A 70,917-nucleotide genomic window follows, 5' to 3' on the forward strand; every position below is an offset into this window, starting at 1 on the left:
CACATATCATGCTGGGGACATTTGTGACATCACAGCCTGTTGAACCTGTTCTCCTCTGGAATTGGAAACATTTTGCTTCCAACAGACTGAAAACCAACCCTGTTTCCCCTGTTCAAACACTTTGTCTGTTCCAGCTTCAATTTCCATATGAAAACAATAATCAAATCAGCCTAATACCACCTTAAAAACATGGGCAGAATTAAAAGATGTTTGTCTAAACAAGATACAGATAAAACGTATTCACGCATTTATCTTCAGCACGATGGATTACTGCAATAGTGTCTTCAAGGGTCTTAATAAAAAATCAGTTAGACAACTGCAGCTCACTAACATCAAGAATGTGGAGCACATCACACCGGTTCTTAAATCCCTCCACTGGCTTCCAGTGGGCCAAAGGATAGATTTTAAAATCCTATTACCTGCTTACAAAGCAATAAATGGTTTTGGACCCAAATACATAGCTGACTTATAAGGTCTGAGACATCCAGACCCCTCAGGTCAGCTGGTGCACTATTGGTCTACTCAGCATTCCCAGAACCAGAACCAAGCAAGGTGAAGCAGCTTTTAGTCTCTTGTAAGTGTTTGTAGTTATAAAAGCTACAGAAATAAACAATAATCCATATTTATTTTTTATTCAATTGTTTCATTGGATATCACATACTGTATTTTCTGCCAATTGATCAGGTGAAATGTTTAATTTAAAAAGGAACTCCATTTATTTTGATTTAGAATTGCACTTCTACTACACTGGATTCTCAATTGACATCTTTTTAAAAAAGGATAAAAACCAATACAGCAGAACCAGAGATGTCGTCTTTTTATTCTACACCTTCTAATTTGAACTGATTTCCATAATGTTGGTTATTCTAATCTACAGCAATGCATCATGGTCTATAAGATCGTCATATATTTGTAGCACTTTTGAGAAGCACTGTTAATCCAAAGGTTTTTAATAGTGCAGTTAGCTTAAGAAGTTCTAACCGATAAATAAACATTTAAGATTTAAAGAAACTCAGATTTTTAAACATCATTTAGTTATCACTGGTACTGGTACCTTTTGTGAATCACCATGCATGTATATCCTGATTGTATGTTATACCTGTCTGTCTAATCATTGTGCAGCCTGTGCTGCAGGATGCACCTCCTTTGATCAGAACAATATTATTTATGACAGCTGTCAGTCTGTCTGTCTGTTTGGTGTCCCTTAGGAATGATGAACACATCTTGGTTCCTATCTGTCAATCTGCTTCCTCCTGTGCCTTGTCACTCTGTTGATTTAATGGATCTTTCTTTCTTTTTTTCTTTCTTGGTCAAAGAAGTTGGTGGCTTACAGTTCTTTGGGGTGATGGAGGAGCTATATATACCACTACCACACAAGAACCTGTTAGGCCCCTACATGGTTCTCTTGAGGTTCTCCACTGGTTCTTTAGCTTAGTTTAGGTGTTTAGTTTAGCTTTAGTTTAGCTGAGGAAAGGTTTTCATTTGACAGGTACTATCTAGCATCAAAGGTGGTTCCTGTGATCACGAGCCAAAGAACCACTTATGGTGCTATTTAGCAGCATTTTTGTTTAGTGTGTGATTATAATGTTGCAGAAAATCAGGTTTTGAATCAAACCAAGTATATGGTTATGGTTATGGTAAGTTATGTTTGTAAACCAACATAGTTTTATTAAGAAAAATGGGAAGATGCAAGACTGAGAACAAAGTCACATCAGAGCTCATCTTTAGATGTTTTGTTGGTCACTCCATCTTCAGAGTCTTCGGTCTCCTGAAAGAGAGAGAAATAAAACAGGAGAATGGTGAATGGAGTAGATTTATATTTACTAATACAAATATTTTAAACTTTTTAAAAAATTTTAGATATATATGAATATACAAAGTAGCAGAAAAAATACAAACCTTGCTATCATCATCAGCATCGTCAGCTTTCTCGCCTGCATCTTTATCCGCTTCATCTGCTTCATCTGCTTCATCTGCTTCATCTGCTTCATCCTCATCTTCCTCATCCTCCTCCTCATCATCTGAACCCTCAGGCAACACTCCTCCATCATCCAGGAACTTAGACAGAGTCTCCAGATCCCTTTTCCCACTGTAGTTGACCACCTTCAGGGGAACAGCGGAGGAAGAGACAAAATGATGAGCAGGAGAGGGTGTGTGTGTGTGTGTGTGTGTGTGTGTGTGTGTGCGTGTGTGTGCGTGTGCGTGTGTGTGTGTGTGTGTGTTTGTCTGCATACCTCTTTGCCACCAGCTGGGAAGTATTTGAGTGTTGGGAATCCTTCAATGGTAATAGAGTCAACCTCGTTGGCCGTGGCGTCCATCTTGGCTATGATGATGTCATTATTGTCGGTGTATTTTTCACCCAGCTGATCCCAGATGGGAGCCAGTTCCTTACAGTGTCCACACCATGGAGCATCTACACACACACACACACACACACACACACACACACACACACACACACACACAGGTGCACACACTGTTAGAAGATGAAAGGGCACATCTGCTACCTGGTGCATGATGTAAAGTTGGTCATCACTATGACTGTTCAGTGACCCTGAACGACCCTGAACGACCTTTGGCTGATGACGTGTGTTTGTTTGCTTTGACACTTTTGTATATTCAGCTCCAACTCTGATGTTGCTACATTTTTCTTGTCATAATTATGGCTGGCCTGACCATCTGGTCAACTGAGCATCGTCACGGATGAACGAGTGAAAAGGCAGCTGTAAGCTAGTTAACTCACAGGTGTTCAGAGGTACTTCAATGTTTTAAGATCTACTTTATTAACACCTTATTGAGGAAATGTCATTTTTAAGTACGGCCATAATTTAATGAGGTAATATATGACGAAGATAATGTTTAAAAATAGAAATGAGAAATTTAAGATTCAACAATTGTCTTGAGTTTAATTTTATGAAATAAGCTGATTTCTCTAAATTCCAGTCTGAGTTTTTACAGTACAGACTACAGGCAGGCAGACAAAGTGACTTACAGAACTCCACAAAGACATTTTTGGTTGGATCCAGAGCAACAGACTCAAAGTTTTTCCCCACCAGGACTTTGACTGGTCCTTTATTCCAGTCCTCTGGGATCTCCTCAGACCGATAGTAGGGCTGCAAAACAAAACAAGACAAGTTTTAATGTTTAATGTTTAATGTTTAAGTTTTAATTTAACAAGGCTTAATGCTGCTGTTTGACTGAATATGAAACATGTGTGTGTGTGTGTGTGTGTGTGTGTGTGTGTGTGTGTGTGTGTGTTACCTTGGCAGAGCCATCCACAACCTCCTGGCACAACTGTCCCAGTGAATCTGCTGTGAGAGCTCCAGCAGCGATGGTGAACTTTTTTGTCGTGTCCATGTTGATGATACGTGCAGTTGGGACGTCTTGCTCGGACACGCCGAAGTATTTCAGCACATGAGACAGGGTGTCTGTCACATCGATCACAATAAATAGCATCTGCATAATACACACACACACACACACACACACACACACACACACACACACACACAACAATAAAAACATAGCCAATAAGGTTAAATGAAGTTCATGTCTTTCTGTCACTGACTTTCTCTCAGCATCACGCTCTCCTAAACACATGCAAATGCAGATGCACTCTTACACACACACACACTCACACACACACTCACACACACACTGTTACCTTGCCCTTGAACTTTCTGGCAATAGTCCTGGATTCGTCCACCAGGGCTGTCTGACTCTCCACAGAGGAGTTGATGAACAGCAGGCTGTGCAGGCGAATGTTGGAGGAGAAGATCTTGTCTGCAGTCTGGGAACACACACACACACACACACACACACACACACAGACAGTGTTATTTCAATATAATTTTACAGTTAATTTTCTAATCATGTGTGCCTGTGCCTGTGTTACCTCCTGTCTGAATGGGATGATCAGCTGCAGGCTGTTTTCCTTGATGAAGGAGGTCAGATTTTGTTTGTCCAGTTTTCCTTCTTCTGACAGTGAAAAGTCTGCTCTGCCATCATCAAACTAGCACACACACACAAACACATTTTCTTTACTCAATTTCAGCACACCTAATCCTAATCTCTTTAACTGTGCTAGTCATGAAACACTTAACAGAAAGGAAAGTTTAGAAAACTCCTTCACAGATGTCTGAATCAGCAAAATATCCCCTGTTTGCACTATTTCTCGGCGCTAGATGGCAGCAAAGCTAGTATCTTTAGGGCTTCTTGTATCTTGGTACTGCCTTTCTCTATAACACTTCATTCTCTGGCATTTAGTTAGTATCATAACATTTGTACCTTTTTGAAGAGCACCACTGAGTCGGCTTTGACTTCATACTTCTGGAAAACCTCAGGACTCGCTGACATGGCAAACTCGACGTCAGTCATATCCAAACTCACTTCCTTTAAGACCTTGGCCGCCTCACCGTCCAGATTCTAACATAAATATAAATCATCATAAAATATGAATACAGATTTAAATATGTAATGATATGATTTACCAGGAAGGACACATCAGCTACATAAACGTACGTCAAAGAATCCCACAATAGTGATGTTATGGGAATCGATGAACTGAGCTGCAGAGTCTTCAGAGTCGAGCTCTGGAGCACCAGGGCCGGCACGACGCTTCATCCACTGGATTATTCCCTCTGCTGACCTCTTACCTGGAAAACAGGTACAAACACAAGCAAATTAAACCACATCAAGTCATGCTGGAGCCATTTCAGGTGCTTAAAACACTGAAATGTGAGATAAAAAGAAAACAAAAGTCACAGTAGCTCAAACTAAACAGGTTATAAAGACATGCAATAATTTATGTTGATTCATGCTGATGACTCTTCATGCAAAGCCAAGCTAAGTTAAACTAAGCTAATGGTGTCCTGGGTGAAGTTTCATAGTAAACACACACACATGAGAGTCTTCTCATCTAATTCTCTGGAAGAAAGCAATAGACAGTCTCCCCTCATAGACAATAGACAGTTGCTACTTGAATTACCACTTCAACTGTATATAGTTTTTCTCTAGAGCTACTGTTTATTTTTCTGTTTATCTATTTTTTAAAATCCTGAAGCAGCATTGAAGGTGAAAGGGCAAAGCAAGACATTTATTGTTGGGTGAAACTAGTTTTTATCTGTACATATGACAATAAAAGGTTTGAATTGAATTGAACTGAACTGAACTGAGAAAAGGCCGGTTTCGATAAAAAAAGTTGAACTATTCCTTTGACCAGATGTTAAAAGAGAAAAAAAATTCCATAAAATGAAACAAGATAAATACAGTTGATTTTTGCACAAACATTTAAGACACAAAAAAAACTGATGAGCCAATTAAATATCTTCAGGCAAAGACGGTAGACAGGTTCATCAGTAAACTACTAAGATAAACACACACACACACACACACACACACACACACACATGGCTATCCAGCTTTACCGGTGTAATTTACAGTTACATTACGTGTGTCCCTGTGTGTGTGTATTCACCAGTGTATTCAACAGGCTGCTTGCGGTCTCCTTTGACAAACAGTTTCAAAGTGGGGAAGCCTCCGATGTCAAACTCCTCGGCCAGCTCCTTCTCCTCTGTGGCGTCCACTTTGGCCAAACGCATCTCTGGTTCCTCCGTCTTCAGTTTCCCAGCAGCCTCTGCATAAACCGGCTCCAGGTGTTTACAGTGGCCACACCAGGGAGCATCTACACACACACACACACACACAAACAAACACACACAAACATACACACAGTGAATATCATCATACAGCATGTGATTAACTTTAAATGTATTTCCTTGTAGAAGAACTATGGAAAACCAATGGGGGGTGGGGTAAAACCAAAACAGCAGACACACAGGCCTCTGTTCTGTGAAGGTTTTTGTTGCTATCAGCAGCACATGCCCAGATACACATGGAAATAAGCTGCTGATAGCAGCAGCGGCAGTTGGGCTCAGCCTTTATCCCCTTTTGCTCTTTTCCTTGTCATGGCCTCTCCAGTCGCAGCGCTGAGCTCATCTGTGGGAGAGTTGAACCAAGAGAGCATCTGGACAGGAGAGGCCACGTGTGTGATAATACCTCATGAGGGCTGTGGTAGAAAACTCAGACAATTTTACGTTCAAATCTAAATAGCATGTCAAATTAATGAACTATTTACATCTGCATGTCTTCTTTAGGAAAACACACATCTGGGACAACTTTTAACACCAAAGTGGTCAATGACAGACAACATATGTTGCCACTGATGGCATTTGTGCTAAAAAGCAACACTAATTTCATACATATTTTGTTAAAAAAGTTCTTTGTAAGAGTTTAATCATCATTAACAGTGATCACTTTACTGTTTCTACATTAGAGATAATTCATGTCTACTTACAGAATTCAACCAATAAATACTGATTTTCGCTGAGAGCTCTGGCAAAGTTGTGGATGTGAAGAACCATCACATCTTTCTCCTCCTCTATCTCCGTTGTTTTCTCCTTCTTTGGTGCATCTTCAGTTTCCTTTTCTGCCACAGTCTCTCCTGCAGTCTGCTCCACTGATGTCTCCTCCTGAGATTCTGTCTGTTTGTCAGTGTCTGTGTCTGTGTCAGTGTCGTCGGCCTGGATGCAGGCGGCCCACAGCAGCAGGCCCAGCAGAGTTATGGATAAAAGCGTGCGCGTCCTCATGTTGCCGTTTCTGTCTGAGCTGCTCTGGTGCCTCCGCTCAGGTATGAGCACCCACAATATGTGTATCACTGGAAGTTTGTACCTTTATGTGTATAAGATGGAGAGTGTGTGTCAAAATTTTACTGGCCTTCCAGCTCGTCCAATCACACGGCACGCCTGCTTGGGACTCTTTTCAGTTTAAACCAATCGAACGGTGCCCTGTAGAGTCAGAACTGAGAAAACTGGCTAATCCACTGTTAAAGCTGTTAAAGACACTGACACACCTCTTTATCTTCCTCTCCCCCCTTTCATCTTTTTTCTTAATTATTTTCTCTACCATGTCTTCATCTTCACACCCCATCACCCACCAGATGGAACCATGTACATGTGTATAATTCTTTAATTCTTCACTCCTCACACTGCCTTTCTCCTTATCAGGGCTTCATTATTGACTTAAAAAGTGACAGTACAGCAGTTATGTGTAAACTTCTCTCTTCTTCGTCCTTGTCTTTTATCTCACTGTCTCTGTTTACTTAAACAGCAAACAGCCTTGTCTTTCCAGCTCTCCGTCACTCGTCCCATCCACACTAAGACAAGTGACTGATAGCACTTGAGGACCATTTGGAGATGAGTACTGTCAGTAACTTTAAGAAAGTGTCGGCTGTCTCCTGGTGCACGTTGGTCCAGGGATGGTTGTAAATTTTAATCCCCTTTAAAGGGTCAGTTAACTCAAATGAGTGATGTCCGGTTGTGAAGATCGCTTAGGCGCTCAACACATCGAAAAAACTAGGTGAAAAACTAATGATCTCATCACAAAGGCTCAATCAGTAGCTGCTTTCAGTTGCATCACATGATCTTCCTCAGCAGAAGTTTTCCCACGTTATGGATCTGTACAAATCCAAATGTCATATTCTTCCTCTTGTCAATGTTATCTTAAAAGCTGAGATTGAAAGTTCAGTGGAAACCAACACAAGATCCCTTTAGTATCTGTTTAGTATCTTGTTTCAATTTTCACTTATTGTAATTGTAATGAATTATGACCTCAAAAGGGAACTCCATTGGGGGCAGTGACCATAGACTGTAAGTAAGAAGTGGACGTAGCCACCATGGCGTCACCCATTGGTTTGTGACCTGCTGTTTTTAAACACCGAGTTTGGCTTTACAGGCATCGCCATCTTGGTTTTTTGGAACCAGACGGGATGTTCGTTCCACGAAGACCGCCTCTGATTGGTCAGTCATAACGTAGTCCGACCCTAAAGCATACACTGGTTTATCGTCTATTTTACTCTAATTTACTAAATGGACACCCTGCTGTGCTGAAGAAGACGAGAAACAAGTGACTGAGACCATAAACTCACTAATAAAATGTTTACTGAGGTAATAAATCCAGTGACAAGTCAAGTAATTTTCTCATTGACTTCCACTCAATCGGACTTCTTTCTGTAATGAGAGTCGCCCCCTGCTGGCAATTTTAAAGAATGCAGGTTTAACAGGTCACAAAGTTGTACCTGTAAACCGACAGTGATGTCACAGTGTCCTGGAGTACACTTGTACGTCACAGCAAACCGCTAGAATTTGATTTTGCTCCACAAACAGGCTGTAATATCTAAACTGCATCGATGTGTTTTTCCACTTGGTTTTCTTTTGTTGTTTTTTGAAATCTTGCTTCAGTAAAAGTTGGAACAAAGTTCACTGTGAGCTCTGTGGATTATTTAGAGTAACTGGATACTCTCTCTGGATTGGCAAGTTGCTGCTAAAGGCTAAAGGTATTTTTCTCAAATCTGTGAGCACCACAAACTAAATTACAGTCTAGAGCAGATGTCTAAAAAAAACCTGGACACACAAAAACAACGCTGCCTGCATGACTGTGTACCACTAGAAGGTTGAACTGACCCTTTAAAACAAACATCACATAAATTATAAGCTGCAGTTAAAACACTGACAGAAGACTGTTCTGCTTTTCTTTTTTTATTAAACTTTTTACATATATCTATGAGTATTGAAGAGCACATGAATAAAGTATGTTTTCATAGTTGGGCGTCAGTCGTGTTTAATGCTGCATGTGTGTGTTCTCCGTCAGAGTGTGTGTGAGCTCAGGGTTTGGATCCCAGTTTGCCAGCAAATCACTGAAGTCCGGCTGCGTGCCGTCGAGGGCGTGTGTGTTGTGGTGGTGTGTGAGCGGGTTGTAGTGCATGTGTGTGTTGTTGTCTGTGTGTGTGCTGTCCTGTGAAGTGGTGTCACTGTTTGTCTGCGTGGCATCAGGTGTGTTGTTGAAACTGATCAGAGAGCAGCAGGGGATCGGCTCAGTCCAGAAACTGAGCGGCAGATGCCTCTTGATCATGGGTTGGCTGCGGCCCTCACTCGGGCCCCTGTGGTGGAACAGTTCAGCCAGGGGCCCCAAACCACTGTTGCCCTTAGCAACCCCGACTCCTTGATCATCAGCGCAAGTTGCAAAGCTGCTTTCTTGCTCCTCTGGACTTCCTGCTCTTGCGATTTTCAGCAGGTCATCATAGTAACGCAGACGTCCGCTGGTTGTGACAGAGACCGTGTCGCTGTAGATGTCACAAGCTTCTTGATCACCAGAGCAGCGACCAAAATATCGCTGGACGTCGCGGCTGATGAGATCTGCAAACCTCAGCAGCTGATTGGTCACATCCAAAGCGTAGTGGGCGGGGTTTAAGAAAACCTCTAAACATTCCTCCTCTTCCTCCTGAGCTTCACATTCTTCATCCTCCACCTCCTCCTCCTCCTCCTCATCCTCCTCCTCCTCCTCCACTTCTCTTTCTTTATCGTGCCTCACCACTGGCTTTTCCTCCAACTTCTCCTCTTTGTCTTCCTCGCAGGGAGAGTGCTGGAAAATCAGGGGGAAGTAGGCAGGAGTCGGGGCCTGGACGAGGAAGTTTCTGATGACGCCTGCAGCCATGTTGGCTTATAAAACCCTGAGGACAGAAGATAGAAAATAAGAACCGAACAAGAAAGCAAGCTGTCGACAAAATAAAAAATTGGAAATTGGTTGGAAACGTTTCAATACCTTGAGCGCAGTGAGCCTCCAGGTGAATCTGTGCTGAAGTCTGAGGGAAGGTCTGGCCTGGGTCATTGATGGATCCACTACTGTGCATGTGTGTGCGTATGTAATACTGGTCTGTCAGGATTGCCACTGTATATATACCTCAGCACGCGAATGCAGGCGTGTGTCTCCTGTCGGATGAGGCAGCTTCCAGAACAAATATTTGCATGCCGGATTGGCCAAACACAGTTTGTTTACTTTATCACTGGGCAACCGGGGAGGGGGTCCAAGGCTAATGGATCCTCTGCTAGGGGATGATGAAGAGCTGTTATACACACACACACACACATCATTGCTTTTTTCCGTCCCTGTTATCATGCTAGTTAAAGGATAAAAGAGCATGAAATCAAATCATATGCTGTTTTGACTTCTAAAGGGGAACACTCTGAACTGACATCAGAGATACGGAACAACCCAGTCAGACATGAATCATCTCAAAACACTACACTGTTTTTTAAGAGGGACGTGACATCAAACTCACCAGAGTCAACCACGTCAACCTCCCAAACTGCCAATCCTTGTCATCAGCTGTATGCTCAGACACACCATCAGTTTTACTTGTGGCTATTGACTGACTCTCCTAAAAACTCAGGGGAGACAACAGATCCAGTGGAAGAGCAGAACAAAGCGCCCTTGAGCAACAAACTGCTCCAGATGAGCAAATTAGCACTTTGCATAGTGGACCTGATAGCGTCATTTTACTTTTACCCATTGAGCTTGGAGGGTTTACCTAAAGATTAAAGGATAAAGCTTGTATTATGTTGTGTGTGTTTTTTGTCTTTTTTTGGACGATAAATCTAAAACACAAACCCAAAAATGTGTCAGACCATGTCCCAATACTTCCCCACCCTCTCTGTGGCCAATTAGCTCCAACCAAATATCTAATTTCCTAAAACAGCTGAGCACTGTAGTTTTTTTTTAGCAAATATTAATCAAACAGGGCTATGTAGTACACTTGTTGGGGACTACTTTCAGGGGAGGATTAATACACATTCAGTGGTCTAGTGAGTGTTTTCAGCACCAGGAAGGTGTATGTGGGATTGACTCAAAATAAACTACAGTACCCATGTTCATCATAATGAAGGAACATGTCACTGTGCAACAGTGTGACTCATTGATGTATTTTTAGAGGTTTTGGAGCAACAGTGGAGCTCTACAGCACAGAGAATTAAACTTACACCAGGCCGCAGCTACACAGACAATACTTGTTAAGAAGGATCCATTCTTTGATCTTTTTGTTTGCTGGGAAAAAGGAAAATATAGAATATTAACCTTATCTTTTTAGAGTGGTACAGTATATCTTAACACACACTTGACTTCCCAGAAAGATTACTTTGATGATTAATTTTGCCCAAATGTCCCGATGAATCCTTTAACCTCTTGTAGGGCAGCTTTATAAAAAAGAAACATATGTATGTAAATGTCATCTCTTATGTAAATGTGCTGTCTTGGATGATTACGTGTGGAGACATTTTCAGTTTATTTTTAGCTCTCTACTTCATCAGTTGTCTGAACATGTAAAATTCAACAAATATAGACAGTAAACATTGCAAGTCATAAATAAATATTTACTTGGGTTTAAACAAATCAGTTTTTGTTCAGATAATGAGATTTTAGGAGCAACTGTGCTCTGTTTGTTACAACTACTGTATCATTTCCTATTTCTTTCTTACAAACACAAAAAATGAGTGCAAACTTACCAGATGTGCCGTCTCAGCTGAACCGAAACTTAATTTGTATGTTTTATCATTTCACCCTATGAAAATATTTTAAAAGTCTTTCACAGTTTTACATTTATTGCCTTTCCTCAACATGTAACTGTCAATATTTATGAGATCTTAGGAATCAATGAGACATTTATTACATTTAAAATCAAGTGCAGTGGATTTGAGCAGCACAACATTTGTGAGTGTCACGTTGCTTTTGGGAGATAGAGCCATGCTAGTTTATTTGACTGTAGCTAACACAGAAAAGACTAAACTAAATCCAGCTCTCGGAGTGTTATTGCATGTACAGCACATAAGGCATCGGTGCTTTTGCATGTATATAAAACATTTGATGATTTTAAGTGTCACTGATTAAATCCCACACTTCACCAGATTTTACTGACCTTTACAGACATCTGTAGCTCTGTAAACATGTGCCTGTGCTTCTGTTTATATGTGCATGGTGAGCATTAATGTGTGTTTGTGTGTTAGTGTGCATGTGTGTGTGTGTGTGTGTTATCAGGACACCCTGACTCCCCTGGCCTGCCTGTCATCAGTATCCAGGCTTCTGTGTTGATTTTAGGACTAAAGATCAATAGCGGCAATATGTCAGCTCTCAAGAGCCTGACAATGAATTACACACGCTTTTAGGCACAGAAGCACATGGACACACACACACACACACACACGGATTTGTCTTGTATGTGACATTCATCATAACAATTTGAGTATATAAGTTAGTTAAATCAATCTTACAGGCACCAACTTCTTGAAATGATTAATATTTTTAATATTAATCATTTCAAGATTTCAATAATTAATAATTATTTTTTCAAGTTGCAGTTTGCTCAAAAAAAACTGCAAGGCAAAACATTAATTATAAGTCCACAGTCATTTAAACAGTTTCCATGATCAGTCTCAGGTCTTTTAATATCTGTTCTCAAGCTTTGCCAGAACCTGGTGATCTGGTTTCCATCATCAGGCCACTGCAGGTTCGTCCTGGAGCGTTTTGAGGATGGTCTCTTTGTCAATGGGCTCCAACAGAATCAGCACAACAGCGTCTTCATTTGGGTCAAACAATCCAAAATGGGTGTAATCCAGCTTGTACTCGCACCATTAACTCCTAACAAAATGCTGACAGAGAACAAACAGAGTTCTGTGACTCTTTTTTAATGGCGTCCATGATGTCCCAGATCCAGATAAGAATTGGAGACTTGGTGGCCAGTAACAAGTCTCAGGCATACTGTGAAACATATTTCCATTCGAGTCGATGTTTTTAAGCTTATCTAGCTTGGTGAAGAGCTGGCTGTTGATTTTATCAGCATGTGATTCCTGTTGATAATGTGCCATCGCACATCATCTGGCTGAGGGCCAGATCACTGAAAAAGTTGTCACTGATGTCCATGTGCTCCAGCTGTGAGAGCTGCACAGACGTAAAGATAAGGAATGGCAAACGACCCAAACATCCTGCTGCATTGGCTCGCAGATTCTGTCCATCAAAAATAACCTCTTTGGAGGACAGAACAGTTTTCTCCTTTGTGGCTCAGAGAAAACAAAGCAGCCTCTCCTTCCAGCCAACATGGTGATATTATCAGTGTCAGTGCAGCACAAGATGCAGTATTTCAACATCTACTTTCCTTCATCAACACTTGGTTTATAAAAAAGGTACTTGGAGAGCAAATAGCCAGACTGCTATTAAATTTGCTGATAATCTCCTGAGGATAAATCCAAGGAACAATTTAAATTTTCTTCCTAAATCCTTTATTAAATTGTTATGGACATTTGAGATCTATTTCAGGCAGAGATAAATTTGATTAATGATAATAAAAAAATGTCACAAGATGTATGACTCAACTTATGAAAACAGTCTTCACTGACTTTGGTGATTTTTATTTTGGAAAGTCCAGCATTTCAAATCTCGGCCTGCTCTTACCACAACAGATTTTAAGCTACATTATGGGAAATCATCATGTTGCGTTATGGTTTGTTTCCCCTTTCCGTACATCAGAATCAAATCAAATGTAGGATTCAGTGTTTCAAAGTAGGAATTTATAAATCAGAATCTCTCAGCTTGTGTGTTTCAAGCCTCCTGACTTAGAAGAAGTTAAGAGTAATTTAGAATAAAATCCTGAGGCAGGGGCATCTTTAGTTTGTGGTCTGTATGTAGTTTATATGAACGAAGGGCTCATGAAAAGCGCTGGTTACCTGCCGCTTTGATTTTCTTTGGCATCGCTTTCAGAAAACAGCAGATCAGCCAGCAAATGTAAGTTTGAGAAGTTTCACCGAAAGCTTTAAACCTGTGTTCTGAAGAGCATAAAGAAATAAAGAAAGATGGAGGTCAAGTACAAAACCTTTTTTTTTTTATTTTCTATGATCAAAACTGCAAAACATCTAGAAAAATATACAACAAATGCTTAACCTTTCACAACATTTAACATTTGAAAATGGGAACATAAAAGAAAAGGAATATTCACATTTTCCCCATTAATGATAAAAGAACATTCATTTTTATTTCCTTTCTTTTACATATCAATGTTTTATATGCTTGCAATAATTGTTAAGGTCTCTCGTTTAGTTTTTTTTTTCTTTCCTTATTTTAAACATCTCCACAGTAGCCGGAGTCGTTGGAGAGCTGTGAGTTGGAGCTGCGGTTGGAGGAAGAGTTCCATATGTCCAGGTTCATGTGCGGGCCGAATGGGTTGAAGCTGGAGTACTGGATGGGTGCGCACCTCCCCTCTGGCTCCCGGCTGAAGGGAGAGTGAGGTGGGGTGATGGGGGACATCGGGGCCGATCGCTCAGGCTGGAAGTGGCTCTGGTAGGGCTCGCTCTGGGGCGTCCAGATGGATCCGAACAGACTGGACATGGGGGAGAGGCTGCGGGTACCCGAGAAGTATGGCTGTGGAGGACAGGGAGAGATGGTGTTAGCTGCTCCAGCTGGTTTGTGTGCTCAGGAGCTCCTGTCCAAAGCTGTCTAAAGAGGCCGTTTCCACGTGTTGTATTTCCATGACATTTTCTAACCTTATCTGCCACCGTGCTCTGCTACCGTCGGCCATGTGGCTGCCTGTTCCCTGCGGTGATGACCTGGCTGTCATTTCTCAGCTTTTTAATCTCGTCTCTCCTTTTCAGCTAAAATAAAATGACCTTCCTGCCCTAGTAAAGACGGCAAAGTTTCCCCCCATACTCAGCGAAAAAAAACAATCACCTCTTTAGGGGTCGTAGGGACTGCTGGTTAATATAAGACATGTGCTCTGTTATTGGACGCCCGCTCTGTCGTTTCCTGCCCATTTCTACAATGTTAAACTCTCAAAGGCAATCGTTTTAAAAAAATCATTTTAACATTACCTCTAAATCCACCGTGAGGACACAAGTAGATGTCACATGCTACTGATTTTCTAATTTGGGAATGTATTCTATGGTGCTGTCATTTTTTGTAGCTTTGGATTACTCACTAAATTCCCTTTTACAAAATGTGATTCCTCAGTGTTTGATGTCCGTTTTTAAACATCTTAACACAGTTTTGCTACAGTTATTACCCTTTGATATTAGCATTAAGCCCAACAGATACTGGGGTTTTAGTTCACAATTTTAGACCAATATTTGAGAGTAAAAAAATTAAAAAACTATATGTATGAAAATAAAATGAGTGTCTTCTTTAAAATTTCTGATATTATATCAGCCATTTGTAACAAAATACTTGTATTTATTTTTCTGGCGTATGTATCTCTTAATTTTAATTAAAAAAAAACCAACAGATTCGTCCTGAGGTAGAATATTTTTCAGTTGTTAATAAACTTAAACTGATGAAAGCAACAGTAAATATGACGGCACTGTTAAATAAATTATTATGAAAAATATAAATTCAAATTCAAAGTCAACAAACATGTTAAAATAAAATCCGGGAAAATATAGAACAACCATGTGCTGCAATGTCAAAATACACGCTGGCGCTGATGTGCTGCATCTTTGATAATTTCATCTCACAGTCACGTTATTCTGCCATTTGAATAACAGTAGAAAAACTGAGTGCAACACTGCACAGCTGTGCAAAAAGGAGAAGCAGCAAACGAAAGAAGCACATAAAGACTCACTTTCAGTAAGACACGGTCTTTTAAACCAGACACTCTTGTTCCTCATTTCAGCAGAGTGATGAAAGTACAAAAGCTGATAACGTCCTCTAAGAGTGTCAGAAGCCACTGGCGTCTCTAATGTCCCTCTGTGTGCATCAGAATGACACAACCATGTAAAATACACTGTTTTACACCAAATCGTAATATTTGCATCGCAGGTGTCTTCTGCAGTCAAAGGCCTGGTAGCAGATTAATTAGGATCTTTATCATCCTGGTGCTAATCACAGGCTTCGTGCAGCAGCTTGCTTTCTCATTGGTTCACGTTAAACACTCACATGCCTGTTGTGTGTGTGTGTGTTGTAATGCAACAATGAAAGTGCTGTGGTTAAATGTAACTCGATCAAGTTGAGTAAGCAACTGTTATTCCCTTTTTGTTTCCCCGATATGTGTTCTGTAATTAGTGTTAAAATAGCCCCAGTGTAACTAAAGTTTTAGTCTTGTTATTACTTCACATTGTGACCCTTCATTAACAGCACGGTTTTAACTGTGATCTTAACAAAACCTACTACATTCATTTTTTAATTTGCAGACTACACAACTTTAAGGACTTAACGTACATCTACATTTAAGTGCGTTGCTTGGGGGAAATAAACTTCTTGTTATTTGATTTATGTGCATGAAGTTGGGCCATATTAGTCAAATTTCCTATGACATTCTTTTTGACTCAAACCTTTCATGATGACAATGTGAGGTAGTATTCTGGGGATTATTTCAGAAAGAATAATCATTAAAAAAAACAGACATGATGGCACAGCTGGTGGAGATCTTTCATTTCACTATTATAAATGAAATAGTACTATGTTTTTTTCAGTTCACTGTGATAGTGAACTGAAAAAGATATAGTACTTTTGTGAACCAAGTGTGTAGTGTCAATACTACAAACACTTGTGGTTATTAGTTGGTTTTAGTTTAGAGTGAGTTATACATCTTTGGATATTGGACTGTTGGAGATGTCACACTGAAAACCAAAACAAGCATTTTTCACTATTTTCTGACACCTCATAGAGAAACAGGACAATAATCTACAGATGTAATCCATAATGTAAATAATCGTTAGTTGCAGCTCTGCAGCGTAGCTCTGAGTTTACTCCCTCTGATGGTTTCAACTATTAGGCTTTATTACTGTGTCTTACCTTGCTGCCCACACAGGCTGCTGTGTCCCAGCTTGAGGGCGATTCCTGAGGCTGTTCCTCACTCCAGCTGGTCTGACTGCCGTGTGCATGCTGGCCCTCCTGACTGGGAAAACCACTCGGAAATGTTCCATTACCTATGAGATGATCAGAGACAACAAAGGCTAAATATGAACCCAGAGAAACATTAAGGAAGCAGAGTCAAGGCTGGTTCCAGAAACACTTCCTATGCCATTCTAGGTCGCTTCTTCTTTTTTCATCTTTTCTACGCTGTAACTGTATGTTAAAACAGAAAAACTGCACGTCAGCTTGTACCTATGTAGTTGCTTTCCTCACAGTAGGTGTAGGGACTGTTGCAATGGCTGTTGGCATTACTCCAAGTAAACCTGTGGGAAACAAGGAAACATTTGATCCAATGGTTAAAACACTTTACCACAGCGATTAGAAGGGAATTATTCAAACTGTAAGCCAGTATCAGTTATGCTTATGCTAACCCTGACGTTTGTTTAAGCAGTTAAGGATGCTGTTTGCACAGAGGGCCAGAGGTTTTAGTTAAATACACACAATGACCACAGCGGCACAGTCGTTCTGATTTAAGAGATTAACATTAGAAAGTTATTTCTATTTTGTCACAAAAAGAGCAACTGGAGAGGACAGACTTTTTTGCGGCTCTTGGAGGCTGAATGGCACCCAGGAAGCTGACAACTGAAGAGCCAAACATAATGCTGCTGTGGCTAATGTTAGCAAACTGTTTCCTACTTTCACATCCAGCAACCGCATTCATTTGGATTCATGTCAATGACAAATTTAAGTCCAATATTCACTCTCTCGTTAGTTCTGTTTCACTTTCCACCAACTACTGAGGTTCCTCAGATTGATTGTCCAACTTTCTTCCTCAGCACCACTAACTATGTCTCTGTGCTCTTTGGTGCTGAATTTGAAGCCCCAGTGAAGGCTGCATCATGGGTGAGGACCGAGGAGCTCCTATTTAACTACATCAAAAAAATGCTGCTGTAGGCCTGTCTATTCAAAACCATGTCATCTTTGTCTTTTAAAAAGCAGCAATATACCTAATGTAAGCTAATGTATTGAGTTATTTTGTACTCAAACTGTTGTACTATTGTAAGATTCTGTGTATTCACCTGCTTGCTGCAACCGTGCTCTCCAAGTCATTAACCTAATAATTCCCCAACTCTATATTGCACTCACATCAGGATAAATGAAGTTATTTAAAAATAAAGTTGTGCTAATACTGCTATTGCCACATTATTGAGAATTAATGTAAAAAGTTATTCGCAGAGTTTCACCAAATGTGCATTCGAACACCTACCCATTGTACGGTGCGGTGGTTGCTGGCTGAGGTATGTAGGGCAGAGCTTCGGTGGCGTTGTATCTGAACTCGTTGGTGAGGGGGATGGAAGGAGCTGACCACGTCTCTTCGGGCAAATACTGACCTGTCAGATCTGAGAGAGCACATAGAAACTTTCCATTAGAAATCAGAGGTAATGAACAAAGCTTTTTTTATTGACAGGTGTTTAAAAGAACGCTGCAATACTGTATGAATTTACTATGAATGTCTTTACCCATGGTTCTGTCTACTCCGGCAGCAACAGCAGCAAAACTGGGGGCAAAGCTGGGCGCTATGGGGTCTGGGCTTTGGCACTGGTCTTTACGGTACAAGCTATTCATGCTTAACAGAGAAAAGGCAAATGTCAAACAGGGAACAGATAAAAACACAATCTTACATCTTCCAGAAGTTCTCTTCAAGCAACGGTAATTATAATCTGAGGTTTGTTTCTATTTGTTAGTTATGTTTTTGTTTACATTTTTTTGTTTTAGTATGCATACTTTGTTTAAGTATCAGTACAATCCACACAAAGAATACATTTCACATTGTTTCTTTAAAACCAGATTCTTACACATTGACACTGCTGACAATCACTAACAAAAGACAAAAGCACATTTCTGTGGAGGTTCCTTCATCAGAGCCAGTTCTTCTATCCAGTTGAGTGAGTGTGTATGTGTGTGTGCTTGCTGAGGTACCTGAGAGCCTTGTAGTTTGTGTTCATGGTCTGGTAGCAGTCTCGCTCTACTGGGTAGACACCGTACTGCAAAGAATCCCCTATGAAAACCAAAAAGAAAAATATTTCACAATTCTCATCTGTGATAAAATAACTTTTTTCTAAATCATGATCATGTACTTTATTGTGGGAAATTCTAGAACTTATCAGTGTGTTAATGGTTTTCCTCGATAAGGTAGTGCACAAGTGTGCCTTACTTTTTCTAGATGAGGTAGTGCAGGCGTGTGTTCGGGCACTGGGGTCTTTGTCTCCCTCCATGCTGCTGGCGCTGCTCCAGCTGCCCCAGCTCCCTCTGCTGGCCCTCACGCTGCCCGACGAGCTGCCGGAGTCTGAGCCCGACTCGCACACTCCGCCACCACGCCGCTCTGTGGCACACTTCCGTCGAGTACGAGTAGGACACGCACCTGCTGCACATCAACAAGGGCAGTGAGATTAAAATCGAGTGTTCAGCTATTGTTGATTTGGTAAAGCGGCAGAGAGCTGTGGATGCCCACCGTTGTGTTTGAGGGGGCTCTCGGCACTCAGTCCAGGCTTTGGTACTTCTGACTTGGAGGTGTTGCAGCAGCGGTTCCTATTACGGGTTCCGCTGACGTTACGGTCCCCTGTTTTCCAATCAGGTTCTTTCTCCCTCTCTGGCATCACAACAACATTGTGTTCAGGAGCACTAGGGCAGAAATCAGACAGAAAAAATTGTTGAAGCTCCTTTTTCACATTTCAGATATTACACAACAGAGACCAGAATCGTGTCATATAAATGCAAACTGATGCATGCATGAAAATATAAGTAAAGTGAGGTCTACCTGGAGACATTTTCTGTCTTTCTGCGACTCCTCTTTCCCTTATTATTTCCTGCTGCAGTGACAGTCTCTGCGTTCTGTGTTTTCTTTTTCTGGCCTTTGCCGTCTTCTCTCAGCTAGAGGCAGAAACAGATACAGGAATGACAGTTGCTTTTTAAATTGAAGCCATTAGATTATATGCACTGCAAGGTGCCGGAATCAATTGGAGAGACATATTTAACTGAATCAGCACTGCACAGTACATTTCAGCACTCTCCTTACCTCCATTTCAGAGCTGTCCCTTTTCTCAGAGTCCATCTTCTCTACATAGGGGTCAGTGCAGCTCTTCTCTACAGGACTGCACACTAACAGGCCTGGTCTAGGTCCTGGAACCAATGTGACGTTATCTGGGAAACCAGCAGGCATTTCCATAGGAAACATAACCGCTGCTGGCACTGTATCTTCTATAGTGCTGTGTGGGTCTTCTTTAAATTCTGCAGGTGTCTTTTTATCCAGCTCACTGATGAAAGCTGGTTCGTTATTGTTACAGACATCAGGGTCTGGTGTCAGGGGAGGGTCCGGTGTAAAGTCTTCATGCTCCTCATCCACAGTTGCTGCAGTGGATGAGGACTTGTATTTGGTGTAATAGAGTGAAACCTTGTGTTTCTTCTGTGGTTGGGACGGGGTGATTGAAGGCCCTCTCTTTGAGGTTTGAGGCCGCTGAGAGGGGCTATTGGCCCAGGCTAGAGAGCCACGCCCCTTACCTTTGTCAGAGGTGTGACAGGTGTCCACAAAGCTCTTACAACTGCCCTTTGTTTTACTGCACAAACAAGACACAGACATGACAGATCTGAGTATTGTAACACCAGAAAATTGAAAATTTCCACTCGCAAAATTTGTCTTCATGCAAATAATACTTTACAGTCTCTGAAAAACACTGGACGTACTTTACTCCATTGGGTGTGATATTATTGACAGGGCCATTATCACGGGACAGGGCAGAGTTGTGGTTGCTCCTGATGCTGGGTGTGGAGAACTCATTCAGGATGTACTGGGCCTGATGGAAGGCCATCAGACACACACCAAACAGGGAGAAGCTGAAAATGACCAGATCAGAAAAAAAAACCAGTTAATATCAGAGAATCTGAAATTATGTTACGCCTCATATACACACACCCAAAAACATAAAATAATAACATGCTGGTGTGAATGGTTCAACCAATAACAGAATAATCTTTATCTAATAAAAATATCAAATTCTAACCAGAAATTCTCAATGTAGAACGATCATAAGAGATTTTAAGCTTTTTTTACAGTCATTTTTTGGTAGAAAAAACAAACAAAATACTATTACAACACAGATTATTTCTACATGTTAATGATTAAACAATTACTTAAATGCACTAACCATGTGAAGATGAGGGTGACCACCCAGAAAGTTTCCTCCCAGCTGGGTCCAGGGACCACCTGAGCGCAGAGAGGCAACATGTGGTGGGGCAGCGTCACATTGAGGGTGAAAGGGAAAGAAGTGCCGCGGGATGTCATTAGGGTGAGGTCCCGGATCACCCAGGATGAGGTGAAGTCTGGGGTGAACCTGAAGACACAGGCAGAGAGAGACAGTGAGAGATGGAGAAATGGGCATAAAAAGAGTGAAGGGGAGGCGGACCATGATAATAAAAAGGAAGAGAGAGAGGTATAAATAGGACATATTGTGCAAAGATGTAAACGAGGAAAGGAAGAAGTAGAAAATAAGTCACCAGACATTGGCAGTGCCACAGGGAAATGATTTCAATACTCAGTGGCAGTAAAATAGATATCCACTAAAGCAGGCTGAAGTTCTACTTACGCAATCGTGATCTCAGAGGAAGCGTTGTGGTCCAGACTGAAGGAGCGACACTGCAAGACCTCAAAGCCAAATCCCTGACACTTGTATCCATTTATGTTCATCGACATAACTGTCAGAGGAAGCTCTCCTGCATTCTCCACCTTGAAACTCTTTCTGACGGCGAAAAGTGGCTTGTTGATGCGGAGGCCTACGAGTGACAGGCAGAGTGACAACGTTTAGCCATGTGTTTGTTCGACTGCCTTATCTAAACTTTATTACTTAACAGTCATATAGTGCGATTAAGTTTAAACATTAATCTCACCGTCGCGACACTCCATTAGAGTTGACTGTGGAACGTTGAAGCGCAGAGAGGCTCCTGGGCCGGGCAGTTTACCGCCGACTCTCAGCAGCTCTTTGGCCCCGCGGCCCTGAACCGTCATCATGTCAAACACTGTCAAGTTGTTCCTGAAACAGTTAAAAAGAGTGTTTGACAGAAGCTACATTACACTTCGTGTATTCGATAAAAAGCTGCTTCAATATCAAAATATTAGCACGATAAAGGAACCTCGGGATTCCAGCATATATTCTTATCATTTTTTTCTTTTTTTTCAAACTGTTAATGTTTTCAGAGTTGCTGTGATAGATACTGTAATACACTACAGCAGGAACGCAGAAGACTGGAAATTAGTAGGCAATGGACAATTTTTAAGGATGGCATTTTGACATGTGTGAAAACACCAGACATAAATAATAGAATTGATCATTGGTTGAACTCCATTTAGCTTTCACGGTCCTAGTATTGTGCATGCTGGCTCACTGTCATGGCTCACTGGGAGACTTGAACAGAATAGAGCCATTGTAAATGTTATTAATAACACCTGTACTTTTTTTCTACTATGACACCCACTAAAGTCAATATGTTTGCTGTGAAGAAGACCTTTGAAGTTCATTGGGAAACATCTCTTCCAAACTTCGAACATTCCCCACCATTATGAAACCTTCATACACATACTGAAAAGACATGACCAAACGCATCCTACTAATAATGGTCCATACCTGATTATGAGAATGGTAGTGGTGGGTTTGTGTTCAGAGGGAGTAAAGACCACAGCAACTTCTCTGGCCTCCCAGGGCTGCAGCAGCAGACGCAGGACACCCTGTCCTTTTAAGTCTTCTCTATGCTCCCCCGTCTGTTCGCAAATATACAAGAAAAGGAGGGAAAGGTTTAGAGAGACAGAGCAAATTAGGTAAGACTGAAGCACAACAGGAGTGATAGTGCTGTCCATTTAATGTTTAATGAATCAATGAAGTTAAATAAGCATTACATGTTGGGAGCCAAAGACAACAACAGTACCACAACTTTATTTCCCAGGAGTGTTCTCAGGATTTACCTTTGGGGGAGACGCCAACAGAGAAAACTCTGTAGTGCTGATGTTGACAGAAAGCGGGCTAATATTAAACCTGCCAATCAAAAGAGAGAAAACAATTTCAGAAATCAACAAAAGGGACATGCAGGAGCAGCTCCACACAGCTGCGGAACAAAACACCTGTAGTTGAATAATTTCAAACCAATTCAATTCAATTGTATTTACTGGCAAGAAAATCTTACAAACAATGTTGCCAAAGCATCAACAAATAAAGAAATAAATATCCTATATCTATATCCTCTAATTCTGAGCAGTATTAAGCATACACTCTTTACAGCATACCATTTGGTTAGAAGGTCCAGAGCCTCCAGGGGGGCAGGATATAGAGAGAGGATTCGAATCTCTACAGAAACCACTGAAGAAGAAGGATTCTTCAGCGTGAACGTCTTCACCTGAAATAAACAAAGATAAATGATTTCTTTTTGCTGCAGATAAAATAATCCCAGCATTAAAAATGTTAATAAGTGTTACCCACCTTGCTCTCATTGACAGGTGTAGCACCAAAGTCCAGAGGAAAGGACGTCTCTACAGGGAGTCTGGGCCACCTGAGAAAACAATGGTGTTTCCATGATGAGTTAATGGTCTGCAGCGATGGATTACAAAACACAGACTGGCATGAAAAAGAAAGCTGTGAGTTGCATTTAAGACAGACCTGCAAGGCAGTTTGTCTTTGTGGCTCTGCCATCGTGAGCAGAGCTCAGCTGCCAGTTTGCTGTCTATGGCCCAAGACGTGGGAAAAAAGTCTGGGAGGAGGGAACGCTGCCACTCTGAATGACCTGATGGGACATCAGAGAAATAAAAATATTAACTCAACAATAAAAAAACTCAGATTATAGCTTTTTCTCTCACACAAAGGGATTTCTCACCTGTGTCAGACAGTCTCACTGGGCAAGGTCGTCCACACTCCCGCTCCGCCTCAAACACCACTTCCCCCTGCTGAAAGATACATTATCCATTACCACATGTGATCCTGTGTGCTCAACCCCAACCCAACACACTCCTACCTAGCCACTAGAGCTGGTATTTTACCTTGAAAGGAGCAGAGTGAAAGTAAAGGGGTATGTGCAGGTCTGAGCCCAGGCTGGTATCCAGGCTTAGGGTGGACAGCTGGTTGACGTGCAGAGTCCTGCTGAGCAGCTTGAGGGACAGGATATGCCAGCAGCCCTGGGAAACAGTCAGTGGACCGCTGAAGTTCATCACCTGACAGACAGAGGGCAGCAGAGATATTAGTGTCCAATCCTGCCCTGAAATTGGGATCCTTATCATAATAGGTTAAGTGTAATGTGCTTTGCCAATGTCAGAATTCACTTGGCACGAACTACAAGAAGGTTTGCTGTAATCAGATCGGCTTCCTATCATTACTTGAAGCAGTGGTGTGTACCTTCATTACTCCCTGCAGCTTCTGTGAGAGGCTGGCATTTATCACAGTGAGGGGGAAGAGGAGGGAGTTTGTCAGCCACAGATCCACCTGGTCTGCACTGCTCTGTTTCACCTGGAGCAGGCTGAACAAATCCCCCACAGTCCGTCTGCAACAAAACACAATCAAAATTACACTGTAATAGTCAGTATCAGATGTTAATGATACTTACTGATGTATGTCTTCATCACAACAGAGTCAATACATCAATACATATGCGTACTTCCAGGTGCTTGTCACTCCTTATAACATTAGTATTTTCAAACAAAAGGACAGTTGAGCTTTACTTTAATTCTGATGGTTTCTTAGGACAACTTGTGTGTGAAATGGCAAAATGTCTCTACATTACCTGCGTGTGATATGCAGTCCAGGGAAGTTGTAGGTGGTTCCGTTTCCCAGAATTTTTAAACTGATGTGATTTCTGCATTTCCGTCCATGGCCTGGCAATGAACCTGACATAAGAAACAAGGCTCTCGTTGATATTCCAAAATATTGGGCTCAAATGCAATTTCAATGAAGCAATTATTATTTCTATTCACCTCTGCAGGCAAGTGCAGCCACTTCAGTGAAGTTTTTTGCTTCTGGTCTCAGAGGAACCTGATTAAACTCCAGGCTGGCCTCCACTTTTGATAGCACCTGCATATCCTGGGGAGATAAATCATCTTATCAAAGCCTATAAATTGCTACTGATAATACCCGGAATTTAGCAAAACAAAGAAAAACACCTCACCTTTACATAGAGCTTCTTGCCTCCAGAATTTAACATATAAACTCCTATCTTTGGTTCCCCTGTTAAAAAAAAAAAAGTAAAATAAAAACAGTGCATATACCAATCTATATTTTATGCTTTGTTAAGGTCTCCCTCATATTCTTATCTCATTAAGAGAACTTGCTGATATCTGATTGCCAGGACAGATACAGATTTCTTGAGCAAAGCTATGACTAACAGTGAAAAATACCTCCATGTTTATACAGTTATAATAACACCATACACCAAGTCACAGAAATAGTCTAATACTGTATGCAAGAAGTGTAACACAATTACAAGTTTTAAGACAGACAATGTTGCTTTCTGTGTTGATTCAACAACAAAGACAAAGCATGTGGGAGCACTCGTGATAAATCTAAATGAAAATTCTTTGTAGACACATGTGGCTGATTTCATTTGATCTTCAGTCAGTGTTACTCTGCAAAGTGAGACCAGGAAAGAACTCACGTCTTCCTATATTTCTCTCATCTGAGAGTTCTTTCAAAACGGCAGTAGAATCATTAATATCATCTTCTCCTTTTGTCGTGTTGCTTTTTGTCAAAGCAAGCAAGATCAAAAGAAAGCAAAAAGCTGTCACATGGAATTTCAGAGAGCCTCATTAAGTCTATCTCTAGCGTCAAAGTGCAAACACTACTTTAACCTTATGCACTTTTACGCTGATTGTGGTCCACCACAGACATGAGTCTATAAAATAAAGCTTTTACTGAGGTAATTTGAGCACAGGCTGATGAAGCAGCAATGCACTGGTGTAAAAAAGAATGTTTCTACTCTACCCACACTGAAATATCATTTTATCCAGACAAATCAGTCAGAACGGAGCTGTATGGCACCTTAAAGTGACACTGTCAACACTGCCGCATTCCCAGAGCTAATTTGCCTCCAGACATTGGGTCAGACAGTTCAAACAAACCCACCTACTGCAGCCTGCCCAGCAGTGGGGGCCACCAGCAGCACCAAAATGTGCTCAATGACGTAAGGCTTGAGCTTGTCCAGGTCAGTGGGCCGGTCACCACGCGCCGACAGATTAATCTGCAGACTGAGGCGTTCCTCACTCTGAAAGCAGGACCCCTGAGACAGGACAGGAAATGCATACCAGTCACACATCACATAGAATGAGAAGTATGAGAATAGAGAGAAATAAGTAATTTGAAGAGGTAAGAAACTCAGTAAACAGGAAAAGGAAATGATTACGATAAAGAAGACATAAGCAAAAGAGGGCATTTTAGATGTTAGACAAAAAGAATGTATGAATTTTTACAAATGAAGGAGTTGTTGAGGCGATGGTGGTGAGAAAATGGTGATGGAAAAGTATGAATTATTTTCTTTGCTGTGACAGAGTAACCAAACGCATGCTGTTACGGGCAAGAAATAGCCTACTACTACTACCCCCACCCTCCTCCTCACCCTGTGACTAACACTCTACTGAGGCTGACAAATCGGTACTGGGAGAGTGCAAATCTCACTGTAAACCAGGGCTCGTCTCAGAGGGTGAATCAGCACTTGACGACCTGCAGACAGATGCCCTGGCTTGGTGCCATGGGGGCTCAGGGATGCAATAGCAAACCTAATCCCCTGAAACCAAGGCTACTGCTAACTTTCTGTGAGGCTCATTTACTCTGTGAGCAGTATCGACACTGACCAAAGGCCAGTTATGGATTTTGTTAGGGAAGAGTAGAAGAAGAACTGAGGAGCAGGTGTTGATCTTGGATACGAGCCGCAGGTCACAGCTGAGACACTCATGCAACAGAATGTAAGGATGATTTCAGTTTGGATGATTAAGACGACATAGTTAAGTTGTCTGCTGCCGCTTCTTGCATCATGTTTTATTGCGCCACATGAGCACTCGGAGCTACGCATCAATTATAGAGTCTCTTGAGAAAGCAATTAAGAGTCTGGCAAGAGATCTTACTCTCCTCAGGGGTTCTGGGTAAACAGAAGGCGCTCCGATGATGAGCACAGATGTCTGTTTGAGCAGAAGGCCAGCTTGTCCAAAACTTAGGAGTGGGTGTGACGAGAGCAGCGAGAAAGTCTCGCTGCTCACTGTAAAGTGGGAACATACTAAAAACAGTGCCGGATCATTCATCATAAAAAATTAAGTACTTGGTTAAATTCCCTCCTTTGTACTTCTGTGTGTTTCTCCTCATACTCTTGACACTAGAAGGTCTTCACATTCATCTGCTGAAGTTTCTCAGCGTTCCCCTAAAATTTGAGTTTAAGAAATGCTCCTACAAGGATGATTCTGACATCTCAACTAGTTCGTAAGCCAGTCGTGGTCCAGTATGCAACCTGCATAAGTGTGATGTAGAAGCTCAAACCCTCCATGGCACACACAGTGAGATTTGACTTCACGGGAAAGTAGGAGCAGTGAATCAGAAGGTCATTTTAAGGATTTTCATTTAGCGAACTGAACTTTTTTGTGGAAAACCCACACAATTTATTAGCCCAAGTAGAGTATTTTGGTAAGTTTTAAAACATGTTTAGAGGGGATCTTTTAACAAATGTGACATAAATAAGTACCTGAGGATTGTTTAACAAACTCTTCGGTAAGCTGCACTCCAGGAGTAGACCCAGTATAGTGATGTTGGAAGCATCTTCCTGCAGGAGAAACAGGATGAGAATGAGAATACTTTATATAGGAACACTGGAAGAGGGTTGGGTGCTCATCTTCTTTCTTGTATATACTCAGGGTCCTCAACGATCAATTGCAACTACAATGCCACACTTGACTGAACTCTAGTGGTGCTAGCAAAGCACTGCACAGTATAGAAATTCAATACTTCAACAGAGCAGCTTCGGTTGGTTTAATCACTTAATGAGCAAATGAAAAGAAGCAGTGCGAGTGTCTACACTCACAGATCTGCAAACACAGTTCACTGAACAACTGAAAACTCTAGTTGTAAACTCCAGCAACCTATTAACATGGTTTAAATATTGCCCAGGTGACCACTAGTCTCAATACTGATCATGGTAGACCTCGCAAGGAGGTTAAAGGGGATCACCATTAAGCACATCCACATTTAACCCTGTATGTGACAAGCTGTCAGATATAACTCTAAACTCTCAACAACATCTACAAAAATCCAGTCACTTTATTACACCATCTAATGATCCTGGTCACATTTTACAGTGTTCAATCCGTTCTACACATAGTCAGGGCTGCTCTGTGCTAAATTCTAGCAAAAACTGGCACAGTGGTTATGTCTAAACTAGATTGAGCCCCCATGTTGTTTTGAACTGAATATCAATGGAGGGACTACCTTTCCCTGGACTTAATGATGAACCCTATGAGGATGATAAGCATACGGCAGAGGTGGAGAATGTTTTTGTTAACCATATGTTGAAACATGGGGAGCTTGCAGAGTGGACAAACGGCTGCATTCAGCATAAGCAGGAGTGTGAGTGGTTATGAGAGCTGACGTCTCTCTGCATTTGGCCAAGCTGACATTTTGCAACTGCCACACCACTTCCTGTTGTGGAGGCGAGGACTTGTGGAGGCTTCTCAAACACACTTTCAATGCCTTGGCTTGCTTCTAAAACCGCAGCCTAATTTGTCACTGGTTTTGTGTGTTTTTGCATGGCATTGAAATGTGTACAAATGAATGACTGAACAAAGAATGTATGATTTTAAATCGAATCTTTGTGGTTATACTCAGCAAGTAAACATTTACATTTTTAAGCAAGAAAAAAAAGGGATTGCTATGTGACATCCTTCATGCTGACTGCACACGCGTTTGGTAATTTCACGACAGCAAGAGCTTGTCACCGTCTGTTTGTATGTATGCAGCCGTCTGTTTATCGGGGCTGGCAGGAAAGGGGAAATCAGCTGTTTCCAATGATGAGCTGTTACTCAATACTACAAATGGCGAGCACAAACATTTACAACACACAGATATTTAAACACATACCTGAGTTTGGGTCAGCTTAATGCTCTGGATGTGAGGGAATACTAACAGACTATCCTTTCTTTGGACAGACTTTAATGACCCCTGGTGAACTCCCACACCAAATACCTGGAAAAGCAACAGTTAACATTTATAAAAGGATTCTCAACACACCACATGTATTATATTAAGGTCAGGCAGTCAACAAGCAAACAAAGAAGTCATTTGATGGGCCTGAAATGAGCTGCTGGAACAGTTCATAACCTAACTGTTCCAGCAGCTCATTTCAGGCCCATCAAATGACTTCCTCATAACTGACGTTATGTTATTGTGAAAAAAGAAAAAGAGTGTAAGTTGCTAATAACGTAGTACCACAAAGGATAGAGCATTTATAAATTTGTGATCAGAGAGGGAACAGAGTGTGTGGTTGGTAGGTTACAGAGGACTTCCGAATGCTACATGCAACTCGAGTTAACATCAACTGAAGGACTGAAAGCCAAAGAACTGACTAAAAAGCCAATGATGGTTTGTAATCTATGAATGAGTAGTATTAAAAAAAAATCAAATAGTAAGTCTGTTCTTTGTCTGACAAATGTAGAAATAAAGATGTGCACACTGTAACGCTGGGCTGTCACAGCATGGTGACAAAGAACGATATGTAGCAGTCCTGCACTGAGGCTGAATATAACATACACAACAGACATTAAGCCCTAAATCTAGCACTTGCTATTCAGTTGCTATTTACAGTTATTTTGCAAGTGTCCTAACATAGTGCTAGGAACAAAACATAATTTTAGCTACGATACAGTTTGATGGCAACATTATTTCAATTGTACTGAAAAGGGAATAGGTGGAAAGATAGAGACACTGTAAATAGTCATGTCAGGTAAATGCTAGGAAAAAAAGTGGACATCAAAGATTTGTGTTGCTTTACTGAGACATTTGCATATCTCTGAAGCGTGTGAGGGGAGTGGCACTGTTCCATGGCAGTCGTAACGTCTGCATGTTTGGGCGTGTTTGTTTGCCATTAATAAGCTACATGTGGGAAACCCTGTGGTGCAGGTTTAATGTAAGAGGGCCAAAATTCACAACTACAACATAATAGACATGTCTGATGTATTTGGAGTAAATGTTTGTGTTGCAATTCTTATTTAGTTCCTGCGTGGTTGACTAACAGCTGAATTGTCCAGTTTTCCCACACCAAACATTGTCACTGCCCTTTATGAACATGCAATAAGAATGCTACAAGCTTAAATCGAAATTTGAAACTATCTCTAATAGTTACCAAAGCCAATAAAGCCAAAGCCAGTAAAAAGTGAGGTCATTTAAACTCAAAGTGGTAACATAACCAGTTCGGGTAGAACAGACGCAGGAACTGGAGTGCAAATAAGCCTGGAGGAAACAGCACTGTGAAGCATGTGAATGCACATTCCCAGACTGTATTCTTATAATTTTAGTAACAGGGTGAATAAACATGGGTCTACTACGGTGAAGTAAAAGCACAGACATTCAAAATGTCACAATAAATGCTTTAAGAACAAGCTGTGAGAAACTAGAGTGTGAAGTACCGAATCAATAGATATTCACTGGAAACAAAAAACAAAAGGTTTTTCTGCATAACGTCTACTAATGTATACTAATTCACCAGTGACCTATGTGTGACAATTTTTACTTTTCGGGTTGTGATCATGCAATTTCAGGTCAACAGCAGTTTAAAAAAAAAAGAATTTACAACAGAAATCCAGCATGATTTTCTATCAGCATAAGCATTGGGTCTTTTTGACTTCTTTTGTTTATGAGCATGTGCATGTGGGATGAAAAGTGAAAACAAACATGTTGAATGCCATCTAATTCCAGTCCTAAACAAGCAGTGTGGTCTGGTACTATTTAAGACCACACATGTTTTAAATAAAAACAAAGCTTCATATGACAAATGTTTGATTTGCAAATCAAAGGCAAATTCTGCAATATCAAGGACACATTTTGTGGCAGCACAACAAACATGTAAGCAGCTTTCAGTACTATCTGGAGATAAAAGCTGAGGGAAAAGCATCCTGATGTGGGGTGTCACCATCATCCCAAAAGAACACGGTCTGAGACTATACAGCAGGAAGTGTATTAGTGGAACTGACCTGGTATGACAGTAGCCCATGGGCCGATGTGTTTATAAATAATGTGTTTTCTACATTGCCCTCCTCAGACGGGAGGAAAATCAGTTTAAAAGATGCCTTCCCTCTGGGTGGGATCACCTAGGACAGACAGCAAGCATCAGAGGTTATGTCAGACATTTCTACAATAGAACAAAACACACCACTGGAAATTAATTTAATAATTAACATTAGTATTTGAGAATATAGTGCGCAGCAACATACGCACACATAGACACTTACTCTTCTGTGAAAGAAAGGTATGTAAAAATGCCTGCTGGATGTAAACATTGACAGCAGCGTCACAGGAACCTCCTGGCTGGGGTTGTGTATATATATGGTTTCAGCTCTTGCCAGCCCCAGCGGCCTGTAAAGACGGACAGAACAGCATCGTAAATAAGGGGCTCTCAATGAAGCCTTTACCCATGGGGCACCACAGCCAGCTGAGAAATGTGGTTCACCAAAGTGCACCAAATAGTTAACCCACAATTAGTTTATTCATGAGATCTCGAAGGAGCCTCTAATAAATTAGATCTTCCTGCTTCAAGTTTAACCCTTTAGCAATGGAGTGGTGGTGGTGGTTAATATTCATTTTAAAAATGCATCATTTAATAGTCAACTTCTATTGGGGGCATTTAAGGTTCAAACTGTTCATTGTACGTAATGTCACAAAGGGTTAGGGTTAGGACAGCGTTTCTCAATGTCACATGATCATTAAGGTTATATTTACACAACACCAAACTTTCTGGATGTCTCCTCTTATACTGTGCCCTGTGAAATACAACAGATGATCTATGTGACATTCAGTCACTGCAATAAGTCATGAGAGTCACTGAATAACTAGTGTTTTGCATTTTGTCAATACAGGAAAGCTATCAGAGGAAAATTAGCCTTTTGGCTCTTTGTCAACAGATGGGTAACAAGTATGAGCTCTTCATGTTTAATCTGTGAAAGGCTCCAGTGTCAGAAGTAAAAGCACATACACAAATAAGGACATAAGGAAGGCTATGAAAAGGCTTTGGGTTACATAGGTACAAAGATAAGCTCTCTGGGTTTGGCAATTTCTAGTGTAAGCTGTAACAGTAACATGTCACCACTCAGCATTTCCTGCGTGGTGAAACCCGAACTAAAGCCACAGACTGATACCTCTAACCCCACAATTCGCACACACACTTGAAAGTTATTACATTTAGAATTTAATTACATTTCCAATTTAAATAAAACACAAATCTCTGTTGCATTACCTAATTTTCGAACTGCTGTGTTCTCACTCGAGGGGAATATAATAATTTGGTAATTTAAATATGTACCAGTATTCATAAAGAGCGTTTCATTAACAACGTATGGCTGGGGGAGGTGGGATGCCAGGTACAATAATGTGGGCTAAATTACAAGCTGACTGGGTCTTAGAGATAATCTTGTGTACTGCAAAGTGTATGCACGGCTTAATGTAATTTTACTTTTATTCCTCTGGATATACAGAGGGTCATAACAATAACCTCTATGAATTATACTGCAATCCAATACTGTAGCTCTGCAACAAATACAACCACTCTGAAGTTTTTATTGCTCACTGTTAGTCTGCTGGAAAGGTGCTGGTTCATCTTTATGTTGTGTTTCATTGCATTATATTGTAAAGAAGTCGCTGACTGTGTTTGAGTTCACACTCAATACGTGAACTTTCAAGGTGGAATCTAGATTTCACTTCTACATTTTTTTGTATATGAAGCTTAAAACTATTTTCATTTTCATGTCATTTTCAAGTTTTCATGTCATGTCAGTAAACCTGTTGTGTTGTTGGTCAACTGGAACACAGAAACTACACCACAGACATTGTTATTCTCCCATCAGAGGTTGGATTGCTGCACTTGACCAACATACTAAACTACATATTCGACAAAACATACAGACCATTTGGAGGTAAATAGGATTTGTAAGTTGATATCTAGATTTTCCTGAAGTGGCAATTACAAGACTTGGAAGAATGCACTCCATACACAGTGTGAATTGTCAAAATGTTCTCTGTAAATCTTCATGGACACTGCTGTCACAACACAAAATTGGCAGCGCAGCAAGGACTATTTTTGGAATGTAGCAATGAACTGCTAGAAGCACTATTGGAAGAACTGGTTACTCCAATCTACGCCTTTAGTCTACGACTAGTCTTATAATGAGATGTTGACCAAGCACTTGTATGAACTTGTCTGCACAGTTTTCTGGCATTTGTAATGTTTGGACTGCAGTGACAACAAATATTTAGTTAGCATACAGTATATGATCTGAACATTTTTAAAGACATTTGAGGACAGCAATGGGTTTTTAACATGTTGGTCTAATGTAACTCTTCCGTGTAATCCATTTTTGTTTTGTCTTAGAAGACTTACATCCTCTAATATTTGAAAGAGCAAGATGCTAAACTATCACTGGACAATTCCCTGAATCTGTTGCAGATATACAAACTGAATCTACAGTCTTCCCTTCTCCATTCGGTAAATGCAGAGAGACTGTTAATGTGCAAGATTGACCCAACAGTCAGTGTGTTGTGTTTCAACAGAAGTGGAGGCATTAAATGCCAAGAATTTAGTTGAGGAGAAATAAATGTAATTAGTGTGGGGTCAATGGTGGTCTGTATGTATACTAGTGCTTCTCTCTGTGCGGAAGCCTTGGAAAACAAAAAGGTAGCATTTTAACGCTGTATTTCATGTTGAGAAATGAATGGTGCATTATACTTTTTTTTAACAGTTTAATTTGACTTTTTAAAATGTTATGTGGGGTGAAACATCATCTTTCTTGAATAGACTGTGTGTCTGCATCATTCGAAGATATATAGCTATCCATAGTGCAGGCTTACACAGCATAATTATTTGAAAAAGTTGAAGTGCAAACTTTCAATTTGAATTTGAGTGTTTAGGTCATTTGATTAGGCAGCCTGTATTGTACTCGTAAGCAAGTTAAAAATAACTTGTAATATCTTCACTGTGTGAATGCTTTTACACTACAACATATCATTGCCACATTCTTGACATTTTCATTTGCGATGTTCTGTAAAGCCTCTACTGAAGCGTCTTTCACTTCCTGTTTGGCTGTCACAGTTTGCCTTTACTTTCATTTTAAGCAGATGAAATGCAAGTTCAGAATTTAAATAAGGAGAAAGAGTGGTCTACTTTCATATTTGCTACTTTTTCTTTTAAGCTATAAGTCTGGTCAAGTCTGCAGTGTTTTGGATTATTTTTCACACTACATTCTGCCTAGTAAGCACAAAACAAATGTTTGGACATGTGCAGAGAGGATCTTTATAAGCACATCATCTGCTGCAGATACTGGCTCTCCAACCATCAATAACTACAGCACTAACAAGCCACGCAGACACACATGCTTAAGCCATAACACAACTCAAGTGGTGTGTCTGGTCAGTTTAACTTTGCGGTCTCTTTCATACAAGTTTATTTTATTTTTATTACATACATCATCTTCTAACATCTAATTTACTTTTGTTTTATTTTCTGTATGATTATGCCTAAGTGTGTCCAATACCTCTGACACTTATGTTCTTTAGTTGCGGCTTCAGGATTTCTTACGAGTCAAGACTACTGGTGCAACCCAACAGTGTAATTACGACAGTTCCCACAGTTTGCACAGAGTAAAAGGAAACCACGAGCTTCCGTGTGGGACTTTGGTCTCATATTCCTGTTTTTATCTCATCTATAAATTTCCTGAGGCAATATTTCAGTGTCCAAATGTTTACCCAATGCCATTAAGCATTTTTGGTCATTTGCATGCTTTCTGCATGCCACATATATTATACAAATTACTACAAAATAGATGCTGCTTCCCACTGTTTGCTTTTAAAAGGAGCAATGAGAACTGCTGTCCAACCACAGCATTACATCTGACATTCTGGCTGTTTTGGGAGTATGGAGGCAAACAGTGAAGTTCTTCACCCTTCTCTCTGGGGTCAACCCTCTCCAGTATGTGTCTGGATGCTGGGAAAGAGAGCTTACTGCCATACTTGGATATCCTGTCTGTTCTTTCAGGTTGAGGGGTGGGCCCGCCTGCTTTACGAAATCTTCCCTCTCTGTAGCATTCATCACATTGACAGGTCACTTGCTATGACGCCACTGTCTTATTTAAACTCAAGTTAAATCAAGTCAGTGGAGTTTTCCACATCACTCATGACTGAGGGATGGCGAAATTAAGAACATTTTGTTACTGGGAATATAGTAAAAGGTTTCAACATCTTTAGTACAAAATGAGTAACATCTATGCTTGTTAAAACACCCCATATTAAAATAAGAAGTGAGAAAAGTACTTACTGTGTCCCAAAATCCAATGCTGGAGGCTGAAAATGCACAGGCCTCCCATTTTCACGTGTATATGGAGAAGAACTAGAGGAGAGAGGAAAAAAACATTAGGCTTAAAACATTAGAAGAACAACATCTATGCTTGTATGTTTTACTAAAGCCTCAAGACAAGAACATTATGTCCCCTTTCTAACAGAGCATGTGACAGTTCACAGGGGTGAATTCATAGTCAAAACTACTACTGCCCCAGGCCGCTTCACAAACCACTTATCTCCCTGCCTAACAAAGGGGTTTCATGCAGATACAGACATTAGATGACTATCACACAAAGAGGGTAGGCAAGTACTGGAGGTCATGGGTCACACTTTAAATTCATATGCCTTTGCATATGAAAATAATTTAACACCCCACTGTAGGTGGCAACTAAAAAACACAAGGCTTAATTGTATTACATAAAAAAAAAACCACATACACACTGACTTGTATATACACTGTACTCCATGAAATAAGAGTACCATTCAAGCAACCATTCAAGACAGTTTAATAGCTCAATCTAGAGTCTGTAGTTCAGTGAATTTTCTAAAGCTGGCTTCAGAGCATAATATGAAAAATCCATTAAAAGCATTATGTGACACCTTGAGCTTTCTCTAGATTAGATTTAAATCCAAAAGAAAAACTGTCCTGTTAAAAAAATGATTAAGAGCCACCAGCAGGCTGATCTACCAGAAAAGTGAACACATCCAGATTTAAAACATATGTAGTAAAGGCACGATATATTTATGCTCTCATATCATAACTAACACTGCAACTGTAATGTCTGTCAAAATAATCACAATGCCTTTTTTTTTATGCATTTCATTCAGCCCTACAAAACAAATCACAATTTCTATATAAATGATTTGTCACACTTAAAAGACAATGTACAATGTAAACAGCACTGTAAATGTTCTATAGAGAGCCATGCAGCGGCTCATTCATATTTTTGAGTTATTCTTATCACCTGAATTTACTTAACCCACAACAGGCCCACATCAACGTCATATAACTTAGACTTCCCACTATAGACCAACACAGCTGGTGCATATAGGCTCCATGTTGTTTTGTATAGCATGTCAGCAATGCTGAATGCAGGCATCTGACCACAAGTCAGGGTTAAAACAGGAAGTGCAGTCTTTCTCCTCCTTTTCCACTACGTTTTTATTGGTGACTGTGTGTCTGACATCCTGCGCTAATGAGCCCTTGGAATGGCTGCTTTTAAGCAGGGAAGCAGCAGCTGATTTGTAGCTGTGCGTGTATGTGTGTGCATGTATGAAAACAAGCCTGTACCTTGATGAGAGAAGACTCACACAGCTGTTGACCAACAGAAGCAAGCTAGTGGAAGGACTGCGGCTCTAGTGCAATCTTTACGGAAGTTACTTTTCTGTAGGTTTTCATGAGTGCTGCTCTGCATTCAAGAGTCATTCTTTACTTGAAGAGCCTATCTCTAAAATACAGTGGTATCAACAACTGATCTGTCGTACTTCAATTTTAGTGCCATTTGTTGTCTGTATGGCCTCTTGCCCAAAGTCAACTGGGATTGGCTCCAGCCCTCCTGCGAGCCTGAAGGATAAGCGGTATAGATAATGGATGGATGGAAGGATGTGTTTGCCAGTTAAAGATCAGCTGCCAAGGAAACCCCTCATTGATCTCACCTGTGCAGATCATTGATCAATTTTCTTCTGTCTGGTAATTTTAACTTTAAAACACGACTACAAGAATGTTTTATTGTACAATTAACTGTGTACGGTGGAAAATTATTTTGCAATTACAAACGTTTCATGAAAAAACTAAATTTCATTACTGTTATGGAGCACAGTTCACACCATGAATAAGGAACCACAAGGGTTTTGTGGTGAAATACAGTCACCAGAAATGGTTGCTCACACATTCTCCCACTGCTGGGACATCGTTTCATAAAGCAGCTCCTATTAATGGGAAAGAAGCAGCTGCGAGATTTAAGACTCTAAAAGGTGAAACAATTAATTAGCTATTGGGCCAAGCAAAAACACCACGACTGCCTGTCTAACTGCTTTAACACCTCATTCTAAAAAAACAGGAACCAAGACTGGAGGGCATGTTTTCCCCCAACAATGACAACCCATGATTGTTTGCCTTTGCTGAAATACTTTGGAGAAAAATATCAAATAACAAGAACATTCAAAGCTGAAGTAGTCTGCTCTCCCTGGGGATTAATAAATTGATCTTCAAGTCCAAAACACTGCTAATATTTTACGAATATGATACTATTAAAAGAAAAACAGGCAGAGCTTTATAGACTTCCAATGATGGACATTCATACCGTGGAAGAGTACAATAAACAAGGTTATATAATGAATACAAATGGAAACGTTCTGAGTGGATAGGGTCCTGGTTAAGGCTGCCAATCTCATTTGCCAATCTCATTTATCATATTTGTAGTGGTTCTTCTCCACTCCATTTCCTGTAATGAGCATTCCTTCACATAATAATAACCTGTTTGTACAAATTCCATTACAGACTACAGCTTGATAATAGTATAAATATAGTAGCTTTCTTTCAGTGTGGCTATTACTTGAAAAGAAATATACCAAAATCATGAGCAAGTTGAGAACTTCTGTGGCCCAATGTGAAGTTCATGTGCAGGATATCACACTGATCTCAGTTCAATGTGTTGACATTGGGGACAGACCCAGTGTACAGGAAGGTCAGAGTGTTATAAAGACGTTCACCTTCCATTTTGGCAAGTGTGGTTACAGGACAGCATGTCTACTCTACTGCTGAGAGACAAAAGACGTGACATACTTTACTATTGAAAAATAGGACACATCAAACACATTTAACCCTGTGTGATTATATAAGCTTACACTGGTTAAGAGAACACATTAAGTGGTGATGTAGATTTCAAAGAAGAGTTATTTCTGCAGAGGAGAGCTAAAAATGACAACAGTTTTACATCCAGTTCCATATAAGTCCTACTGCCTTATAGCTCAAAAACTACACTTATTTTCTCCCTGCTGTGGATGAAGCCCATGATACCAAATGCTAGCAGCAGCAAATAAACTGGCAGTGGGGTTTGACTTGATAAGAGGGACACGGTCTCCTCTATTACATAACGTGTAATAGAGGAGAAAGTGCTTCTTTCTCTCTCGTGCTCTCTGCAGTTGTAACTGTTTATAACTTTATTTATAACTTGTCAAACAGTATAACGAAAAGCGTTAGTCACAGCAGGAAGGCTGTGTGTGGGTGAGCATATGAGGGGTCAAGTGTGAAGGGGAAATGAGGTCGTCTGCCCCTGCAGAGGAGTCTTGTGTGGTGGTAAAAGCAGATTATTATAGTGATCTGGAATAAAAGACAATATTTAGGAAAGTACTACAGAATTATAATGATCATAGCCTAATTAATGCAGGTTCAACATGCAAATGACAGATTCAGCATTAAAAATTAGAATGGAAAATATGCTGCACTCTTTAGACACTCGTTAGTGTCAGGTTCCTATGTACTTCTTTATAAGCGGGGTAGGGCAGTTACCTTTTCATATGTATTAGTAACATGGTATTTTCTCTGAACTCAACAGCAGCTGCCCAGCCTCTCAATGAGTGTATTGCTGAGCTGTAGTCCAAGGGTTCTGTCCACTGCCACAGCACAAAAATAACAAGTTATGTTTGGCGCTATTTGATCCCCTGGATCTAACTCAAATAAAGTCAGTGTTAGACGTGACCTCAGCCATGCTCCGGGGAAGAGTTTGGGTCAACTGGTGTTCACAGGCATTTGTGGACAGGGAAACAATAAGCGTAGCAGGGAAATTAACTACCCTGCATAGTATTAACACTAATACTGCACTGAGTAGGTTTGCGTCAGGAGGATAGCTTTTAAAACAACAGAATGGAGGAGCAGGGGCATTATAAGAAATGTTTGTGGTGGAGATTTAAGTAGCCTAAAAAGAGCTTAAAAAATAAATGAAAGGAGGAGAGCTGGGGCTGAACTCTGTAAGAGATATCATTAACTTCGGTATCTGCAGCCTGCTCTGCTCTTCAGGCTGGGAGAGAGTGATGGCAGGCCTGCCAAGTGCCTGATAACCCAGACACGAGAGGCCTCACAGCCCACAGCTCTGGAGGTCGAGGTCAACCAGCACTACGAAGCCTCCTTTGCCTCTCATCTCCTTGGACTTAAAAATAGCCTCATTCCCACACTCAGCAACAGTTGGCTGCATGTTAACCAGATAAACTTTATATCAAGACTAAAAGTTGGTCACTTGTAAGAAGTACTCCAGCAATCCAACACTGCAGCAGAGGCAGCAAAGGCTTGGACATCCTGACTTTTAGTCCCTGTACAGGCCAAGCCCCCAAAACACAAACTACATTTCCCATACTGCAACTTGATAGCATCCTTTCATTAGAATACATTCATGCAACAATTCAGAAGTAAGGCATCATTAAAATCATGCAGAGCAATACAAATATCAAGCATGGACAAGTCAAACGAACTAAATGTAATTTGCTTCGGTATAAACTTAGTGGCGGGCTGGGCTCTTTACATTATGGCCATTGCTTTTCTAGAAACACAAACAATGAGCAGAGGCAAACACAAACGTTAGAATATGTGGCTTAAAAAAAAATGCTTCACATCAGTAAGAGGGATAAACAAGCCTGAAGATTACACAGCAAGCCATTACTAAATAATACCACGAATTGTTGCCATTTTGCTGCAAACATCTTGTTTTCCGAACAATTTTCTGCAGGAACAGAAACAGCTGGGAAAGACAGACTTCCCCTCCTTTTTCTTTCAAGGAGTTCTAAAATTAGTCAGGAATTTGCTTCTGTGCCTCTCTTAACACACGCCCCCAAACTCTCTCTGTCACACACCCCCCCACTCACCAACATAAACAACATAGCCTGCATACAGGGGAAGACTTTTAAAAGCCGTTTTAGAAACCTCCAGCCTTATTACACTGAAACCACGCCACAACAACATGTCACATCACAGCAACTGTTTAATTCTACATATAAATAAACCATTTAACAGGACTCTAACATGATTTGAAGTTTTTTGAATATGTTCACATTAAATTGGAGCACTTCTTTTTCAAAAACATGCAGGGGTAGGCCCGTTTTTCCATTGGGCTGTTCACAAACCAAACCCATGCCACAGCCCTGCTTTCATTCAGTATAATTCTAGTCCACACTATACATGAGGAAAAGCTTCAGTATGATGAAATCTGTATGTTGGTTTGGGGTTTGTTGGTAATTACGTGGCTTGGTGGTTCACAAGAGCCACTCACCAACAGGTGGAAACCTTTCATCAGCTGCATACATGTGTATTCTTTCAAAACTGCTGAATGTATGTGTGACATGGCTAAATGTAGTTCACACCTTCTCATCTGGGGTTACTGACTGTCATAAACTTGTAAAACATTACAAATGTGTGACAAAACCCACAGAATGGTTCCAGAAGTATGCTGTTTCCACAGAAGATAAACCAAAAAAAGGTACCTGTCTTCCAGTGGAAGACCATCTTTTCTTCGTTCCTTCTCCACCTGCAAGTAAAATAAAAATACACTTTAGTCAACATCGTCAAAACAGCAAACTGCAACCCATTTATTCTACACTTACACTGTGGCCTAGAAAAAAATATATCAGGAGCCTCTGTGGGATTTAAGTCTACTGGTATGCCAAACAGCCCTCTGGCTACTACGATGCTTTTCATAAACAGGAGGTAAGATGCACACTGATATACCACCAACTGCTCTGATATGTTTCACTGTGCATCTGCGCTTTATTTCTTGAAATGCCAAAGGATTTATTTTGCATTAAATATGACTTCACCGCAAATAAACCAGGAAATCCCAGTAGAAAACTGGAACAGCCTTGGAAGACTAAAACGGGCATTACATCTTTTCCACCCTGACTCCGAGGGTTAGACAGCAGGCAGTCATTTCTGCCAGTGTTGGCTGAGGATACTGTAGTTCTCAGAACAAAACAACGAATGTCCAGTTTCTTGTCCTCACACTGTGTGTTCAGGATTACTGAATGAATAGAGTATTGGTTAATACATAACACATTTTTTGTCATTAATAATCAGGCTACAATTTGATATAGTGCAGGATAATGTTGATGCCTGGTGAAATTGGGTTTTCATCATCTTAGATTTGTACTTTTTACACTGTATACATCTTCTACATAGTTGTTATTCATTAGTTACTAATAATTTTATGTTAGCCTTGGAGCTGTGATGACAAGTAAAAGTAATTTAGGACTGATAAAATATCTATTAATCCATTCAGCTACAACCAAATTTCAATGCTCTGCTTAAGGTGGGGGAGAATATAATGAATCCCTTCATCTTCATGTCTTTTAATTTGTAGCACTAATAATAAACTAAACAAATTAGTGGGAAAATAAAGTTCTGCTGGACTATGTGCACACATGAAACTGTTGCCTAACCAGATTAAACAGTGCGTGTCAACATACTGTGTGAACTGAGTTTTGTTTAAGTTCATTCTTGAGGGTAAATCGGACCAACAGCGAGTGCACTTAGTTAGTTGGTAGTTCACTGAGAGCTGACAGATCATTGTCACAATGATGGGGCTTAGATCGAACCCTGATTTGTGCAATAATAGCGTGTAATCTTCTCTAAATTTTCATAAATAATTGTGGCCAATCTGCAGAATGAGGCTCCATTTGGCAATTACCTGAGGCAATCCTTTCAAAACACAGCAGAACATTTCAGAAGGCCCTAACCCATTAAAGCACTCAAACACTGTTAACTACAGTGTAGTACGTTATGTGTGCCATACATGACCCACACAGATAAGCTTTAGTCTCTTCAAACAGTACAAATAGTTTCCATGGGAACAATCAGGGGCCTTATGGATACATCATGGCTTCATGATCACACTACAGAAGACCAAAGGAGGACATATGTTAAGTATAGTGGCTCTCTACAGAGCTACTATGAATCTCGATCAGCCTCCTCTTCCATCTCTCCACCTGCTCTCTGCTGAAAACGATCCTAATTAAGCGCCAAGCAAGACACACACCTTAAGAAACATACAACTGCTACAATTTTATCTTAAAAAGCTCAACATCAGATTCTCTATTGTTTCTACTGTAGTCTGAACAAGGACTTTATATACTGTGCCATCAACCAGTAGAGACTATGCCATATTGTTTAGACAGACATAGCACTTAGCCCTTACATTTTTTTGCAAATCAAAGAGCAGGGATGGTTTACAATATTGGATTTACAGGATTTTTAATAGGATATTTTTCAACGACGTGATTTGGTATTATAATTTATCAGGCATTTAATTCACCAGATAGGAGTGAGTCAATTCACAGATAATTTACACTATCATTTAAACTGAAATACAAACTTTGATATACTGATTCTATCCATAATCACACATCCGTTGATTGAACAATGCAAAAGTTACAGGTTGCAGATTGAAAAATTGTAACTGATGTATCCTTGTTTTATTCTGTACTATGTCCTACAATGCTCCCCTGATACCTTTGAAGCTTGGCAAGTTAATGGGTTAAGTGAACAAGACAAAACAGATTTTCCAGCTGATTAAGCACAACAATGGCACGTTCTGTTGCCGCTTGATGCAGAAGGTGAGCCATTAAAGCACGAGGAATATTCAAAAGTGGAGAAGCGCCATTTGTAAATGAATTGGATTCTGCAGGGATTTTAAAATGAACGCATGGATTTAAAAGATTTACAACAAGGGTCTATACAAAACTCAAAAAGGCAGATGAAAGGGGAGGAACCTGAGCTAATCTAATGACTATGTGACTGGAAAACACCTATTTAGCATTTAGCATGTGATCCTTAGTCAAATCCGAAACACAAGTCTGTATTTATGAAATAACAAGTAAGAGGTATGAGATAAAGATGGAAACAATTACAAGGTCTAATTATGTGCACAGCATCTAATCACTTATGATCTCTGCTGCCTAAATCTGATATTTGATTTGATTTTAGCTGTGTATCACAGCACCAAACAGTGTCTCCTGCATAACCACTTCAATGTGCCCGCAGCCACATACAACATGCTACTTAACCAGCTGACCAGCAGCAGTACTAGTGTATAGAAGAAAGACACACATGTCATGCTCTATTTCACATAGCCCATGTAACCGAGACAGTCACTCCATTCAACGCTGCCTATCTAAACATGACACCTAACAATGTCAACAATTCTGCCATCTGCAAATTGGTCTGGTAGGGATGAGTGGGGAAAAAACATGTCTAAACGCTAACGTACCACTCCCCACCTGCTTCTCCTCTTTCTTTAACCCATCTTTTTTTTTTTTTTTTTTTCAAATTCATCCAAAACAACAAACTTGTAAGAGTTGTCTTCTGTTTCTCTAGTCTGCACATGCCGACGGTAATTACTGCAGTGTGCAGATTCACCACAAGTTCACCACTTTTTTTGCTTAATGCTTCAAAACCGCTTTGGTGTAATGTTCATTAACATTTTTAATTATCTTCAAGGCAACCAAATGATCAAAGCTGTCTCCACATCTGTTTACACAGCCCTGCAGAAAACCACACCCTCCTCAGGTAACATGACAGTCAGCTGGTGACCTCATGACAGGTTATCAGTAAACACTAAACTCCTGCTGTTTGTTCTGGTCTTGCTCCATGATAATCACACACGCCTACTTGAACATGTTGATGAAAATCCTACACAACAAACACTACAACATGCAAACTATAAATTTTAGCATTATGCAAAAAAAGGGCTGCTGTATGCAGACTGCCTCATTCCTCACATGCTGTCTGTGTGCAGGACTGACTGAACTCCATAATGGACACTGTGTACAAAAGAAAATCAGGAGGAGCCACATGGCAGGTGGCCTCCCGCGCTGGTTTCATTTCTGTATTGAACTACAGATACAAGCTCTATACCAACTAAATCTGCACATTAGTATGCTCTCTAAGCCGTGGCTGGTCTCTGATCTTTGCTCATATAAACAAATGAATGCACACAACTAAACTAGGTGCAAAGTGGAGCCAAATACAATGGGGATGCACCAACCACACACGTGTTCATGTATCTGGCTGCATTTGCAAGCTGTCTTCATCTGTGTTTTGCAATGCACAGTCTCGCTCCCTCATCCATACACACACACACAACACACACAAAGAATGATTACCTGAAGTGGGACTAATGGGTCTGCGTCCTCTGGTTGCCAGACCTCGACCACGCTGGTGGACATCTGACTCAAAGCTTTGTGGGAGCAAGAAATGAAATTAACAGTGAGGTGGTTTGCTTTGAAATTGTGCAACCTGGAAAGAGACAAACGATCTGAAATGCGCCAGATTTAAGCAGCCGAATGATTAAAACCACATACATCCGGCCTCCGTTATTATTACAGGTTATAAGAAATGAATAAACTGAAACGGAGTGAATTTTAGTCGCACAGCCAAGTGAGGAAATGACTTCGCCTCGGCAGGCTCACAAAGGCTGTTTGCTAGCTGCTTGATTAGCCGGAAGGTTAGCTCGGTGGCTAACGAACTTGGAAAACATCCCTCATGCTGCCGCAGCACAAAAACGACTATTCAGCCGTGTGGAGTTACCTTATAACGATATCTGGCTTTGTAAAAGTGACAACAATTAAAGCCAAGTGTCCCTTTTAAGTCCCGAGTACAAGTTATGGTGTCGTTTAACCAAACAGCACAGGGAACTGGCAGCTAGCATGAACTAGCAGGGTGACCAAACATAAACGTAAGCTACAACTCTCTTATATGCGGGTGGAAATCACAAGTATTCATATATCGCAACTTGGAAATGCATCCAGAACATTTTCCACTAATTTCCTATCTAAAAAGCTGCTCGGACAACATACCCTGACACCCATTTTCCACTGTAACGCCTGCTGTCAAGTCAGTCTAGCTCACTTAATTCTACATTTCTGCAATTCGTAAAATGAAGGTGAGGACAAACCTTGCAGCTGAGCCCCTCCGTGCTGTACGCAGGGTAAAAGTAGCTGTAGTATTCCTAATAGTATATTGATCCACGTTTTCCTGTGACAGTGGCTGCCCTGTTGGAAGTCCTGTGGCCCCGCCATGCTGCCCTCTCAGCTAGCAGCCTGCCTTGTGTTTCGCTGCGTTGGTCTTTCTTTCTCTCACCACCACCAGCAGCAGCTGCAGCAGCAACAGCAGCAGCAGCAGCAGCAGCAGCAGCTCCAGCTCCCTCCCTCAGTCCCTCCCCGCCTCCTCAAGCACATTGCACACCGACAGACTCCTCTACACCAAGTCTGTTTACGTGTCCGTTCAAGTAAACCCAAACTGTACAACCAGCAGTGCTCCCAGTAAACCACACTGCACCAAAACACACAATAAGGGCACTATAATGTTCACCAACTGTGCAATGCATTTATTCATCTCTTTACCTCACCTGACAATGTGCAATACTTTGTAATGTCTCCCACTTGTACACTACATTTTTTCTTTGTTTCTGCTGTGACATTGTACATTTCCCCATTGTGGGACTAATAAAATAATCTCTTATCTTATCTTATCTTATCTTAAACAAAGTTAGCAGAAAGGCAACATATACAAAGATATGCATGTATAATGTACTGTAGATTGGAGGTAAATAACTAAACACATCTACTCAAGTACTGAACACACTAGATGTACTTAACTTGATTATCTCCATCTAATGTTACTTAACACTTACACTGATTATCAAGTTTTTCTTGTTTTTATGTCTTCTGTAAAGCAAGTGCTATGATTATTAATTAGTATGGTTATTATTATACTACATCTATTTGGCAGCTATAGTTACTGGGTACTTTGAAGATCATGATTGTACATTCAAAACATGATCAGTTTATAAAACTATGATGTCATGTAACAACATTATATGAAATATTTAAATGATGTCCACCTCAACCACAGATAAACCACAAATACATCAAAAAGTACCTTGTTACAAATTTCAAATACTCGCTCATCAAATGTTCAAAATAAAACACAAAATACTCCTATAAGGGAATGAATTTAGTTACAATATGGCTATTTTCTATTTCAAGAAGATATAAATACATTCTATACAAACTGACTGTCACATTTTAGGTAGAACGATAACGATGGGATATGAAGTAGTAAAACACTCCTACAGGTATTTTGCATACTTTTACTTTTGTACCTCAAGTAAATTTTGGTACTAATACTTGAATATTTTTACTTAAGTTACATTTTCACTGCAGGACTTTTACTTGTAATGGTGCATTTTTATTTTTCAGGATCACTTTTACTTAAGAGAAGGATATGAATACTTCCTCAGACCCTATCACTCTACAGACTAATCGTGCTACTTAATACTGTCATTACACTACATTATTGGGGAAAACAGGTCTCAGCTAGCCACGTTTAATGGCTATTTTACAGATTAAGATCTTACTTAAAAAACATTAAAAAAAATTACAATGCTTTGTGTAAATAACTGTTAGAGGCTCAAGAGGGGAAATTATCCAATATTTTACAAAAAAAGAATCCAAAAATGAATCCCAATTTGTGTATCACAGCTTCCTCTTCCCGACCCCATTAATCATCTCATGCCAGACCTTTTATTTGGAACAACTGGACTAAACTATCAAACTGTATGCAGTCAAAACTGGCGTCTCCTCGTCCAGCTACAACAGTAAAATGGCCATTTTTTCTGCAGAGCCAGTACTTTTATTTTTAATACTTGAAGTACATTTGGGAATAATACTAATGTACAAAAGTAGGGGTTATAATTCAAGACATTTATTTGTAATGTTTTTTAAATTGGTACTTTTAATTTAACTTGACTTACTTATACTTTAAAGTGAAAGCTATAAGTCAGCATAATTGTTGCACTGTTGATCTCTTGTGAGGACATTTAACCAAAGACGCTGTAAATAATAGTCTTTAAGCTTGTGATAAAGGTGGAGTTATGCACGCTCTTTAGGAGAACTTTGACATTCAGCATGTCAGACTCATGAATCATAGTTTGCACAAGTTGGGCAGGTACACACATGAACATAAGCTCAGGCTATTGTGGGTGTGTCAGTTCCACCAAATAAAACTGCAGCCAGGCATTTAGAATACTTTTGGTGGATCAGTGTTGCTTCACTTAACAGTACATTTCTAATAATGAGCTTAGGGTTGCCATAATATTCTACATACAAGAGTACTGACATTTGCATCTGCACTGTTTAGTAGCAGATTACCCTCATCAGAATAAATAACTGAACTTGTGCATTAGGAAACATTATAAATAGGAAACAACACTTTTCATCAGTGGGCCACAGTACACTTGCAAAGATCCACATCTTTCACACAAAGTTTTTACTGTTATTACTAACATGCTCCTCTTTAATGGCTAGAAAACTGAACTGATGAGTAAGACAAGATAAGACATTTGAAATTTAAATAAACTAACCCTGGGAGACACTGGCAACTAGGTCATTGAGTAAAGACAGAAAGCACAACTACGTGTTTTGCATCTGGTTTGACAGAGCAAAAGGGAGGAAAATAAGCAGGGCAGTAGTCATTCTCGACATGTCATGACAACAGTGCTCCTTTTTTTGTTCATACTGAAAGTGAGGGTGCAGTTCTGGTAAAAAAGTTTGTGCTTTTGTGACAGATTTCGCAACATTCCAGTGGCAAAAAAATGAAAGCACAAAAGATACGAGGCTCTGCGTAAATACATTTGTACACTGCACCATGAGTTTTGGAAGGAATACAAATGCAGAAAACAGCTTGTAACACGGGGCATTTTATTTGCAACACAAGAAAACAGGTTCTGCAAAAATTAAATGTGCTTTAAATATTTAAACCACGTAATACATAACATATCCTGAACATATCCTCTGCAATTTAATTCTACCGTCAGTCCCGATGCACTTATTGTGAATGAAGAGGACTGCATGTTGCTCACAAGGAGTTTTTTTCTCCCCCCCCCCCTCAAGCAAAAATAAAACAGAGAAAACGTAGGAAAAAAGTGCATAAGCATTTGATTCCAAACCATCTGTTTAAACCATATAAATTAAATAATTGGCTACACAGATGTGTTAAGTGTTGATTCCTTTCCATCATCAACTTGGGGTTCTCAGATTTCATGCAAGCAGGTGTCCTAAAAGTCAGACTGCAAGGTTGTGTTTATCAAAAGAAACCCCTCACCCCTCACAGCCACTAATCGTTAGTGCTTCTCTTCTCTGGTTGCACCAAAGCAACATATCTGCTGATGAACTCCATCTGCCACAGCAAAATTACTGCTATCTTTCCAGCACAGGCCATAAATATGGATCCTGGTGCATTTATTTTCACTCTAACACAGAGCATAAACTAAAACTGCTGAGACTGGGCACACTGGCTTCAAGCTGAGGCTTAAACAGATATGTTTCCCTTATTGTGACCATGACCTCTGGTAGAAAAGCTAGCAGTCAGTCAATGTAGTCAAAGTCCTCAGGGATCCCAAAGGCTTTATTAATGCGACTGTCATCGAAAGCAAACTTCTTCTTTGTCCACGACTTGATGGAGAAAACATTGTCTGAAAACAGAAATCAAAATCTTTGTTTAATGAACCAAAATACACTATGATGTTTCCCGGTGTTGTATGGATTTATAGAAAGCACAGTCAGTCTGGGAGTAGAAGAACATTCTTGGACTTGAGAATGATGGTCGAGTCCAAAACAAACCATCTGTCTCATTGCTCTGAAGCACTAGCCCGATGCTGTTTTGGTGAAAGTTATTCTGGCTGATTATTATTTCCTGAACCCAGGCCATTTCCCACCAGTGACTGTCTCCCACACCTGAAAATAAATTGGGCGAAGCAGGGTGAATTCTGGTGGGTCTTAACAAGGGTGTGCACCAGCATTTTGCATTAAAATCTTGCTTAGTGCAGATGTGCTCAGTCAGGTACAGCTGTGCATGAGATGGAGACAATTGCCTCAAAGTTTCCCAGATTGAGACTTTTAATTTTGTTTATTTCAAAGTTACGTTAGAATAATAAGCCTGCACTTTTTTGACAAGCTAGCTTTGATAAGCTAATTTCTACACATTTTCAATTAATATCCTTGATGATGAAAGCATATAACCACCAGTCTATTTCTATCTTATCTAAACAGACAATTTACTAAAAGTAAGTAAGTTTAAATATTTCTTGAATTTGATGACGCATGGAAAACCACATTAGCATATTAAAACATGAACAAATGTACAATTAATCTGATTGTGCTTCGTTAACAAATTTGCTTGTGAGTTGACAAGTAGCCTAGAGTTGACAAGTAGCCTACAGCATGGCTGTAATCTGAAGTGACACTTACTTTATGTTCTTTCTATTGGAAAATTCATTAGAAAATGAGCCTCTGTGCTCTGATGGAATGTGATTCAAGATCTTGAATCTTGAATGAGACAAGCTGAAATCTGTGGATGTGTCACCCGTTTCAAGAGTAAATCAAATAGCTTCCTGTAGATTAACGCCTGTTTTATTGAGAGCTTAAGTCAATAAACTCTGAGTCATGCTATTAGTAATGCCTTTCATTTAAGTCCTGCAGGATCTCCTTTTAGATATGGCAATATGCAGTTGAAGTGCAAGTGATTAACTGTGTCTTTGCTTGTATGCGAGTCTTTATGTGTGAGAGTGTCACAGTGTGACAAGACTACAGGTTAAAGCCACACAACATTGAAAGAAAGACTTGCTGCCACAGAACAAGTTGCAGCCACGGGCAATCAAATACATTAAGACAAGGTTGTTACTCTCGCCTGTTGTAACCTGAAATAATGTCAGCAATAGCAGTGCATGTTTAATGTTTTGTTTAGAAAATAAAAAAGGCACACAAAGCCTCGCAGATTTGGTATTGCTGTGTTGATTTTTGGGGTCAAATGCAAAAGGAGAACACATTTGTAAAAAATGTTGTTCCAGCTGACAGAGAGCTGATGAAATAGTGCTGTTTGTTGCAACAGGACAGCTAAGAACATTACAGCTTGTAGAACAAAATTACATTGTGCTTGTACTTGCAACAGAGGGAGCACTTTTATCCTCATTGCTAACTAAGATGTATGTGTGTAGCAGTGTCCACCCCAGACGAGGGAAGTACAAGTCACGGAAAAGGCAGATATGACTCATAGTTCCTTAAAGTGAATTTAATTCTATGATAGCAAAGCAAGGACGAATTATAACTGACAATATGACTTTGTTGACCTGTTACAGGCAATGTTGACCTAAAAAGTCAAAGCACCACAAGCCCAACTGGTTACCATGATCCCCAAAGGTCAGCTGTCTCCAAGGTTACCGCTGAGGTCAATGAATGCACACAGTGAGCCTTAGTGTTGACGCCTGGGAGGTGACATACTGAACACAAACTACCCTCACAGCTTGCACTCTGCAAATTTGTGCACTTTAAAGAGAAATCAATGGCAAGAGCTTTGCCACAGTGGTTCTTAAGTTATTTTTGTACTGAACTATTAGAGGAAACTTTCTGCACCAAGTGTTTTGTTGGATCCGGACTGAGGCTGGAACTAATGATTAGAGCTGCGGAGGACTATACATCAGTTAGCCGATTGGTTGCAGTTTCTGAAATGTGAGGATTTGATGATGCTGTTTGTCATACAGAATCATAAGCTGTAAATATCTTTGGGTTTGGAGTGTTTGTTAAATAAAACAAGCAGTCTGAAAATGTCCCATCAGGCTGTTTGAAATCCATTATCGTCATTATTATTTTTCACTAATTACTGACATTTTATAGACCAAACAGTTAATGAGGCAAGTAGTGTGCAGATTAATTTATAACGCAATTAATCGTTGGTTGCATCCCTACTAATAATCATTTTCAACGCTACACTATTTGGTCTATAAGACACCAGAAGACAATATTCAGTTTACTATAATGTTAAGAGTAAATAGAAAAGTCTCACATTTGAGAAGGTGGAACCATCAAATGTTTGCAAGTTTGCTTAATCAATGATTTAATTGATGAATGGATTAGGTGACGATTCTTCTTCTGTTGATCAACTCATTGATGCAGCTCCATACTTATTGCATGTGCATGTATTAAATAGATAAAATGACTCACCTGTCCACCTTGAAACAGCATCTTTTGCCACAGCATTTGACTTTCCTGCAAAACAAATGCATGATCAATATGTGCATTGTACATTTTGCCCGCAATGGGTGTCAAGAGTGAATTATTATTTGCATATTGATTACGATGATGTAAGGAAAAATACATGCAATCAAAAAATGTTAACATTCCTGCATGTTAATAAAATGTTATGGTTTCTTATTCCTTTAAGTCAGTTTTGCATTATTTCAGTTTAGCGTACACCTCCAGTGCAGCTGTCGCAGGAAACAGTCCAGCCAGAAACCTGAAATAGAGCTGAACAATATGGTCTAACTGCACAGCTCTCAAGATTTCTGGTGATGCATAAGTCTGAGTCTTAAAACAGCAACAGGTAACATCATTAAGTTGCTAGGCACCTGGGATAATCACTTTACCCTTTAACAGTAGCTAGTAATAACCTTTTGTTGAATCCATAGTAACTATTAAGAGACACATTCTGGGCTTCGGCATCCTAAAATCCAGCCAATATAAGCTTTTTTTGGGACAGGCTCACTTTGCAGCAGGTTTGGCAGATTTCTCTCTGATATGTCCTTGAAAATCAAAACAGCGATCTGGTCCAAGGACCTGATCAATAGCAATGTTCTAAAAAAATATCTGCTTCGGTTGTCACAATTAGTGGATATGTTGCATGAGCCTAAAGTTGAAGTTTTCTCGACACCGTTCCAACTGTCATTTCAGGATTTATTGATAATGACACCGTGAAAACAAGAAATGATATCCACAAAATTAAACAGCAGCTGCAGGTGGGAGGGAATTCATTAAATAACTTCTGACTCATGGAGCTGGAGATGTTGTGATTCCACATTATGGATGAGAAGTTGGATGCCAAAAGAAACTTAACTAGGGGGGGGGTACATGAGCAGGGCACGGGCAAACGTCTGAACCACCACCAAGAAGACCCACAAGCTGTCACTGATCACTGAGCTAAAATGCAATATGGTTATGAACTGTTCCATCCTGGCTGTTAATGTGTGTATCCTTTGCAGTGCTGAATGTCTTATGCACAATGTTCAGTTTGACTACCAGCAGATTTGTGATAGTTTAAGATGAAACTTGATCAAGTTTTGTCTAATACTAGGCCAAAATTGCCATATTTTAGTTTGTAAGAGTTAATATACTAAACAACGCTAACAGTGGTCTAAAACAACTCATATGATTTTGTTATATTGATACGGTTTACTTCCTCCACTGGTCTAACTGCTCTTTGCACCATATCTGCACGAACCACTGGGAAACATGTCTGAGCACATTTTGCAAGTTCAGTCCACCCCCCGGAGCAGTAGACATAACAAAATGTCATACACTCTTGTGCAAAGCTGCACACAGCTTTCAGAGCCCAATTCAAGTTTCACCGAGGGGAGATGGTTATCTGTAATAAAGCTGTTTTCACTAGGTGCAGTTAAAAGAGAAGAAAATAAGGCCTGTGGAGTGGAGACAGTGATAGACATGAGAACACAGCACAAGAGATTGAAAGTGAGAGAAAGCTTCTCATTTCTCTGTCTCGCTAACATTTGGGTTTATCCGTAAAAACTGGGTGCATTAAGTATATTTCTGATCTGAATCAATAACTCTCACTATCTGTCATGCACATACACGTCGAAGCAGAACATTATGCATAGCTGAGAGAGCTACTTACAGTGCTGGAACCAATGAGAGTTGGGGCATCTACTGTTACCAGATCAACATGAATCACTGCCACAAGTCAGATAGCAGCTCCACAGAGTGAACACAGGAGTTAACAGATAGGAAGGCCTCAGATTCTACATATACACCCTGAGGATAAAGATAAACATCTAATATCTGCATTCTATTTATAAACAAGATCATACGACCAGTATGTCCTAACATTTAATACGGAAATCTATTCTACTTACATATTATTACATCTTACGTCGAATGTCAAGAGTAAAAACTCATTTTCAGACTGTGTTCAGATAGCTGTAAAAAAAAAAAAAGAATTTCCTGGAGTTTGGATTGGGACTCCAACAGCTGTTGCAGTGATTAAGCTTGGAAATAAGTTTATCATGGGCACCAGAGGCTGAGTTTCTACAGAGGGCCAAACAATGTGATCCTGAGTTTATTTCTCTGCGACCTACATAAAACTGTTATAGGATATCGAGATTTTTTTTGGACTTAAGCTTGTTTTGGCACCAAGCTAAAAATATAGCCTGTTTTTGAGAGGGAATATTTAGTATGTGGCTGCAGCTGTAAGGAAAAACATCATATCATAGTGTTTTTTTCTACTTTTCTGGATTACTTAAAGTTCACCTTCCATTTACACGTAAATCCAACATGCATCTTAACTGGCTACCTACCTGAGTCCCAAAATCTAATTAATTTCAACTTCTTTCAAAACGTCTCATTTGGATAACAAGTAGATTGGTCGCGACTCATTTAGCTGCGTGGTGGTCATGCGATTGTCGGTATATGAGACAATATTGTCATGTTGGAGCAGAAATAAACTGCAGAACTGTGTGCAGACTAAATGCATGCTTTGTGTAACACTGAGAGGTTCAGGCAAACAGATCAGATATTTTTATGACACCTAACATGTCACATGTGTACATAAAGCAACATAACCCCTTTACTGCCGGTCAGCTGTAACATGAACACAAGGCAGTATAGGATTTTTACAATGCCATTAATAGCTGTGTGCATTGTATGGGCGCTCTAAACAAGGGGTTAAGGCCAGTGGCCTTGCCTTGGTGATTTTAAAATCTTAAAATTCCAAACAGTCTGAAGTTCATTTAGACCGCTATTAAAACGGACGTGCAAGACTTATGATCAGATTAGAAAAAAGATGCCTCTGTTTCAGCAGGAAGATTAACACTATTCACACTTACTGTCTTTTAACAACAAAAAAAACAGTTTCAGACTGACACAAAAGTGTATTCTGAATGCATGTTGAGTGGCCACTTGCTTTCAGTTTTCACTTCCTCGCTTACAATTCATTTTATCTGTGAAATCTGTGAGTCTGCTGCTAAACAGATAAATTAGACTCCTCAAAATCATGTCCCAAATTATTGACACTTATTAAAATACAATACAATTAAACTGTATTCCAATGTGTTTGGGAGGACTGTTGTTCTATACACATACTATGAAGTTGATTAGGAAGTCTTTCATTGCAGTGAGGTGAGCATTCATACAGCTGTGCTGCTCATGAATGTGGTCACGTGTCCTTGGTTACCATCGGACGCATTCACACCTTTTTTTAGAGCTGTCTGAACATCTGAGATAGCGTTCAGTGAAATGTGTGAGAAGATCATTTGAGGGTGTAAAACATGTTTTTTCACATCCTGCTTGTGTGGTTTTTTTAGCTCTGTGCGTAGGTGATTTTGATTGGTGTCCAGGTTCATTGCAGCACCGGCTATTGGAGGTTTTTCGTGGCATCACTTCCATGAATGTACCATGAACAGCAAAAAAAAACCTCTAATGTCTGCCAACTGTACCAAGGTCTTATCGCACAGATATTTGGCAATTTGTGAGAGGTGAAATAATCCAACTAACCCACAAATTTGATGTTCATTATCTGGTGTGAAACCATTTATTCATGGTAGAGTCATGTGGAGGCTCCTCAAATGGTTTGCTTATATACGAGTTTAATAGAGATCCTCCCTCCCTGAAGCACCATCTGCCCCGATGAGCCACCTGACGTTGCAGTCCAGTGCTCCGTCTTATTCTCTGGTCAGACAAATTATTTTGCTATAAGCTTGCCGTCAGATGATTTTATCAACTGTCTGTACCAAATCTGCTTTGTACTCGAGGTGCTGTTTGCCTACATCGTCATGACGTGACACACTACCTACGAATCTTTGTGCAATGCAATTCAATAAAGCAGCAACAAATCTCACATTTGTTAAGATTGTTACGAAACAGTGAAAAACAGAAAACAGCTCAAAAATGACATGAATTGCATGTTACAGGGGGGCTGGATTTCTCTGGTGACCTGTTGTAGGTGACGTGATTTATGCTAAAACTTTTGGAAAAACCAGTCATGTTGCATCTGTACTCACTCATCTCCTCAATGACTTGTGGGTCACATTCCCTGTACTTCTCCAGCTCTGCCTGCAGCTGAGTTCGCTCCTCTCTCAGAGCTTTCAGCTCCTTCAGCAGACAGCTCCTCTCCTCCTGCACACACATGCGCACTCATACAGATCAATTCTGTGAAAATTATCTTATAAGCTTAACTTGCATGGATACTTACCTTTTGTTAAAATAGATGTATTTTTTTGGACAAGGTAGAGAAGTATATGAATATATTCTTACTGTATCTTGGCGTCCAACTTTCGCTTTGTCAATTGCTTTCTGTAGAGACACTTTCCGCTGCTTTGCTTGAGAATCCTTTACAATAAAAGAGTCTTACATTAGGCATGCCAAGGAAAAATATCTAGACAGTAGAGGTTTTCCAGCCCTTAAGTTAATACTACTGTTAATGATGTTGTTGTTTGAACTTAAACGTGGTAAAACAATTAATGAGACCAACCAATAATCTCAGAAGCTAACTGTTTATTGGCATTAATCACTTATTACAGTGCTGTAAATTGCAGTGTTTAAGCATGTTCAATAATTAATATGGCAGAAAGTAAGAAAACTTTGTTGTACTTTGTAAATTTCACATTTTCATAAATACTTTATAAAGCCAACGTGTGCTTATTTCTATTTTTTAAGTCATAACATCAAGCATGCAAATTTACATTGCTATCAATAGATGAGATGATATAATTTTAACCATCACATGCTCCAGGACAGGCCTACAGGAAATCAACTGCTGTAGCACGTCGTCCATGTAAATGATAATGTACAGTGAGCCGGTCATTAACGCAAAATCGACCTCGAAGTGTATTATCCTGCTAATGCTAGTAAGATTCAACGTAACTAACGCTGCGCATGGTTGACAATCAGTGAATATAATGTCACAGTATGTTTAACACCAAGGCTAGCTAGCTAACCAGCTATGTCACTATCCCCAAAACAATATCAACATTTTCATAGACAATTGAATGGCTGTGTGTAATGATCGCAGACAAAAGCTCCAGATCACAGGCTCTCCCCCGTGAACGGGAATCATTGATTCAAAGACGTGATCAGAGACTGATCATGCGATCCAAAGTCTCAGTGAGTTCAGAGGGGATCAGTCTACTTCCTGCAGCATATGTGTCTCCATCTAGTGCTGTTCAGAGGATGAGACACTGAAGGACCAGCGTTACAATAACTGTTGGAACTAAGCTAGCTTGATGAGGTGTTGCAACAAATTGTAAACAGAGGCTCTGACGACATCACTGTTGCTATGGTTTCTCCAGCGAGCGCATTAATTTAAAACGGTGAAGAGACAGTTTCACCTTAGTCGGTGTCCATTATCACTTTTTAACGGACACCCAGCAGCCAATCAGAATCGAGTACTCTGAATACTGGATTCTCTGCCTCCACATCGTCCATTAATTCCTGATAATGGACCTCTCGTCAGGCATTATACCTTACATGAAAGACTGTAGAGTGCCATAACTGACCAATCAGAAGCAAGTATTCAACAGAGCCGTGTAATAAGCCTGTATATTGTAACACTTATGGTGCAATCACGCGTCATTATCATATGACAGATTGCTGCTCTACAGCTTTTAACTGTCCCAGAAATCTGGTGGCCAACATTCTTTGAGGAGTCGCCACCCTCACACCATCTGTCTGCCAAGCAACAGGAGAGGGAAGTGGGCCACAACAGACGCAGAGAAATTCAAAGATGAGCAGCAGTCTCACTTCTCTGACTACAAACCTCTCACAAAATCCACCAAGTGCAACATGAGGGCTTCTCAGTTCTAAGTTACAAACGGAGCTTTTTGTTTTGTTGTCTATTGGTGAATTTTTTGTTTGTTTGTTTCTGAATATTAAAAATGTGACAATAAGATGGAAAAAACACCACAAACAGTTAAATGGTACCTTTCTTTAAAAAAAAAAACTTGCCCAATTTCAGCAGCTAATTTGAGTTTTCTTCCATTTTTCTCTTCACTCTCTATTACTAGAAATGTTCTTAAAACAGAAAACACAACCACCATTGGTTAAAATATGTTCAAATCTACTTCTCCTTTCGTAAAATATGGGTATTTTTTATAGAAAATCAGCGATCAGCTCTGAAGAGATCAGTCTGTATGCTGTATAGAGCCACTTGTTCTGTCTTCGCTGCGTTTTGTTTAGCAACATCTGCAGCTTTTGAGTTATGAGGTGGCTATTTTCAGACTAAAACTGAGCGTCCTCACCTGTTTTTGCAGGTCCTCCAGCTTGTGCTTGCGAGCGTTCAGGGCCTTGCTGGGGAAGGCCCAGTAGTAGTTGGATGTGCCCACTCTTTCACAGTCCACCATGTTGTCGTCCACCAGACTCTGCAGCACGTCCTTCACAGTCATGGGAGCTTAACGCAGCAGAGAAGAGAGCACATTTTCCGCATTGAGAAGATCCACAATCCATTTGCTATCATTACGCTGCGTTCCCAGCAGAGTTGATTGTGTTTGTGGACAGTTGATTTGATTTGTGGATGCCAGATTAATAGCAGCAGTGTGACTGTTACAAGCTCAGAACATTTTAGGCAATATAAGATGTATCTGATGTTAGGAATAATATTGCATTCTACTGAGGGTGTAAAAAACAGGATCAGGTTTTTTTTTTTTTAACCACTGGCAGAGCTTACCGTTCCAATGTTCACAAAACTAAACCCACACATCTGCAGCCTATCTGGCTGCTTTAGACGTATCTGAGAGAACACCGCATGAGAGGATGTAATGGGGCAGGAGTTCCATCTTGAACAGTGTAAGCGGTGAAATGTGATACTCCCACACGTTTGCTCAGCCCCGTCCACTGTGAAACAGAGAGCTTATCTGCTGCGTTAAGGGCTGAGCTGTGCTGAGTCCTGAGAGGATGTTAAACAGCAGCAAAAATAAAAACGAGGATCGAAAGTGAAAAGCACTCGGGATGGATCAACCAAACTCTGCATGTGCATGACTTCACAGCCGTCTTTTCCAGTCCTTTGTCTCTTTTCTGTTCATTCAAACAGCTTTCAGCCCCCGTTTCCACTATTCTGCCTTTTAATGGTTAACAGCATGTTATTACCATTCTTTTTTTTTTTTTTTTTGCTGAGATGACTGCTATGACCCCTTTTCTCACATTTTCTCCCCCTCTGCTGGAACATGTGCCCATAATGCAAATCTCTTGTTGCCCCCCTTCCCCCCCCATCATTCAGTAACTGCATCATGCCCAAGTAAGGGGTTCAGAAACATGTGTTTTTAATCACAGCAACACAATCCAGTTTCCTCAGATGAAGGTCCACTTTAAAACTAAAACCCCTCCTCAGTCCATTGAAACATGCATAACACAGATTTTGTTCTTCTGCAGAGCTTAATACTCCAAGTTTGTATTTTTCTACACTTTCCCTCCATACTCGTAACGTCTGGTTCCACAAGGGAATACATTTTATTTAAAAAGAGAAAGCTTTCAACAGCTGTGTGCTGTATGAGATTACTACCATTGTTAGGTCTGGCTCTGCTTATAGAAACTAAATACAGCCAAGATGAGAGCAGCGAGTCCGAGTTGCCATGGAAATTTTACAATAATGTCACCAGAGTCTTTTCAAGAATGCATCAAAGTGCAATGCCTGTTGGCACTCACGTATTAGAAATAAACTGACAGTATTTTACTTCAAAACCCTTGTTGGTATTCATGCAGGTTTTATCCCATTTATTACTATTAAGGCACACAACTGTTCTTTAAAATAATCTAAAATAATATATGTTTACATATTCACATGTTGAGGTGGCAAAACTAAGAAAAATATCTCCTGGTCTCACTGATATTCATGCTTAGGTTTATGAGTCCTGAATGTGCAATTGATTATGACTGAAAAATGAGGTCAGTATGGTAAATGGGCTAAAGAATGTGAGCACAATTAAACAAACACTCTGAAAAGATGAGAATCATCAGTTCAAAAACATGGAAATGTTACATTTTTAGTGCACAATGTTTTCCCCCTAGAAATCACTCGAGAGTCTCCTGTTCGCACTCAGCTCCCACGTTCATGTTTTCCTTTTCTAAAAATAGAGCAATGTCTTTACTAACCTTTGGATTTGTTTAATTCATTTAGTTAGAAACCAGCAGGGTGAGCACACAAAACAAGACTGTACATATTTTGTTTAACAGGCAGCCAACCTGAACACGTGACCAGCTGGATACGTGTGGACGGACCATTAATGGCTCAGCAAAACTCAGCATTAATGGCATTTCGTTGATCATTACTCACCTATGCCCTTTGTCTTAGGGGCGATTTTCTCAATGTCTTTCAGCTGAAACACATCTTTCTAGAAAGACAAAGAGAGAATATTCAAGGAAGAACGTCTGTTTTTGTCATAGTATCACAGAAAAAGGAACTATTTGACATCTATTTAAGTCTGTATCAGTATCAGCAAGTTTTCAGCTGTACTTTATTTGGGTTTTCTGAAAACGAATGAAATCTATTATAATTCTTTTGAAATATACTGTATGTTGACATGACTATGGCTTTTCAGGTATTTTAATAGCACATTCACTGTTTAACCTATATAAGCCAGCCTAGAAATACTCATATTTATTTATTCATACTTTTATTTGCCTAATTGTATTTAATTGTTCTAATAATAAACATGTTTGTTAGTGTATTATTATTATTAACTAATCAAAATTGCTTCCTGTAAATAGGCTGAAACTGTGGATATTTTCTATCTAGCTACAGAAAAAGTTTTGGACAATATTTAGCAATTGTAAAATTTGATTTTGTAATAATATAATTTCTTTACGTTAATCTGACTGCACTGGGCTGGTTTAGTTTGTGTACATGATGTGAATGTGTATCACAAGAGAGAGAAAAGCACAAAGTGATCAAAGTAATGCATATATTAGAAGAACAGCCTGTTCCCTATCTGTAGCAGGTTTCTATAATGAGAACACAAAACCTCCCCAGTGTAACTTGAGCATCAGAAGTGAGCAGCCTGAATCAACATTAGTGGCATTAAATCAATAGTGTTCTTTTTCAGACTGTGTCAAAGAAAATAATATGCATAGCAATATGGACGAGTAAGTATTAGCAATAACCTTTAAAATCCACAGAGTCACAGTCTGATCAAGACAATACAAAGGTACATCATTTTGATAGGGTTCCTATTTTAAATCAGTTATGTGGTCACCTACAGTGAGAACACTCACCGAATCAAAGAAAATCTCCATCATACGAGTCCTCTTCTCCTCCAAACTCAGTCCTTTCTTCTTTGACTGTAACACATAAATGCAATTTATCATGAAGGCTGGATCATTTCAGTAACAGAAGATAAAATATTACTATATTAGCAACATAATCATATGAAAATGGCATTAAACACTGTATGACTGTAGTGACTTTATTTTCTTGGATAGATTTCCTTATGTCTAACATGGAATAAGGAGGAAAAGATAAACATAGACATGTATCTATACAGATCTACAATTTGCAGCATGCTTGCTTTACTGCAGGCCTGTTTGTTGGACATGTCTCTGTTGTTGTAATGCACCACCCGGCCACCAGAGGCAGCACAGGCTAATACCCCACTCTTTACATGAGGTACGGGGGTGCTAGCGGCACTGAATTAAAACTAATATTTACCCTGTGGCACGCAAAATGTTTGCGTTTTTCCAATTGTACACCTACAAATCTGTTGTATTGACGACAGCTAGCATTAAGTGATGTTACTGCAGGTTGGTAGCTAGCTAAAGTTGATGTTGCCGCTAGCTAGGAGCTAACTTGGTACTGCTAGCAAGTACATGAGCGTCTTTGAAACAATACTGTAGGTAAAGGTGAACATCTGCTTACCATTTTGTAATGTTGGGAGCACCAGCAACGTACACTAACAGTAAGGTTTGAGGCACTTGCGTTGTAAGATGTTATGTAGCGCTGTTGTGTTTGTAGAACGAGGCGATAGCTGCTACTGAATCTCCCGCGGAAGGCTGTGACGTGTGCTCCGCTGCCTTCACTGGTCCTCGTAATCTTCGCTTCCACTTCTTGTGCCGCAACACCAGATTGAATTTTAGCTAATGCGTAAATCCACTCAAAAACATTCACCTATCGTTTTACGTAGAAGCACTTATACCTTTATGTTGTTATTATAGTGTCCAAACTTCTCTGCGTTACGTTCACATATGTGAACCTGGGGAATCATCATGGTTGCCACCGTTTTGTGTCTTTAGTATTTGTTCTTTCCGACTAGAAAAAGGCAGCATTACTTTAACAGGAAGAAGCGACGTATCTGACTTCGCCTCCTGACGGCTTTCTGACGCCCTCTGCTGTCCAATAAAGTACATGGACTTATTAAACTATCAAATGTCTTTGCAGAGAGAAATAATCCATCATTATGAATATGCAAAAATTATTTCACACATGATTAGTGTCATTGCATAAACTAATAGATGCTATGTTGATTTGAAAAAACGACATAACAGTGTTTTCAGCAACAATGGAGTTACACCAACATAACAAAATTAACTACATACGCAATTTTCTTTCCTATGGGCACTTTAATTCCATTTGGCATTACAAATATAAACAAGACAATGGACAACAAATAATTTAACAGGATTGTGTAGAAAATGGATGACCAGATTCAGGATAATGAGTGATGAAAACTGTGTGCTTGAAGACAAACAAGTTTTGGCTAAGGCTTTCTAAATAGGAGCACAGTGCATTTTCACAACATACACCTCAACTGGTGAACTACATATTGCATCTTTTCTTGAGGATGGGCAAATTGCTTTTCTAAAATGCAACTCTTTAGTAGTTCTACTGATTTTTTTTTTTCATAAGAGCACATGGGAAGTGGAGTGGAGGTGATCACAGTTCTGTAGCTCTGTTTCTTAAGTCCTTAGATGGATGAACAAACCCTTTAAGTAAGGACTGATGCATCCTACTGAGTTTATTTTCAGCATTTTAGCTATTTACTCAAATTATGCACTAAATTCCAAGATGTTTGCATATAATCACAGCAGATTGTGACTCAAAATGTCAAGAGGTTTCACACACGACACTCACCCAAACACACACACACACACACACACACACACACAGTAGTTTGTAAGTCAAACTCTCAAGTGGCTTTTGTTTTGTACCTTAATTGATCACAACACCCTCACATTTGTTTTGCACACACAAATGTGTTTTTGTAAAACCAATGAAGCAGAAGTTATCAGCATAGTTAATAACCACGTGTGTGTTCATTTAAAGTGATGACATATAACATTAATTAGTCATTTCCACATATAGGTAGAAGTATTATTGAAATATTGCTTTGATTTTAAGTTTCTTTTAGTGATGTTAAGTATCTGCCTGAAATAGATTTCTATATAGTGCACTAGTGTTTGTTAAACAGCATGCGAAGAGATGCTTAATCATGCTATAAAATACCTGCTTCCTACAGTAGGTGCAAGATTTTTCTTTTATAGTGAACAGGCAAAATGTGAGGACTCCTAAGAGCATTTAACAGGAAGCTGCAGTAACTGGAACTATAAATTGGATTCCCATTATTTTTCTGGTCGCTAAAGTACTTTTTAATTTCAATTTCAATCCCACTTAACACAATGTTCAACCAGTATTTTGAGGAACAAGTGCAATAGCAATATTTTCCAGTTTTCCTGCCATGTAACAACAAATCAACTGTCTAACATATGTACAATACTAAGGTTTCAGTTTCAAATTAGAGTAGTTAAAATGGAATGTGAACAAGGTTATGAGTAACTCCTCAAAGCACCGATCACCAGCAGATGTCTGTGAACATCATAGATCCTCTGTTTTTATCCAAACCACAAACAATTGTTGCGTCTTCTGTGTTAGAGGCGATGTCACAGACATACATGTGGAGAACAGATGGCACAATAACAGCACGATTCGAGGATGAATGGGTGAGCGGGTGAGTGCAAATCTGCCAGTCGCTCCATACCGATGAGTGCGTGTGTACACTGTACAGTTTGTGCGCTGAGGGGGGAAGTGTTACTGCAGGTAGCGGTAGATTTTGAAGCAGTGGTTGCCTGAATCTGCAACCACAACATGTCCGTCAGAGGTGAGAGCCAGTCCCTGTGGGCCGTACAGCGGGTCTGCTGATGTGTTGATGTAGGACAGGAACGAACCGCTGCCATCAAACACCTGAGAGAGAGCGAGAGAGAGAGATGTAAAATCAGTATTCTGTTTATATCTGCATGTCGAATAAAACCACAAGACACTCGTCTCCAACTACATGTGTAGTTTATTTCAATAACTTTGTAGTAAGGTAACTCCACTGTTCACTTATAATGTCATCCTAATTGAGAGCTAACATTTCAAAGAAAAACTGTTGCATAATGAAATGGTGAAATGGTGTACTGGCAGAATCAAGTCAATTAAAAATTATTAGTTTCTCATACACACCAAACTGGAAAAAAATAGCAACATGGCATACTTGTTGTATAATCAATATAATTACGTTATTAAATGTTGAATTTTTCATCATTTAGAGTTGGTATATTGATCCTTCAATCTGAAATGAGTACAAGCTGATACACTGCTTTGGAGGATGAAAGTTTCACTTGTTCCAATGTGTAATCTAGGAGAAAATGAAAAGTCTTAGTTTCTGCTGGAGTATTTGATCCTCATCATAAAGGATGAGTCATGATGACTGAAGTGGCTGTTTGAAAATGTGACTATTGAGAAGAAGCTTGCGAACCCGACAAGAGAAGATCTCTTTATTTTTACATGAAGTTTAGACACTAATGTGTAGTCAAATTTTCTTGTGAGAAATGTAATTTGTATACAGGCCAGAAGATGGTAAGGCACTTATCTAAATTTGAATTAAAATTGTATGACATTTGGTCTGCAAGGTGTAGAAATTAGTCATGTAGAGATACTATATACTGAAACTTGGAATGCAGCAGGGTTTAAAAGTCGACTTCTGCTTGTATTTTCTCAGGGCTTGTCAAGGCACTAACCTGTATCCTGCTGTTGCCCCAGTCTGCCACTATGATGTTTCCATTGACATCCACTGCCACTCCTGTGGGGGCGTTGAACTGGCCGTTGCCCTCGCCGTTAGAGCCAAACTTCAGCAAGAATTCTCCTTCTGTGTTGAACACCTACAGTTTGGTTTTCAAGGGGGGTCATAGCATGGAGACAGTAATCTAAAATTACTACCAACAATGAGCCACTGTATGAAAACACAGTAAACAAAATGAGCAAAGAGAAAAAGAAATAACTGAGCACCCACTTTAACTGAGTGGTTGTGGAAATCTGTCACAATGATTTCGTTGTTGTTGTTGACGGCAGCAAAGTGAGGACCTGAATAAAAACAAGCGACAATAAAGTCTTAGTGCTGTTTGTCAAAAAAAGACAGACATAGTTCAGTTTCTTCATGGCAAATGTTTTGAGAGAACATGCAAGTTAATAAGTCAATGCATTTAACGACAGAAAAACAAGATGAAAAAAAGAATTATACTAAAATATTCATACCATATTAAGTTGTAATACATGCAGGACAGTCAAGTTAGTAATCTATGCAATGTGCATTTAATTTATGATAAATTAAATGAACATTCTGTGTCTTATTTTGAAAAACCTCTGAAGTCAAAGGATAAAGGGATCTTAATGGCTCCTGGTTTGGCATTCGTCTTCATTCCACATGCAGGTGTGAGCTGGTTGGAGAAAGACTGCAGGGGGCAGTGCACGTATTACCATTGAGTGTACCTGCAAACTGCCGGTCACCGTTGCCACGGTTACCGAACTTGGTGACCAGCTTGCCGTTGAGCTGAAAGATGAAGACGCAGCAGGCCTTGTTGTCGACCACGATGACGTGGCCATTTCTGTCCACAGACACACCTTTAGGGCCCATCAGCTTCCCTGAACCAATCTTGTTCTGGACAAGTCAAGGATTCACATTTCTGTTAGGCAGCACCCGAGGTTTTAATCACAGACGTCACGACTGGATGCTTAGATCAATAGCAATATTAGTAGAATAAAATCAGAGTAAACTATACTGCACAATATTCCATATATACATTGAATGAATTGTTCACAGTCTCTCAAGGATTATATACCAAAAAGCTTACAGAGTTCCTTTAAAAATCTTTTCTTATATGCTCCCTGTAGTTCAACATCCCATGAATAAGCACACACTACAGATGTAAATACTGTGTCAGTGAACAAGCCGCTGGTTCTACATGCAACATGGGCGTATCGTACATTGTGCCATTGAAACTCTGCTATAACTCCTGGTAAGAAAGTATGACAACGTCTTTAAAACTATCCAAAGCACAAGGCTAAACCAATTAATTTTCACTGTTATAATTCAGCATCAACTCCTCTGACATAGACCGCAGAGGGAAGTGAAAATCTGCATGAGTGCATCTCTTAACACTCCAGAAAATGTGTAAATGAGGTGGGAAAAGCGTAAATGAACTAGGGTGGGGCATAGTCTAACTAAACTAAATAATAATAACTAATAATTAAATGAAATCCCAATTTATAAAGTGTCTTTATAAAAATACAGTGGTGGTATGAAGACAACACACCAGCATTTATAGCAGAAACTACATGGTGTACCTGCTATTATTGTTCTTAGTGAAAATTACATCAAAGTTCCATTACTTTGTCCCACAGTCTATAAAACCTGGAATAAAGATAAGGAAGGATTAAAGCTCAACTTACCTTAAACTTGCCTTCACTTGAAAAGATGCTGACCCACTTGTTGTCATAGTCGGCAATGATGATGTCACCGTTGGGGTGGACGGCCACACCCGTCGGCCGCTGCAGTTGACCCGGAGTCCTGCCCCGCACACCAAAACGGCTTTTGAACTGGCCATCGTTTGAGAAAATCTGCAGATTTAAAAACACACATTAAAAAAAAAAAAAAAAAGGGAATCTTTTTCTAATTCTCATCAACAAATGTCCACAAATACAGAATGTGAACAAAGGTCAAAAGAGAGGCAGCATTGATCAAAGGGACCGAACAGTGAGAAGTAGTAGTGCTCCAGCACTGACTTCTGAATATACCCCTCAGCACGTGCCGTTTCTGTCGGTTATTTTACCTGAACACACTGGTTGTTGCTGTCTGCTATCAGCACTTTTCCCAGAGAGGAGGCAGCCACTCCCTGCAGGTTAGTGAACTCCCCTTTGTTTCTTCCTTTAGTGCCTGGAACACATGAAACATAGCAGCATCCATAATAGCAGATCGATGGTGTGACTAAGTTTGATTTAGAACTATAATGGTGATATTTAAAATGCAGCTCTACCAAGCACCAGGCTGTGGGGCAAACTGTCACTGCTGCTCTTTTTGTTACAATAATAATTTAATAATATAAATACGTAATGCAAACATGATTGCAAACAGTTGTGCAAAGCATGTTAGAGGTCCTGTTTAAAAAGGTTTTAAAGTACATGTTTTGAGCGCATTGGCGATTAACTACCTCTGGATATATAAGATGCTGGTCTCCAGGCTAATGGTGGGTATTATTTCAAATGCATCTGCTCTAGTGCCACTATGACACCTGGTACTGATACCCAAATGATTCTTTCCTCAATACTTTTTTTTTTCATTTTAAGAAAGAAGCCTCATCGTTAAATCATCTAAATACAAGCAGCTTGGCAAGAACTTTGGTTAAAGGGTTATAGTTGGCAAAACTTACATTTAAATTGGAAACAATCTGATCAAGAATAGTTAAAGATTATGAATCTGAATGAACAATCCAGGTGCTACAGCCACATTTTGGGGCGATAAAACAAAATGTCTGCTTTCTTACCGATTCTGAAGATGAGGTCGTCCTCGATGGGATTCTCTTTCCTCCTCCCTGTGCTGTACATACTGGCCGGCCTCTTGATGGCCTTCTGCTTGATGTGGCCACTGCCTGGAGACTTCAGCCTCTTCTTCATGCCGTCTGATGTTTGTGACACATCTATGGACTTGGTGGCCTTGATCTTAAAGGGGCTTCCTTTGATGTGCTGGTCATATAGACGCAGTGATAAATAAAAAGTCCCCTCCCTGGGAGCTGTGAACACATACTCATAAGTGCCATTCTTGTTGTCCAGTATCTCTCCTTCAGCTTTGCTGCCATCAGATGAGGAGATTTCAGCGGTGATGACTGCGTTACCCATCTTGCACAGCTCTCTGTCTTTGTCCTTAGTGGTTATGGTGATGGAGGTGGGCACACCCACCACGCAATGCCGTAGCCCTTCACCAGTAGCCACAGTCTCAGAGGCCACAGCGTTAGTCGTTACAATAGTGCCCAGGTTGTGGATGGACTTCTTCAGTCCCTCCGTCTCCACGAGGAAGTCCAGCTGGTTGTTCTCTCCGGGCTGCAGAGGAAGCTCCTGGCTGGCGAGCTCAATGAGACGCTCGCTCATCTGTTTCTTCACCAGCAGCACCTCGGCCTCGGTGCCGTGGCTCAGGGCCTGCTCGGTGAAGTTACAGCTGCTGTTGATGCCCTCCTGGCCCTGCAGCAGCATATCTAGCTGGGCTTGGAGCACCTATAAGTAAACACACCAGACAGCAGCAGGGTTACTTTGTGGTGCCCACACTGTTTAGGCTTCAGCAATAATATACTTTCTTCTAGCTCATTCCTTTATTCATCTCACAACCCAAACCTCAGGTGGCTGTCCTTCAGCATTAAAGCCCACACATAAAACCCATATGGCTCCACCGTTGTGTAGAACAGCAAGTAAGAGATCAACGAGAGATTAATATCGATGTAAAACTAAAACATCAACCACAACTATAGAGGAATGAGATCTTAGCTCAGCGAGTGCATGTCGGCAAAAACATAATCTAATATGCAAAACAACAAAAAAACATCAGACACAGCTCCAGGTTTTATTAAAGCACACGTGTCTCTTCTTGTACATGTGACATAAACAACCATTGTTCAGTCATAAAGCAGCACATTGACATTTAACAAAAACAGATTAATATTTCAGTAAGAATAGGTTCCATTGTGCTGTCAGAGACACTGCTCTGCTTATCAAGCTCTTTAATTAAAAAAACAAAACATATAGTATAGTGTACATTTGTTAGCACATTTTCTTCTCTCATATTCTGTATTGTAAATATCTTGTATTCTTTATATATCTATGATAATTCCTCATAATGTGAAAACTTACCTGGAAATAAACCTGATTCTGATAAACCCCATTCTAGGTCTAAAATGCTCTTCTCTATGTAACTTAGCTGGAGTTAATTTGGGCACGAATACATTTATGTACAAAGTAACTTTAATTAAGTGATGATCCATTGAGTGTTAACTAATCACATGCATTAAAACAACAGGATTTCGTCATTCACGCTGCAGTAATTCATCTTTAAATGGTCATGAGTCATGCTAATAATATGCTAACACAAGTCACATTTATATCATGGAATGTCTCAGTATGCTATACTTCAAGTGTGCCAATATACTTTTTACCATTTCTCCTTATCACTTGGACATGACTCCACCCTGATGAAAAAAACCAAGAAAGACTCACCCCCATCTGGCCATCACACTCCTCTTCTTCCCCTACAACAGAGGCCATTAAGCCATTTATCTCAGACTGGACTCAAATGTTTGAGAAGTCTTTTACTATCTCTTTGTCTGTAGACTAATTCACACACTGAAGCTCTGAAAACTAAAAGATACTGCCAATGCAAACTGTAAGACTGGAGATCAAGCTTCAGAGTAAGAGGATAAAGTGTTTGCAGCATGAAGAGCGAAGCTGTACTGTGTTCGCTCACTGCACATGACACACCCAAATCAACCCAAGTGCACAAACAGTACACTGGCTCCATCTAGCTTTGAGCAACAACACAGCTCAAAGTCACAGATCTGGGTTTTCCCCTGGGTGGCCGTGTTCTTCCTGTGCACCAGCCAGTGAATTGTAAATCATTAGCAACCCATGTGATGAAGCTCCCCGAGGGGGCGGCAGCAGGCTGCTGACCAGACTGGGGGGGATTGGTTGCCTGGATTGGGGTGGTGCACCAGCTCCCTGGCCCCCTCTTTCTGCCTGTTAATCACTTAACAGACCAGCTGAGCCCCTGACACAGCAAGAACAGCCCGATGAGTAGCCTGTAATAGGTTAAATGCTTTTCTAATTAGGTCAGTGATGTACTAATTTTGTGTCTCTCTCTTTCTGTATGGTTTCCTTTTTCATATACTCCAAAAACTCATTATAGGAACAAATCAGAGCTTCCAGTCCATACAGCCCCCGTCAGAGGTAGATAGAGACTGCAAAGTGCTATTAAAAGACTCAAACAACACTTATCATTATTGTGACCAAAGCCAGATATGACCAAAGTCTAAACCAAACATTGAAGGATAACAGTGAAAACACATTCTCTCTGTGTCAGCCAAATACTATATCGTTACTTCACCTTCTGCTTGAGGCCGTAGTTGACCTCCAGCTCCATAAGTAAAACGCTCTTGCGGACATTCAGCGTCTTCTGCAACTCATCAAAGGTGGTGTGGATAACATCCTCAATGGAGCTCTTCTGATTGGTCAGCTGCTGCAGGATCTCGGACAGCATCTGCAGGGCTGAGTCGATCTCCGGCAACCTGGGAACAACAGAGGGACCGCAGGAATGGGGACACATACAGTGTTTACAGACTTTGTTTAAGTCATGACATCATGGCTGTTACTTGTGATAATAAAGTCTACAGTGCAGTAAAATGAAGTCTATATAATGATGGTGTTGTACCTCTTCTTGACAGCGTCTAGCTGGTCCTGTAATGAGGCCTTGTGCTGCTCCACTACGTCCTTTAGAGGCACAGTTGGGTGTTCTCCGTGTTCGCCACTTGTACACTCATGACACATGGCCGTCTCACAAGGCGGACAGTAAAACTCCATGACCTAAGTGACAGGAAAAAGTAGAGATTAGACTTAAATATGGGGTTGAGGCTTAGGTCAAAATGTTTTCGCCACATTTCCAGCGTGACTAATGGCAGTGTTGGTCGGTCCACCACAGGCTGAAATATCTGAACAACTTCTGGATGGATTACCAGGAAAGTTTGTGCAGACATTCGTGTCCCCCACAGGATGAATCTTACTGACTCTGATGATCCCTTGACTTTTTCTGTAGCACAGGATGGCATTTTTAGTTCAGGGTGAAATGTCGATGGATGACTTCTAATAACTTTGATGATCCCTTTTCAACTAGTTCCAGCTTCAGGTCAAATTCTTAATTTGTCCAATACTTAGATTATGATGAAATACCTACAAAACTAATGACCTTAGCGCTAAATAGCAAATTCAAGCATGCTAACACCCTAACGCTAAGAACACTATAAACATTATACCTGCTGAACGTCTGCATGTTAGCATGCCTATAGCATCCAGCTGAAAGCACCACTGTGAACACATACAGCCTCACAGAGCCACTAGCACAGCTGCAGACACTTGGACTCTTGTCAGTTTAGAATTAGAATTATATTTTTGGCTGATAAAATCACTTTCAGAACAGTGAGTGCTGGTCTGACAATGAACCTTTAAAATAATGAT

At 40.1% G+C, this 70,917-nt stretch overlaps 5 protein-coding genes across 9 annotated transcripts in view; all 5 read right to left on the reverse strand.

The window, feature by feature from the left end:
* Positions 1–1,632: 1,632 nt before the first annotated feature.
* On the reverse strand, positions 1,633–6,671 carry pdia2 (protein disulfide isomerase family A, member 2). Its single transcript, XM_070856541.1, has 11 exons — positions 6,356–6,671; positions 5,477–5,683; positions 4,522–4,655; positions 4,288–4,425; positions 3,896–4,012; positions 3,665–3,790; positions 3,262–3,456; positions 2,993–3,113; positions 2,235–2,413; positions 1,900–2,103; positions 1,633–1,768 (listed from the first exon to the last, which is right to left on the reverse strand). The coding sequence occupies exons 1-11, from the start codon at positions 6,645–6,647 to the stop codon at positions 1,712–1,714; spliced, it is 1,770 nt and encodes a 589-aa protein (XP_070712642.1). The 5' UTR covers positions 6,648–6,671; the 3' UTR covers positions 1,633–1,711.
* Positions 6,672–8,598: 1,927 nt separating this feature from the next.
* LOC139199249 (protein PERCC1) lies at positions 8,599–9,746 on the reverse strand. Its single transcript, XM_070828294.1, has 2 exons — positions 9,658–9,746; positions 8,599–9,565 (listed from the first exon to the last, which is right to left on the reverse strand). Exon 2 carries the CDS (start codon positions 9,547–9,549, stop codon positions 8,677–8,679), a length of 873 nt encoding a protein of 290 aa, XP_070684395.1. The 5' UTR covers positions 9,550–9,565; positions 9,658–9,746; the 3' UTR covers positions 8,599–8,676.
* A 4,027-nt stretch (positions 9,747–13,773) lies between these two features.
* Positions 13,774–45,451, reverse strand: tmem131l (transmembrane 131 like). Of its 4 annotated transcripts, none has more exons than XM_070827534.1 (34): positions 45,251–45,451; positions 44,460–44,533; positions 40,788–40,831; positions 35,293–35,364; positions 31,223–31,346; positions 30,965–31,081; positions 28,857–28,961; positions 27,469–27,546; positions 25,866–26,019; positions 24,913–24,971; positions 24,722–24,827; positions 24,532–24,634; positions 24,147–24,291; positions 23,795–23,965; positions 23,632–23,698; positions 23,418–23,541; positions 23,241–23,310; positions 23,048–23,157; positions 22,730–22,799; positions 22,395–22,528; positions 21,661–21,803; positions 21,360–21,546; positions 20,922–21,107; positions 20,461–20,610; positions 19,796–20,333; positions 19,538–19,650; positions 19,232–19,401; positions 18,935–19,141; positions 18,700–18,778; positions 18,240–18,346; positions 17,987–18,119; positions 16,972–17,042; positions 16,660–16,793; positions 13,774–14,295 (listed from the first exon to the last, which is right to left on the reverse strand). In XM_070827534.1, exons 1-34 carry the CDS (start codon positions 45,372–45,374, stop codon positions 13,996–13,998), a joined length of 4,569 nt encoding a protein of 1,522 aa, XP_070683635.1. In that variant the 5' UTR covers positions 45,375–45,451; the 3' UTR covers positions 13,774–13,995. The 4 variants fall into 4 exon arrangements, with proteins under 4 accessions (XP_070683635.1, XP_070683633.1, XP_070683632.1 ...); XM_070827532.1 differs by having other exon boundaries at positions 18,935–19,144; XM_070827531.1 differs by having other exon boundaries at positions 23,632–23,701.
* A 2,605-nt stretch (positions 45,452–48,056) lies between these two features.
* On the reverse strand, positions 48,057–61,339 carry mnd1 (meiotic nuclear divisions 1 homolog (S. cerevisiae)). Its single transcript, XM_070828230.1, has 8 exons — positions 61,258–61,339; positions 60,618–60,683; positions 59,680–59,737; positions 57,653–57,801; positions 55,671–55,745; positions 55,418–55,532; positions 51,354–51,398; positions 48,057–48,829 (listed from the first exon to the last, which is right to left on the reverse strand). The coding sequence occupies exons 1-8, from the start codon at positions 61,258–61,260 to the stop codon at positions 48,723–48,725; spliced, it is 618 nt and encodes a 205-aa protein (XP_070684331.1). The 5' UTR covers positions 61,261–61,339; the 3' UTR covers positions 48,057–48,722.
* Positions 61,340–61,938: 599 nt separating this feature from the next.
* trim2a (tripartite motif containing 2a) overlaps positions 61,939–70,917 on the reverse strand; it is a 21,215-nt gene continuing 12,236 nt past the window's right edge. The window contains exons 4-12 of one of the 2 annotated variants that reach the window (XM_070856513.1): positions 70,118–70,269; positions 69,794–69,974; positions 67,194–67,917; positions 66,483–66,586; positions 66,103–66,270; positions 65,143–65,311; positions 64,667–64,737; positions 64,395–64,535; positions 61,939–63,576 (exon numbers count right to left, since the gene is read on the reverse strand). In XM_070856513.1, the coding sequence (XP_070712614.1) occupies positions 63,424–63,576; positions 64,395–64,535; positions 64,667–64,737; positions 65,143–65,311; positions 66,103–66,270; positions 66,483–66,586; positions 67,194–67,917; positions 69,794–69,974; positions 70,118–70,269 (1,863 nt within the window). In that variant the 3' untranslated portion in view covers positions 61,939–63,423. Of the gene's footprint in view, positions 63,577–64,394; positions 64,536–64,666; positions 64,738–65,130; positions 65,312–66,102; positions 66,271–66,482; positions 66,587–67,193; positions 67,918–69,793; positions 69,975–70,117; positions 70,270–70,917 lie in introns of both variants that reach the window. The other variant, XM_070856512.1, reaches the window with a different exon arrangement.

This window comes from Pempheris klunzingeri, chromosome 3, assembly GCF_042242105.1.
Source record: "Pempheris klunzingeri isolate RE-2024b chromosome 3, fPemKlu1.hap1, whole genome shotgun sequence".
NCBI lineage: Eukaryota > Metazoa > Chordata > Actinopteri > Acropomatiformes > Pempheridae > Pempheris > Pempheris klunzingeri.

Excerpts from the sequence above, each read along its gene's own strand:
- pdia2 (XM_070856541.1), bottom strand. The coding sequence starts at position 6,647 with ATGAGGACGCGCACGCTTTTATCCATAACTCTGCTGGGCCTGCTGCTG. Across the intron at positions 4,656-5,476 it reads GCAGCCTGTTGAATACACTG|GTAAGAGGTCAGCAGAGGGA; the intron begins GTGAATACACAC and ends CCTGTTTTCCAG. Across the intron at positions 3,114-3,261 it reads TTGTGGATGGCTCTGCCAAG|CCCTACTATCGGTCTGAGGA; the intron begins GTAACACACACA and ends TTTGTTTTGCAG.
- LOC139199249 (XM_070828294.1), bottom strand. The coding sequence starts at position 9,549 with ATGGCTGCAGGCGTCATCAGAAACTTCCTCGTCCAGGCCCCGACTCCT.
- tmem131l (XM_070827530.1), bottom strand. The coding sequence starts at position 45,374 with ATGGCGGGGCCACAGGACTTCCAACAGGGCAGCCACTGTCACAGGAAA. Across the intron at positions 44,534-45,250 it reads CGGAGGGGCTCAGCTGCAAG|CTTTGAGTCAGATGTCCACC; the intron begins GTTTGTCCTCAC and ends GCTCCCACAAAG. Across the intron at positions 17,043-17,986 it reads ACCACCGCACCGTACAATGG|GTTTACTTGGAGTAATGCCA; the intron begins GTAGGTGTTCGA and ends TGTTTCCCACAG.
- mnd1 (XM_070828230.1), bottom strand. Across the intron at positions 59,738-60,617 it reads TGGAGATTTTCTTTGATTCG|AAAGATGTGTTTCAGCTGAA; the intron begins GTGAGTGTTCTC and ends TTGTCTTTCTAG. Across the intron at positions 55,533-55,670 it reads AAGTTGGACGCCAAGATACA|GAGGAGAGGAGCTGTCTGCT; the intron begins GTAAGAATATAT and ends ATGTGTGTGCAG.